At 38.1% G+C, this 72,089-nt stretch overlaps 3 protein-coding genes across 3 annotated transcripts; all 3 read left to right on the forward strand.

Annotated features, from left to right (window-relative positions):
* The first annotated feature begins 11,695 nt into the window (after window positions 1–11,695).
* LOC106841863 (olfactory receptor-like protein OLF3) lies at window positions 11,696–12,637 on the forward strand. Its single transcript, XM_014858077.3, has one exon. It carries the CDS (start codon window positions 11,696–11,698, stop codon window positions 12,635–12,637), a length of 942 nt encoding a protein of 313 aa, XP_014713563.2.
* Window positions 12,638–26,100: 13,463 nt separating this feature from the next.
* OR6B1 (olfactory receptor family 6 subfamily B member 1) lies at window positions 26,101–27,036 on the forward strand. The gene has a single exon (XM_014858091.3). It carries the CDS (start codon window positions 26,101–26,103, stop codon window positions 27,034–27,036), a length of 936 nt encoding a protein of 311 aa, XP_014713577.1.
* Window positions 27,037–58,297: 31,261 nt separating this feature from the next.
* Window positions 58,298–59,230, forward strand: LOC106842267 (olfactory receptor 2A5). Its single transcript, XM_070508156.1, has one exon. It carries the CDS (start codon window positions 58,298–58,300, stop codon window positions 59,228–59,230), a length of 933 nt encoding a protein of 310 aa, XP_070364257.1.
* Window positions 59,231–72,089: the final 12,859 nt, after the last annotated feature.

Here is a 72,089-nt window from a genome sequence, read left to right on the forward strand (position 1 = left end):
CATTATTGATTGAAACTTTCTTTACTATTTTAGGAGTTGCCTTTTATGAAGTATATAAAGATCATACATGTTGGAATTTAGGATATTAGTAAATGAAGCTTTAAAAAAATCTCAGATACAGAGTTGAGTTAATTGGTAAATAATACTCTTCAATACATGGAACATTATTGTCTGCACAAGTTCTCTCCTTAATTTTTAAAAAGAAATTAATTTTTTTATCTCTTTCATTTTTAGATTTTTGTGTGTGTGTTTGAGGAGCTTGGCCCTGAGCTAACATCTTTTGCCAATCTTGCTCTTTTTTTTCTTTTCTCCTGAAAGTCCCCAGTATCTAGTTGTAAATCCTAGTTGTAGGTCGTTCTAGTTCTTCTATGTGGGATTCCACCACAGCATGGACTGATGAGTGGTGCTAGGTCCACGCCCAGGATCCAAACCAGTGAACTCTGGGCCACCGAACCAGGGCACACAAACTTAATCACTCGGCCACGGAGCTAGACTCCTTATCTCATTCTTTACTCTTATTTCTTCCATGCTGTATGGACAAATATTCTAATGTGTTAGACACATATAATTGTCTTTGAGAGTGCACTTATGTATTTTTTAAAAATGCATTATATTGTTAACTACTCAGTCTTAGTTTTTCTCACTCAAGACTATATTTTTACATAGACATATTGCTGGTCCATTACTTGAAACTGTTCAGAGTAATCCATGGTGTTCACCACATTTTTTAGCTATCACTGTTTGTATGGCACCCACTGCCCAGCACCACATACAGCCCTATGATGAGTATCACAATCCATGAGCACGTAAGGACCTGTGTGAGAATTTATTTAGGGAACATGTACAGGAGCCAAGTTGCTAGTTCACAGGTGATGCTCTCCAGAATGGCTTTACAAGTCTGTATTCCTACTTCAGTGCACGAGGGTTCTTATCCCTCCACTACTTGCATGTTTGGAATCTTTTCTAGCCTAAAAGATATAAAATTGTTTTATTTTGTATTCTTCTAGTGAGTAGTCAATATGAACATGTCTTTATATGCTGAACTCCTGATTCTCACCTACTTTCACCCCACACTGGTCTATCCATGCCTTCCCCACCTCAGTTCATGGTAACTCCATCATTGCAGCAATTAGGCCACTTACCATTCTCTTTTTTCTCACATCTGATCCAAATCTGCAAGAATATCCTATTTTCTCTATTTTCAAAGTATATACACAATATGATCCCTTCTCGTCATGTCGTCTCTTCCACCCTGGTGTCAGTCACCCTCCTCGGGTTACTGCAAAGCCCGCAACAGATTCCTCTGCTTCTACTCTTGCATCCCAGCACTCAGAGCAATTCCTTTAAAACATAACTCAAATCATGTCATTCCTCTGCTCAACCTGCCATTGCTCAGAATAAAACCCGAAGTCTTGGCAATGGCTACCACCTGTTTTCTAACTATACTCTCTGCCTGAAATGCTCTCTTCTCAGATCACCACTTCCTCATCTCCTCCAGTTCTTCATTCAGCACTTGTCACTGCCCCATTTGATACTGCAAACCTTCTCCTTGCCCACGTACTCCTGTTCTCTCTTACTTTGTTAGTTGTTTTTTCCAAAGAACTTATCTTTTTTTAACTTACTTTGCTATTAACTCATTTTTTCATGTCTGTTTCTTACTCTTCCATTGCCCCCAGAATATAAGCCCCTTGAGGGCAGAGCTCTCTGTTGGGTTCACTTATGTAGACAAAGTGTCTGGAGTAGTGCCTGTCTCATAGTAGGCACACAATAAATATCTTCTGAGGGAATCATATCGTCAGCCTTTTGGGTTTCTACTGCTGGACACTGTATTTGTTTCTTCACCCATTTTTCCTTTGAGTGTTCTGCCATTTCCTTGTTGCTGTGTATATTATAGATATTAATCCTTTTCTGTTATAGGCACTGCAAATACATAGCTCCAATCTGTCATCTCTTTGTTAACTTTATTCATGGAACCCTTTGTTGAACAGAAAATCTTTATTTTTATATAGTCTAATTCTCATTTTTGTCCTATGTTTTATGCTTATGAAGTTTTGTTTTTCTAAAAAAAATTTCCTGCATCTGGGTCATGAAATATTCTATTTTTATATTTAATTAAGTTGTCTACTTTTACCTTTCACAGTTATTTCTTTATCCGACATTCACTTTTGCATATGTTGTTAAATATGGATCTAGTGTCACTTTTTTTTCCACATTGTGGTCTGTTTATTAAACAGTCTATTCTGTGCTCATTCATTTGTAGTAAATGTCATGCACATTAAGTTTACCTGTGTATAGCTCTGTCTTTGAACTCTCTTCTTTTCCATCTGTCCATTGTTTGCTCCTGCACCATGCAATTCTGTGATCCTAGTTTTACAAGTCATTCTGGTTTGTACTAAGTCTCCATCTGTCACATGCAGTGTATGCAACAAGATGGGCAAACCCATCTTTCCTTTCAAAGTTATTAAATAGATTTTAGTATAAATAGTCAGCTAGTCTATTTATATTTATTTACTTTATTTATAGTTAGTCTGTAAATAGTCAGGTATTTAGAGAGTAATTTATTCCATATAAATTTATCAGTAATTTTATTAAGTTCCCCAAAAAGTTCACCTGAAATTGTCATTAGATTTGCATTGAATTTGTAGATTCATTTTGAAACACTGACATCTTTATAATACTAAATTGTCTCATCCAAAGCATGAAATGCTTTTGTAGTTATTCAGATAATCTTTAATGTCCTATTTAGAGATTTCACATTGTCTTCATATTTGTTTTAACAAGTATTTGTTAAATACCTAAGACAGGCCAGACACTCTTCTATGTGTTGTGGATACAACAGCGAAAAGCAAACAGAAATCTCTGCCTTCATGGAGATTACATTCCATGTAAGGGAAATAGGCAATAAATAAAAGAAATAAGTAGAATATATACATATATATAGTATGTGAGATGGTGTTAATTGCTATGGAGAAAAATAAAATGGGAAAAGTAGATAAAGAATATTGGGAGGTCTAAAAGTTTTGGCAGAGAGCTCCATAGAGTTCATGTATGCTCTCTGTTAAGAAACTCCTAAATACTTTATAATTTGTGTTGCCATTACAAATAGTGTTTTATTTTATTTTTCTAGTTGGTTATTGCTGGTGTACAGAAATGCTATTGATTTCTGTAAGGTGATCTGGTATCTGCTTCTTTCTTATTAAATGTAATAGATTGTTGAAAAAGTTTTCCTTGATATATAATCATATCATCTGTAAATAGGGATAGTTTTTCTTATAATCTTTGTACATCTTAATCTATTTTCTTTTCTTATATCATAGGCCAGGACTTCTAGGGTCATGTCAAACAGCTGCTATGATAGCAGGTATCCGTTCTTGTTCCTCATCCAAAGGAAAACATCTACAGATACTCCAGTGAGTAGGATGTTTACTGTGACTTTAGGGCATTTAACCTTTACTAAGTTCAGTTTTTGTGAAAGTAGTGTAATAAGATGAGAGAGTGCCTGCCCCAGTATGTTTCAAAGCATATTACAAAGTAACTACCATTAAAACTGTGGTATTGTTGTAAAAAAGACATGCACCAATGAATCAAACTGGAATCCCAAAGAAACTTCTATATATGGGAATTTAGTGTATCATAAATGTATAATTCCAAATCAATTTAGGAAAATATGTACTAATAAATAAGGGATGTTGGGACAAATGGCTATACTAACAGGAAAAAGAATTGTCATCTTTCCTATTTTATGCCGTAGAAAATTAATTCGTAATATCTAAAAGTGAGGAAGTGCATTTTACAAATAAATTTATGTCCATTCCCTGCTAAAATCATACTAAATAATAGTAAAAGGATAAGAATCAAGATAATAAATTCACAAAGTAAAGAGGGCAATAAATAAGAAAAAAGTATTTTATGAGAGGTGCCAATAACATTTTGGAAGCTAGAAAGCAACTTGTTTTTCTCTTCTCTTGTCTAGGCACTGGCATAAAGGGTAAAGTCCAGAGCTCACTCAGGCTCTATTCCACTTCCCCTTCCAACCCCAGTGCACACGTGGATAGCTTGTTCATTGTAGTTAGAAAGTGGGTCTCAGACCATTGGCTGGGAGAAGATGCTGTTGCCACCAGTTCCCAGAATAAACCAGGGAGAAAAAAATCACAAGCCCTTTCCTGGGACAATGCCAGGTGGCTGAGCAGAGGATGAGAGCAGCCTGGTCACTCTCACATGGACAATCTCCCACTCTTGGGGAGGAGAAGGAGGAGTCCGCTGGGCCTCTACAAGTCTCACTGCACGATGCTCACCATCCTCACTAGAGTTTTTTCACACAGGATGGCTATTCTTTCATGAAAGCTTCTGACCAGGGTGTGGAAGGTTGTCTTCCTTAAAGTGAAGGGAAAGGCGAAAGTTCTAAGAAAGTTACGGAATGTGGTGGTAGAATTCCAAACCTGGAGAGCAGCCCAGCAAAGCAGCGTCTGTCTGGGGACTGGCAAAAAGGTCTCCCTGGCCTTGCTCAGATCAGACGAGTACCGCAGAGCATCCACTGGTTCCCTGAGGTGCCTGGCCCTGGCGCTTTCGCTCAAAGGAATGTGGAGATGGATGACTTGGAATGAGGAAGTTGAGATTTAATCCTCACACTTGTAAAGAGGGATAAAAATTCCCACCATCCAAAGGTGGTGTCACTGAAGACTCAGATGTACCTCCCTTGAGAAATGAAAGTTTGGGGAGCTCCTTCCCATGCTCCGGGGACAAGGAATCCAACTTTCACTTGCAACGTTGAAATGTAGGTTAGGGTGCTAGATGCACAAGTGACCAGACAGAGGGGGAGGAAAAATAAAAGAAATCTAATAAACAAACGTAATTGGCCCCTTGGGATTCCATCATTAAAGTTAGAGACAGTTACCTGTTCCAATTGCACTTGCTTCAAATTCCACAGCTTTCCCAGCCCTGCCATCTTTCCAAGGCTCAGGATGGCCTCCTCCACTCTGTAGAGGTGAGTTGTGCATTTTCAGTCTCTCTTCAACAGTTATTTAGCAATTATTAAACCAGGTCCCTGTAATTCATGGCCTCCTCCTATATTCTTCAAGATTAAGAGTATGGTGGCTTGATAGAGTTGTCCTTTAGTAGAAATTGGTCCCAAGGAAATATGATCTGGTTAACAAAATTCGGAAGCCAGAACTTTCCAAGCATTTTAAGAGTTCTCCACCTATGATGGGCCTGAGTCTGCTAATGAGTCAGCCCCAGATTTGCAGTCTTGATCTCTGCTCTTCACGGACTCCTGGAAATAGGGGTGATGTGCCAGGTCTGTGCTGATAAGCCTCCTCTTTGCTGATGCCAGTAGAAAGATGACTCCCTCAGAGACTAGCTTTTCTTTCCATACAGAGTTGCTGTTTGGGAACAAGTCTTTGTGTGTATGTGTGTGTGTGTGTGTGTGTGTGTGTATTTGAGGAAGATTTGCCCTGCACTAACATCCATTGCCAATCCTCCTCTTTTTTTTTTTTTTTTTTTTTTGCTTGAGGAAGGCTAGCCCTGAGCCAACATTGGTGCCAGTCTTCCTCTACTTTGCATGTGGAATGCCTCCACAGCACAGCCAGCAAGTGGTGTACGTCCACGCCTGGGATCTGGGCCCACAAGCTGGGCCTCTGAAGCAGAGCGTGAGGATCTTTAACCGCTCGGTCATGGGCTGGCCCAGGAAACAAGTCTTTAAAGTGACATCCTTGTCTGAAATGCTTCCCATTTTTGGGGCTGGTCAGGAATATAATGTAGCTTCTCTAGGTCCCAACATCTAAATTCACATGACAAATAGGCTGCTTGGTTGGTGCATGTTTTTAAAGTAGTCTTACATTTTCAAGTTTATTTCCATTTGTGTATTGATTTAATAAATCATTGCTATTTTTATTATCGCTAGGTAACTTTGTATATATTCCTCTGGGAGAGGGATAATTTATTAAACTATCTACTTTTTACAGATGTGACAACTGATGTGCTAGGATTTCGGGAGAATATATGCTTTGGCATAAAATAGCAATCCAATGGAAAGGGTCTTTGTAAACGAAAATAAAGTGTTTGAGCAGCATAAAAATGATCCAAAGACACAGATCTGTTGGTAGTAATGATGAAGGCAGGTATTCAGCTGGAAATAAAAATTTCTGTGGGCTGCTCACTGAGACTGGTTCTAGCTTGATGCTCATTCTCTAAGTCTCTGGGGCAAAGAAGGACAACAATCCGACAATGGCACAAAAGGCTAGGAAGGAGCTGAGCAGAGGGGAGAGAGACCCGTGCCCACAGGAGGCAGACTGACCCGGGAGCCCTCAGTTATTCTCCAGCTCAAATCTGTGCCATCTCCCCCACTTCCTCCCTGATCTCTAAGCCTTTTACTCAGTCATTTTTTCTTCATTCCATACCTATCTCCTCTCAAAACTATTGTAAAGGCTCAGAGTAGACAGTGTGGGTTTATGGTCATCTTCACTGTGCTTTGGCGATGCAGAGATGATTCTGGGGCAGTATTTGCTCTTCTTTACAAAGCGGGTTATGACAAAGTGGCTGAAGAACAGAAATTTCACTTGCGTAGAAGTAACTTAGTGCTGGCAAATATGGGCACCTTAGCTAAGTGTTTTGAGTCTTCTACGTTTTGGTGGGAAATTTTCAGTAATATAACTGAAGAAAAATTTGTCCTGAAGATTTGTGTATATGTGTGTGTGTGTGGGAGTGGGCTGGGGGGTGAGAAAGATCTCACTATTCAGATTTTCTGAGGATCCATCAGTTTCCCTGGTAAATCTGTTTGATCAGGGCTTCCATCATCATAGAACCAAATTCTAGAAACTCTTACTTCAAGGAAGGACTAAATATAACACTCTGGGACCAAATACCAAGATAAATAAAATATTGGAAGCCCTGGTGTGCAAAATATTAGATAACTAGCAATATGTAAATTGAGTAAATGTCAAGAAAATGGCCCCTATAAATGTTTATTGCAATTTTCTTTTTTCTCATTTCCATTGTTTCACTTCTTCCTCATTTGGTTTCTTTTTTATTTCCCTTGCTTCTTCATTGTACTCTTTTTTTCTTGGATTTCCTTTCTGGTTTACTTTTTCCTTTCTGACTATTAATTCTCCAACTTTTGACTTTTTTCATAGGTAGATTATTGCTAAGTTCTCTCATTTATTTATTCTTATTTACATCTCAGTATCCTCTCCTCTTCTCCCATTTATCCATTTTGCATAGATTTTTCTTTCAAATGTTTGTCTACCTTTTATTTATTTAAATTTTGGCTAGTTTTGTTTTTTCTTTTGAGAAACACATTTAATGAATACATATAACCAATCTGTGAAGATTGTTTTTTAGATTTGTGAGATGAAATTCACATCACATAAAATTAACCATTTTATAGTGTACAATTCAGGGACATTTAGTATATTCACAGAGCTCTTGTGGTTTTACGATTGTGAGTGTACAGCTAAGCAGGCATGAAAAGAAGTTTGTGAACAACTGGGGCATGAGTGAGTGTGTTTGCGTGGGGGACCCAAGGGGACACTGTGGAAAGCAGTCCTATGACTGTGGGAAGGACTGGCTCTCTTCCCCACCTGTGTAATGATTTCAGCCTAACTACATGGCCACTCAACATTTTACCATCTCCCTTGGTGTGACTGACAAGTGACCTGGAAACATAGCCCTTTTTTTACGTTAGTGTGACAGTAACTATTTACACAAACAGTGGAGGAGATGTTGGCACTATGTATAAGCACTCACCACTACAGAGAAGAGATTCAAGTCCCCCATGGGAGACAGCTCAGCAGGGACAAATCTTCCCAACAAAGTAAGAGTCTCCATCCAGGATCCTTCATCATCCCTCACCTTTTACTTGTTAGGGATGGTCTTTTGGCTAGGCAAAACTATCCCCAGGTTCAAATCTTCTTTTGAAAGCTGATTTTTAAAAATAAGCGCTTCATTTATTTGTTTCTGATATTAGATTATTTTGTTTCCTTGTTGTGCATAAACAGAACCCTTCATTTTTCCTTAGAGGAAGAAGAAAGGACTTCCTGCCACAGATCCACTCTAGGCTGTTGTGCTCATCACCATATCAGACAAAGTGGAAGCGTGGTCACCTTTGCCAGTTTATACAAGAGGCCAGTCAATTACATCCTCCAAGAAGAGAGTCTCCAAACGGGGGAGGTAGGCTGTTTCTCCTCCTTGTCATGTCGCTGATGTGGCCTGAAGGCCAGACTTCAGCTTCACAAGGTGAGTGGGAGGGACCTGTTCTGGTCCACCACCATTCTGCAGTGACTGGGATCCAAAGTAGGAATCAATTATTCCTTTTGACAGGTCTCCTGATGTTTATGTTTGGTGACTCCATAGCCTTTGAACAATGACTATCACTGTGCTGTACACAGGGTCATGCTACGTACAGGAGTAGAGTACTGGATGTGCCCAGGTCATCAGGTAGTCCTGACTCCACCACTATCTAATCTCTTCACCTCTTTTTTCCACCTGCAAAACAGAATTAGCCAAAGTCCAGAGTGTTGTTGTGAAGATACACTATATTATATTATATTACATCACATTACATTACATTACATTACATTATAATATGTTATAGAAATAGATATATAAAGTATTTAGTATAATGCCTGGTACAGAGTAAGGTTCAGCAAATGAAGTCTTAGTTCCTATCAACTGGATACTAAAATGAGTGCACTTATGGTTTTTAATTCTCTTAGTGTTCTTCCCACCCTGGGGAAGTTTTGCATGCTGGCTAGGCAGGAGTGTTTCAGGAGCTTGTTTGTTTTCTTCCCACCATCTGCCACCAGAATGAGAGGCAAGATGGAAGAGATTTCCTAAAACTGAATCTGACCATTCACTGATTCACAGGGCCATTGACTTGGGTAAGTTATTTGAAAGAAATTTTACAAAGAAACAGATTTTACTTTGACTTGAACACATCACTTTTTAAAAACATCAAATATATTTTATTTGAAAATCACAAAATCACTTACACAAGTAATGTGCCACTTGAAAATACACTTGCCTGACTACATTACTGAGCAAAAACAACATGGCTTTAAGGACAAAAGCCCTCCTTTTGGATATGTTTTTGGAGATAGGTAGGAAAATACTAGATGTTTTGTTGTTGTTTGTTTTATTTTTTAGACCTGGTCTTTCTTTAAGTCCTGGTTATAGACGTGTAAACAATGTAAATGAATCTGCCATTATGCATCACTTCACATCCATGCCACCCGTGTGCACACACACACCTGCGGATACACCTTGATGAGCGCCGCATCACAGGTACAGCTACACCCCTGGCAGACAGGACTGAAAGAAGGTTATTTCGAATAAATCCTACACAGAATGTGGGGCAAATCACTGGTATTCCTTTAAAGAGCAGGTCACAATAGAAATACTTCTTGGAAACAATTCATCCCACTTTGGTAAGTTTTATTAAATGTGATTTACATAGTTGGTTAGTTTATTTGATTAAATCCTAACACAAAGCAATAAGCACAAAATACCTATTCCTTCATCATCTAGATTTTAAGCAATTCTTGAAATATATATATATATACACGTATGTGAGAAGGAGAAAATAAAGGAAGGGAAGAAGCAAACACTTCCATGTGGAGAAAACAGATCAAATATTTAGATTTAAAATAGCATCCCTAGAGAGAATAGTTATAATGAATTTTCCAGAAAACTTCCCTGCCTATAAAAATGACCCTAATGACCCCTCAATGCAAATATCTGGAAACTACGAGTGTAGGAAGCCATATGTGGGAACAAAGCAGTTGGATGCGGAAGGATGGATGCTGCATTTAAGCTGTATTTTGCAGTGTGGTCTCTTTAGATTTTGGTGAATCTCTGAAAATGTTGGTGTGTCAGAAGTACATTCACGTAGGCAAATGGAAGCACTGTAAACATTACCAGTCCATATTTTTATCAGGGTTTTCAAGACGAGGAAGTTTTCCAACCAGCATAAAGACAATATTTTTTATTCTAATATCAAACGTGGCAGAACAAAAAGAAATTAATGTACAAATAGCTATAATGCAAAAGAAAATAACAAGGAAGGGAATACAAAAGACTGAAGACTGTGCTGTTGATTTTTAGTCATAAGGCTAAACAACCTGCTAATTTTGAACATTTGGAAAAATATCATTCTTGGTTATAAACTAACTCTTTGTGACGAAGATTTTGAATCCTTCTCTTTTCACACAGTGAAAAATCTTACATTTCTAGGCACTGTGTATTTTTTTTTCCAATCTTGTCACTGGGTATCTTATTATAATTTCCGTGTGGGTGAGTTAGAGTTTGCAGGGGAGGCCTTGAATTGGATATCTGACATTGTTTGATCATTTCCACTAATTTCTATGTGACACTCAATTTCTGAAAGCTCTGTTTTTAATAAATTCCTTGGCATTTTGGCCTTATTCAAAGCAATACTAAGTCCTGGATATTTTATGAGTAACTGTCTGAATATTGCTATCTTTAAGATAACGAGCTATAGTCTGAAGTCCCCCAACCGGCTGTGTTATAAGCGGTGCAGTCTCTAAGAATCATTCTAAAAGTTCTTAGGCTGACATGGGAAGCTTTCGATAAATGCAGCTGTAGTCTGTTGTTCATCTATGGTTATAATATGAACAGTGTAGAAGCCATTGGAATAATGATCTTTCATGTACTGTTACAGGATTGTCTCTAAGACTTCAGGATCTCACCTGTGTATTTCAGTTATGGATCATTTCTTTCCTTCTGTAAGTGAACAAATAGAAAAGAAACTTTGTTTTGAGGTTAAGAAACTACTACTGCCTATGTCATCATATTCTGTAATTAAGACTTGATCTTCTATTCTTCTACCTTCACTGGCGAGGACTGATCAATGTTGTACTAGGAAATAAATGAGCTGTCCCTCCCTTGAAAAAATATTGTTATTAAATAATAACTTGACATGATGAACCGCTTCATTAAATTCCCCTTGGGGGGCATAAGAGATGAGTTTTAGCAGCTCTGTATACCTTCTCTTCATGAAACATCTGATTCTTGAAGTCTCTCTTGGGTTGATCTCACTCAACGGGGCCACTGTTGTGAGAGGTGGAGGGGAAGCCTCCCACTCGACACTCTCAAAGTACAAAGGCAAGTTACAGAAAAGGAATTCCAAATCACTTAGAATAAAAAGTATAAGAATATTATTTACAATATTCAGAGTTTCACGGATACATTCCACTGAGGAGGAGTGAGGCTGAGGTATCTAGGGAGGAAATCCAGTAAACCAAAAGAGGGTAAATGGTACAGAACATCATTCAGAATTCAGACAAATATCTTTCACATGGTGCAAAAACTTTCTCCAGAAAGACAGGAATTAACTCCTCTAATAACTATTAAGTTGAGTAGGATGGTAAGTCTAAATACTTCATTAATCTCCTTCCCTCATTTAAGAGCTGATGTTTGGGAGAAGGAATTATGTTCCAATACATTGAATTCCAAGAATGTAGCTTCTTTTTGCCTTGATTTCCAGCTGCACATCCGGGTCTCACTGAGTTCTTCATCTATGGATATGTTCAAGCAGAGTTTTGGCTGATGATTTGGCTGAGGTGTTCTAGGAGAACTTTAAGCTCAGATGGATAGGTTCTCTATATGGTCCAAAAGCCACCCTTCCAATCCCGAGTTTACATAATTTGTTATTTGACATCTTTAGTTTGCTCCTCAGAAACTCATGGGCCAGGAAAACAAAAGCCAGATATGGGTGAGAGAGTTCATTCTGCTGGGGCTGTCCAGTGATTGGGTGACTCAGGTCTCCCTCTTTGTCCTGATCCTGGCCATGTACGTGGTGACTACTGTGGGAAATGTCCTCATTCTTGCCCTGATCAGACTGGACAGCAGGCTTCATACCCCCATGTACTTCTTCCTTAGTGTTTTATCCTTTGTGGACCTTTGCTATTCAAACAGCTTTGCCCCACAAATGCTGGCCCACTTTCTCTCAGCTCAGAAGTCCATCCCATTCCACAGCTGTGTGCTCCAGCTCTACGTGTCCCTGGCATTGGGTGGGTCTGAGTTCTTCTTGCTGGGAGCCATGGCCTATGACCGCTATGTGGCAGTATGCCACCCACTTCACTACATAGTCATCATGCATGGAGGGCTGTGCCTGGGGCTGGCTGCCGGCTGCTTGGTGGCTGGTTTCATGAATTCACTGATGGAAACAATCATCACCTTCCGGCTTCCTCTGTGTCACAATGTTATCAATCACTTTGCCTGTGAAATCCTAGCAGTGCTACAGCTAGCCTGTGTGGACATCTCCTTCAACAAGATCATGGTGGCCATCTCAGGATTTCTGCTGATCATGCTTCCCTGTTCTCTGGTCCTCTTCTCCTACGGTCGTATCGTTGCTGCCATTCTGCGCATTCGTTCTACTCAGGGACGCCGCAAAGCATTTGGGACTTGTGCCTCCCACCTCACTGTGGTTTGTATGTGCTTTGGGGCAGCCATCTTCACCTACCTGAGGCCACAGTCAGCTTCCTCAATGGAAGAAGAGAAGATGGTTGCTCTATTCTATGCGGTGGTGGCACCTATGTTGAATCCCTTGATCTATAGCTTGAGGAATAAGGAAGTTATGGCTGCTCTCCAGAAAGTTTCGGAGAAATTCAGAGATAAACGGTAAAGACTGTAAGAACTTCTTGCTATCTAAGATCAACACCAAAAAGGAGATCAGATAAGTATAGATGGGACTTCCACACTCACACTAAAGAAGACTATTATGGTCAGATCCTTGCATTTGAATAACGTTTTCCTCCACACGATTGATGAATTTCCTTATGTAGGCCCATACCTGATAACTTACGTGTCAGTTGTCTGTGAGAGGGCCTCTTCTTTGATCATCATCTCTCAGTTATCCAGTGGTGTTTAGACTTCATCTGCCCATTTTTAATTTTATTAGCATGTTCAATGTATAAAGGAATGACCCCGAGCTTCATCAAGCAGACCTGGTTTGTGGAATGAATAGATAGATGAATTCCAGTGATTAGGTCTACTTTTACCTTGTGGAACTGAATGGAGAATGTCTGTTCCTATTGCTACACAGCAATACTCCAGTTGTTTGTGGAACAATCTCATTTCCTCCAGGATAATCAGAAATGGTTTCTTCAACTTTTTCTTTTTTTAATTTTTTTTTAAAGATTGGCACCTGAGCTAACAACTTGCCAATTTTTTTTTTTTTTTGCTTTTTCTCCCCAAATCTCCCCAGTAGATCATTGTATATTTTTAGTTGTGGGTTCTTCTACTTGTGGCATGTGGGATGCTTCCTCAACATGGTCTGATGAGCCATGCCATGCCCATGCCCAGAATCCGAACTGGTGAAAGGCTGGGCTGTTGCAGCGGAGCGCGCGAACTTAACCACTCAGCCACGGGGCCGGCCTCTCAACTTTTCTTAAATAACAGCAATTTTAGAACTTTCAGCACCATTTGTGCTTTAATCTAGAGTGTGATATATTGTCCTGAAATAAATAACATATGACATAATATTTGTTCAGACCAGTATATTGGATCTCATTTGCTTTTCAAGAATCAAATTTGCTTTTAAGATGCAAAATATTTGCGATTTCACTATATTCTTTTTTATTGCAATAAATATATATAAAACATAAAATCTGCCATTTTAGCCATTGTTTTTTCCTTTTGTGAGGGAGACTGGCCCTGAGCTAACATCCATTGCCAATCTTCCTCTTTTTGCTTGAGGAAGATTGTCACCAAGCTAACATCTGTGCCAATCTTCCTGGATTTTATGGGGGACGCCACCACAGCATGGCTTGATGAGCAGTGCTAGGTCTGCACCTGGAATCCAAACCTGCAAAACCCAGGCTGCCAAAGCAGAGTGCGTCAGCTTAACCACTATGCCACTGGGCTGGCCCCAATGTTTTAGCCTTTTTTTTTTAAAGATTGGCACCTGAGCTAACAACTGTTGCCAATATTTTCTTTTTTTTAATTCTTCTCCCCAAAGCCACCCCAGTACCTAGTTGTATATTCTAGTTGTGAGTGCCTCTGGTTGTGCTCTGTGAACACCGCCTCAGCATGGCCTGATGAGCAGTGCCATGTGTGTGCCCAGGATCCAAGCTGGTGAAACGCTGGGCCACTGAAGCAGAGCATGTGAACTTAACCACTTAGCCATGGAGATGGCCCCAGAGCCATTTTTAAGTATACAGTTCAGTGGCATTAATTACATTCACAATGTTGTGCAAACATCACCACTATCTATTTCCAAAATTATCTATCATTGTACTCTTTTATTTGATTAATTTCCCAAGACTTGTTTCCTATAAACTGGTTACAAAGTTTCCACACCCATTGCTCTCTTTTTTTTTAAAACTTAAGTGAAAGTGTATATATTTAGCTCTGCTAATTGTTATTATTGCTTTTCATACATCATACCAACCTGCCAAAATTATTTTGGATTTTGATCCTCCGATTTATTCCATTAGTTTAATTTCTCTATTTCATAGATATAATAAGCATAAAAAGCTATAAAAAGAAATACCAAATAGTATGTACCAATTATATATCACTGCAAACCTACCTCCAGGCAGTAAAGATGGGTCAGAATGTCATTGGAACCACATAGTATGTAGCTGTTTCAGATGGGCTTCTTTCACTTAGTAATGTGCATTTAAGTTTCCTCTAGGTCTTCTCATGGCTTAATAGTTCATTTCTTTTTGAAATTGAATAATATTCCAGTGTCTGTATATACCAAAGTTTATCCATTCACCTACTGAAGGACGTCTTGTTTGCTTCCAAGTTTGGATAATTATGAATAGAGCAACGATAAACATTTGTATTCAGGTATCGTGTGGACATATTTTTGACGCCTACAGGTAAATACCAAGATGCATTATTGCTGGATCATATGGTAAAAGTATGTTTAGTTTTGTAAGAAACTGCCAAATTATCTCCTAAAGTGGCTGTATCATTTTGCATTCCCACTAGCAATGAAAGAGGGTTTCATTGTTCCATATTTGTACCAGCATTTGGTGTTTTAATTGTTCTGGATTTTGGCCATTTTAACAGATATGTGGCTGGCCCTGGTGGTCTAGTGGTTAAGATTCAGCGCTCTCACCACAGCTGCCCCGGGTTCATTTCCCACTCAGGGAACCACATCACTGCCTGTTGGCTGTCGTATTGTGGCGACTTCATGTTGCTGTGATGCTGAAAGCTATGCCACAGCTATTTCAAATACCAGTAGGGTCACTCATGGTGGACAAAGTTCAGCAGAGCTTCCAGACTAAGACAGACTAGGAAGAAGGACCTAGCCACCTACTTCCAAAATAATTGGCTGTGAAAACCCTACGAGTAGCGGCAGAGCATTGTCTGATGTAGTGCCGGGAGGTGAGAGGATGGCACAAAAAGACCCAGCAGGGTTCTGCTCTGTTGTACGTGCTAGGAGTTGGAATCCACCGGATGGCACCAAGTCAAACAGGTGTGTAATGGTATTTCACTGCTGTTTTAATTGGCATTTCCCTGATGACATATGATGTGGAGCATTTCTTCATATGTTTCTTTGTCATCTGCACATTGTCTTCTTTGGTGAGATGTCTGTTAAGGTATTAGGGCCATTTTTTAATCAGATTGTTTGTTTTCTTCTTGTTGAATTTTAAGAGTTCTTTGTATATTTTGGATAACAGTTCTTTAACAGATTTGTCTTTTGCAAAAATTTTCTCCTAGTCAGTGGCTTGTCTTTTCATTCTCTTGACATCATTTAGTTTTAAGTGGTGACAGAAATACATATTAACATACGCAAGAACTCAATAAAATTATTACCTATTCATCTTTCATTAAGACTATAACAATTACAGCAACAAAATGTGCGAACAACTTCAGGCAACAAAAGATGGCTTAAAACAAAGGACTGAGGGACATGAAAGTTAAGCTGTGATAGGACAGGCAACAAGCTAAAGCCTTCTAAGTGTAAAATAAACTTTAAAAGATGTAAATTTTTATGTGCTGAAAGGGAAGAAATAAAAGGCAGAGTGGTGAGTACAAAATGAAACTGCTGCCCCCACGGGGATGAGGACATGGATAGAGCGCAGAGTCTGGAAAGAGGTTTGAACTAAATCTGATTAACCACTTTTCCTTAAGAGATGATTCCAAGCAATTCTTTCCTGCCCCACAACCCTGTCAATCTGAGCCTAGGCAGGAAGTTCACACGTTACAGGTTGTCCTTAGTCATCTGGGCTTTTTCCACAATTTGGCCTACACATCTGACCCAAATACTAGCCTCCTCTGACACCACAGTCATTCCCAATTGTCCCCTGAAACTCCTGCTCCGTTATCAGCAAGATGCTCTGTATTCTAAGCCTCTTCCTTGAATGCATTCTTGTCTTTCTTGCTTTAACTTCAACCTGACTGTTCACTAGAACTCTGATTCCCCTCTCCTCTCTCAAATACAGACCCTGCAGCTCTTGTATTTCCTCTAACACTGGGCAGGAAGGTGAAGAGGGTATCTTTTGTGAGCCTCTGCCACTTCAAGACCATTGCTCTTTGTTTTTCCTGAAATGACTCCAGCTCCTTTGAACATATGCTATCAGAATATAGCACCATAATCCCCTCTTTTTCACATCGTTTACCATCTGTCTTCCTCATTTTACGGTGATTTACCACTAATTCTGTCATCACGTGTGGCAATTTCTACATCTATGCAGAAGATCCATTTGGCATCCTGGCCTCTCAGTTACTTGACTTCTTTTCTCCTTCCAGTGTTTTTGTCCTCTATCCCACGCTCAGTCACCCACTTCTGTGACCATACTGTAGACCTTTTCATTGCCAATCATTGCACTACATCTAATATCTCCTTATCAAGTGCCCCATTCTCTGACCACTATTTCTGTTTTTCCAGTTCACACCGTAGAGTATGACTCCAATGAACTTTGACCCCACCATGACCTCTATTACATTAACTCTAACACATTTTTTCATCCGTTACCAATCCCCCTACACTTCCTCTTATCACCCTCTTTCCCAGCATAGGACTCGTGCCCACTTGTGTGATCATTCCTTACGGATACTCTGTGGTCATCTCAGGACATTGTATCTGTAGTCAACTCTCCTCTCCTGTGTCAGAAGTGGATTTCCCATGAAGCCAATAAAGCTGAAGCTTCAGGGCTTCTTACTTACACAGGGTCCTTTGAGGTACATGGTAATGTTTTTTTGTAAAATATGCATTATGAATTTTTTCAAAATTAAGAATTTTAACTGCAATTGGTTGAACTGATGTCACTTTCCATTCTTATTTTCCATCTTTCAAACTTACCCTACTGGCAGGTAGTACTGGGGTGGCTTTGAGCATTTTGGGGACCTAGCAAAGGGAAAATTGAGTTGGGGTACTATATTCATTTCTTAGGGCTGCTGTAACAAAGACTTATTCTTTCATGGTTCTGGAGGCTAGAAGTTCAAAACCAAGAAGTCAGTAGGGTCATTCTTCCTCTGCAGACTCTAGGAAAGAATCTTTTCTTACTTCTCCCAGGTTCTGGCGGCCTCAAGCATCCCTTGGCTTGTGTCAGCATAACTCCAATCTCTGCTTACTTCTGTTTTCACATGGCTTTCTTCTCCATGCTCTTTGTTTCTTCTCCTCTTATTAAGATAATAGCCATTGAATTTCATATCAAGATTCTGAACTAATTACATCTGCAAAGATCCTATTTCTAAATAGAGTCATATAATCAAGTTCTGAGTATACACATATTTTGGAGGGATACTAATCAAACCAGTATAGGCACATCTAGTTGGAATTCAGTGGGACACATTGTAGTGTGATTCACAGTCACTCCAACTTATAGTTAAGTTATTGGTAGTCACACAGGTTGGCTTTCAAGAACGCTCCTTCTATCTACTGTGCTGACTCACCCAGTGTCAATTATAGAGACAGGAATTTGTGGAAAGTTCTTCCAAATCTCATTGCTCACTTGAAAGAGGCTTAACTAAGAAGCCAATAGGTGTAAAATAAGATAATTAAAATTATTTAAAGAAAGAGGCAGAAAAGGAAAACAAAAAACAAATGAGACAAAAATGAAGGCAAATAGCAAGATGATAGATTTAAATGCAAGTTTACTCATAATAATATTAAATGAAAATTGTCTAAATATGATAATTAAAAGACGGAGGATATAATGTAGGGTAAAATAGAAAGACCCAGCTATGTACTCTCTAAAATTAACCCATTTTTAATATAAACATGTAGATAAATTAAAAGTAAAAAGATGAAAAAGATATACCATGCAATACTAGAATCAGAAATCTAGAGTGACTTTATTCACATCAAATGAAGTAATTAGAAGAATAAAGGATATTACCAAGGCAAAAGTGGACATTTTATCATAATAAAGGTATTGATTAATCAAGAGCACATATTTTAATTGAATAACAGGCTTACAAATAAATAAAAAATAAATGGACGAATCCTCCACTGTTATTGGAAATGTTAACATCATTTTCCCAGTATTTGATAGATCAAGTAGGCAAAAGCCATTAAAGATATAGCAGATTTGAATCAATCCGAGCTAATTGACATTTTTAGAACATTCCATTCAGCAATAGAAGAATGCAAATGTCAATACACGTAAAATAATTACAATCATACAGAGCATTTTCTTTAAACATAATGGAATTCAATTAGAAACAAGTAAGCAAAGACCTCTGGAAAATCTCCAAATATGTGGAGATTAAATCCCATTCTTCTGAATAACCTATAAATCAAAGAAACCACAAAGGATACAAGAAATGTATTTGGAATTGAATAACAAATAAATACAAAATATAAAATTTGTACTTGGCAACTGAAGCAGAGCTTAGAGGAAAATTTAAAGTATTAAATACTTATGTTAGAAATGTCTCAAATCAATGAGTCAAGCTACCACTTTAAGAAACTAGACAGAGAAGATCAAATTAAGCACATAGAACACAGAATAAAGAAAATAAAACAAAAAAAGTTTTGAATCCTCAGAAAAACAATTGAGAAATTCAATGAAAGCAAAAATAGGTTCTTTGAAAACTTTAATCACATGGAAAAACCTCTAGCCAGACTCAGCAGGGAACAGAGAAAAAACACAAACCATATCAAGAACTAAAAAGGGCACATCTCTGTAGATCCTACAGACACTGAAAAAATACTAGGGCAATACTTTTAATAGATTTACATGAATCATTTCAAGAAATTAGATGGAATATATAAATTCCTGGAAAAGAAAAAACTACCAATGCCCGCATAGTAAGAAATAGGTAACCTGCAAACTTTCTATCTATGAAAGAAATTTAACGTACAATTAAAACTCTTCCCTCAAAAACAGCTTTAGTTCTAGGTGGCTCCACTAATGAAGTCTACTGAAAATATAAGGAACACATAGTACTAGTTCTACGCAAGCTCTTCCCAAATATAGAAAATGAGGGAACACTCATCATCATTTTATAAAGCCAGAACTGCCCTCACATCAAAACTAAACAAAGACATCACAAGAAAAGAAAACTACAGACCAATAACCTTCATGAACAGACACACAAAAATTCCAATAAAATATTACCAAATGAAATCTGGTAATTTGCAAGAATATAATAGATCATGATCTTGGGGAGTTTACACAAAGAATGCAAGTTTGGTTCAACATCCAAAAATAAATCAGTTTATTTCACTGTATCAACAGACTAAGAGGGAAAACCAAATGATCATCTCAATAAATGCAAAAAAATTGGTTAATACAATTCAGCATTAAGTCACAATAAAGATCTTAAAAACCTATGTGTATAGACAGGAACTTCTTAACCTAGTAAAGGGTATATAGAAATGACTTAGAGCTAACATATTTTGTGGTGAAAGAGATAATGATTTTTCCCTTTCAGATTGAGAAAGACCTAGATGTCCATGATCATCATTTTCCTTCAACTTGAAATCCTAGCCAAAGTAATAAGGCCAGAAAAAAAGAAATAAATGGAATGTAAATTAGAAAGAAACAGAATCATTTTTATTCATAAGGAACATTATCATCTATGTAGAAAATTCCAAAGAATCTACAATAAAGGTCCAAGAATTAATAAGGGAGTTTGGCAAGGTTGAAAGATGCAAAGACAGTATATAAATACATAAACATATATTTATATGTCTATAAATATGTGTATATATTTGCTTTAAAGTAATGATGTTTCAGTAAACATCACTGAAAATGGCAGAGTGAGGAATTCTAAGACTCCATCCCTCCACAAAAACAGCTAATAAGCTGACAAAAACCTTCAGAATTGACTTTTGTAAAACTCTGGAGTCTAGTAAAAATTGACAACAAAGAGGGGAAAGATTAACAAAGAACGAAGCTACTGTGTTGTGGTGACATAGTCCTGTGGCATTTCCATTGGGCACCTATTATCCCCCAGCTTGCAGGTTAGTGGCAGCTGTGAAGATGGCAGTTCGCACTCCTGGTGCAGGTTGTTAGCCAAAAACAGCAATATGAATTTTATTCTCAAAGAATTTTAGTTGAGTATTTCAAGAACTTATACGACCACCTGAAGGGCTGCCATAAAGGCTTGCTTTTGTTTCTCTGACTCAGATTATTCCTGGAGCTGGGGTGAATTCCCAGATGGCATTTGGTAAAGTATTTAAAGACAAAAGTATTGGCTGCAGAAGCCCGAGTTTAGGGACAACAGTCAAGACAAGCAACAGACAGACTGAAAATATTGGGAAGGAAGAGGTTGAAAAGGGACATATGTGGGAGAATAAGAGATTTTAAAACCTCAGGTACATACTGGGGAATTGAGACGGCTACACACATGCCCATGACTGGACGCATGCTTAAGAAAAGCCTGAGCAGACAGTGAGATTCCACCTTTGGGTGACCTTCGGGTTCCACACAACAGGGAACGGAGGCTAATGGTCTGGGTCAGTGTTGAAGGAGTGCCTCAAAGAGGACCAAATGCTCATCAAGAGATGAATAAATAACAAACTGTGGTAACATCCATATACTGGAATACTAATCAGCAATAAAAAACAGTCCCTTACAATTAAAAAAACCTGGACATATACAACAACAGATACAAGAAGACTGAAGAAAAGAAGTCAGACAGCCAAGGAACCTCAGGACCTGAGGGACAACACAACGAGTTGCCTGGGTCTCCTTATTGCTTCCCGTATATCCTGGACAGGGATCTGCAGAATTCTCTAACCTGGAACCACCAGCAGGTATGGAGAAAAAGGGCTCCAAGAAAAGCCTGTATAGCTGAATTCTAGGATAAGATTGTGTTAGTATGTCATAGAATAGTGGCAGTTTGTATCTGCTGAACATCTCCAATTTACTTGGGATTATTTGGATGAAATCTGAACCGCAAACATCGTGTATAAAGGATCACAGTCGCAGCAATTCCTAGAACCCGCTCACGGTAGATGGACATTCCCTTTCTTTGGGGAAGTATGCTCCCTCTTTTCAGTCTCCTTATCACACTGCCACCACAACAGGTGACCAGAACGTGGTTAGCACGGTGATTGTTTGGTGGAAGCTCTGTCATTTCTGTTTCTGTTAGTGACCACCACATCATGATAGACTTATAATATACATTGGAAAATGATGGATGATATCAAATGAGACATTTTAGAAGATGTCAGAGTTTTTCCAGGACTTTGATCTAAATGGAGGCCAGAGATTTGAAAAGAAGTCCCATATTTTTATTTGCCACAATTTGATTTTCATACCCCAGTCCTATAAGAGAAACTATATTTAAGGCTTACCTAAACTCGTGTGGCAGACTGGATTGTTTGTAACTGTCAATATCTCCATTCAGCATTTCATGAAACCATAGTGAATTTGACAGCTTTTCTTTCTGCGAGGGCTGCTTAAGAGTTCAGCAGGTTACAGAGAAATGATGTTTATAGTAAACTAGATTTTTGTCCCAGAATGTGAAATATTGGTCAAATGGTTCTCAAAGCAGCCAAAGTAATGATGATCCCATCATGATAAATTTATTTACCACACCATTATAGCATAATCATTTAAAATAAAAACTTTTATTTAAAATTTTACCGAAGTGTAGCAATATGTCTACTTTGGGTATTAATATCTTCCTTGGAGCACGGAAATGATTGTCCTGTTTCAAGGGAGCTGAAGATTGAATAATAATTGTAATTTAAAATCTGTAAATAGATTTAAAAGTAGGATTTTTTTCTCTTCATGTCTCAACAAAGAATAAATTCAAATATGGTTCTTTTCAAAGCATGTGGCTGTAAGTGGATTTTCCCCCCTGTGGAGCTAATATTATATAAAACAAATAAGATTGCCACAATAGGCAAATAGAAATTTCTCATGGCTCCCACAAGAGACCAAAACTGCCATCATCAAGGTTCATTTCCCTTGGGTCTTGGCAGAGATGTAGGGCAAGTCTTGATACCATATAAAGCCCTCAGAATCCAGAGATTTTCACAGCTTGGTATGCCTGAGACCACTGCAGCTTCCACTAGGAAGGCAATGGGTGCTCTGACCCCAGGGTGCTGGGAGAACCAGCCAGGTGCCACATCAGGAACAAATGTGGTCCTAGTGCCAAGGGCGCACCTCTCCTCTAGTCCTGGCTGTCAGTTTGGAAGCAGTTGGGTAATCTGTGCCCATTTACCCCTTCTAGGTTTAGAGAGTGGGTTCCTTACATCTATTCAATACCTGAATATTTCTTTTCTACTTCTTCCTATTTTAGAATCATTGAAGAATTTCTTTTCCCATTTCACCCCATCAGAGGCTGCTTGGCCAAGGTAAGTGTCCCCTCTCAGATATGTAGGCGCCTCTGTTTCAGGATCTTATGGCAGAATATTGTTTAAATCCTAAATATTTAATTCTATTGTCACGCTTCTCCCTTCTATCCAACCACAATTCCCAGCAATCAATCGGGGTGGTATCCGCATTTTTGAAGCCTGTGCAGCCAGGTATATAGTGAGCTGAGAGAACACACACCCCCATTACTTTTGAGGGGATTCTCTTGGTGTTGGATCAGAAATAAGTGTTCAGATTCTGATGCCAATCAGCAGATCCCTACCATGCCTTCTGCCAGCCCCATGCTGCAGGCTGCTGCCTCTTCCCAGCAATGCACTTGTGACGATGCTGTTGTCTTGGCAGGGAAGGAGGTTATGTTTTCATCACATTTGAATTACTTGGAACCTACACTTATGCAGAAACCAGACAAAAATAAGGGAAAGTGCACACACAGCAGGCATAAAAATTGAGAGAAGGGCCTAGGATTTTTGATTCCTGATCAATCGTAAAAATCTGCTATGAGAGGTAGTAAATTTGAGTACAATGTGATAGAGTAGAAACTATTAAAAATGAAAATGTCTATAAATTTTATGGTAAAATAATACATTGACAATAAATCTTCATTTAGTTGGTGAGAAATAGGGAAATCTTTAATTTTTTTGTCAAGCTTCTTGTAGGAGTGCAAAGTTACTTGTGAAAGTAACTTGTGAAAAGTCTAAATATGTTCATCTTTATTTCTTTAACAAACAGTGTAACTGGGGTGATTTTTCTCTTCTTTGCGTGTATCTTTAAGTGTCTGTTATGAGAGTGTCTTCCAACTGGGCTCTCAGTCTCTGACTTGGCAACCTTGACTCCTCCATGTTCATCCCCCCTCATCAAAGCCAGGGTGAAATATGAGGATGTTATCACCTGCCGTGATTACTTATTGTCTATACCATAGGCTAATTCTTAAACGACTTAATATTTCGTATGAAGGTCTCCATGATCTGGCCCTTGACCCTATTTTTTTAGCACAATCTCTCCATCCATTTTCTATTCATCATTCACTCATAATTTGCCCACTCGCACAGCAATCAGGGCATCGTGAGTTGCTTCTCTGAAGATGCCAGGCCGTGTCATATCTCTATGTCTTTGTTCACTCTGATTCATCTGCCTAAAACGCCTCATCCTCTCACTTATTTATATTCCAAGACTCAGTCCAATGATTATCTCTGATACATTTACCAAGCATTTCTACATGTTCGTTTATGTTTTGTGCGTTTGATTGAATATGTATCTGTCTTTTTTTTCTAATTTGGGCTCATCTCTAATAACCTATGCACATAATGAAATTTCAGTAGAATTAGAGAACATTTCCTAAAACAGTCAGACATTTTAAATGTAAAGACACAGTGGTGAGTCCAAAATCCGGTATTCCTCCTCTGCGTGTGAGTCAGCCTAGTGATAAAGGACATTCCTTCGCAGTCAGACAGACCTGGCTTCACTGTCCTTCTGATTCCTCTCCCTCTAATTTGGTCATTTTAATCTGCCTCAGCTACAGTGTCTTCTGTGAAATTAGAATAACAATATCTCATTAGTATTGTTTTGTGAAACAAATGAGATATTGTGTTAAAAGCACTTAGCAAACTTCTCAGCACCTAGCAAGTGCTCAATAAATTATAATTATAGAATATTCTGGACCGATTGCTTAGGCTTCATGTTAAAACTAATCAAAGCATAACCTCATCAGATTCTTGCCGTTTCCATCTCCTCATCTATGAGGAAAATGCCTGTAAACATCTGAAGTTTTCCCCATCTTAGTAAATGACATCACTTCTATGTAATAAGCCATATATCTGAGATCCTCCTTGATTTCTCTCTCCCTTATCTCTCATGTCTAATCTATCTATTATTGTTAAAGCTTCTTTGGAAGCGCATCATAAATCCACCCACTTCTCTTCAAGTTTCCTCTGACCTTCTCTGGATAGCCTCCGATCAATCTTGCTTCCATAGAGTCTTTGCCATGACAAAGTTCTCTTTCCGGACGTAGATCTTATGCGCCCCTACTCAGCTTTCATCCTTCACTTGCTTCTCATCATATGTATACCACTGTTCAGATCCCAAAGTATTGCCTAGCTTTCCCAGCTATTCCTTTGCCGTCTTCCCCGTCCATCCCAGCGTAGCAATGGTGGCCTCACCTCAGTGCAGCTCTCTCCCTCCTCAGCTCTTCAAAGGGCTGGGGGCCTGGACTCCTTCTCTGCCTAAACGTCACCTCCTGGGAGGTCAAAGGGACCTTTTCTGATCACACTAGTATCATTTTCTGTTTTTTAACTATCATAGAAATGTCTCAAATTTTATTATGTATTTCTATCTTTGTTTGCTTATTTAAAAAAAATCTCCTCCCAGAGATTTTCATTTCCACCCCCAAGGACTTAAAACTCCCTGAGAGTGAAGCCCATGTTTCTTCTGCTCAACGCTCTGCTTGGCTCCCAGCAGTTCCTCTCCTCGCTGCTATCAGTCCATGCCTACCTTCTCAATGCCCTGCTGTGGGGCAAAAGGAGGGCACTCCTTCACACTTATTGTTATTTACAGTTCATATGAACATTTCATTTACATTATTTCATTTAGGTTTTGATCTACAGTGACATAAGCTGAATAAGTATTAATATTCACATTTACAGAAGAAGAAATTGGGTTTCAGAGAGGATAAGTTTTCAAGGTCGTATAGTATATGGGAGGCAGACCTGGTACTTGAATGAGGAGGTCCAGGCCTTTAATACTGAAAAGGCTAACTCTCCGCATCTCACCTTCTCACATACCTCATAGACAAGGACAGCTGCACTCCATCTCCACTGGTGGCAGAGGAAAAGAAAGTAATACCATATGAAAGATAAATGAGTTGTAAGGAATCACTTCCAGAACTCTAGGTAGATGATGGGCCAGGAAAGCCAAGTATATGCTTTAGAATTGGCAATGGTCACATGGAACATGGAGGTTTGTTTCATTCAGAGGTGGTTGTGAAGGCAGCATAGGATGTTAGAGAGAATGTGGGCTTTAGACTTAGACTTGAATGCGATTCCTGTCCTACTACCCATGGGAACTTGGTAATAAGTTACTTAATACCTCTCCAAGCCTCAGTTTCTTCAACACTAAAATAAATCTAATAGCATATCTAAAGAGGCTATGTGTTATATGACATATATAAAGAAGAGAATTAAATTACGTTATGTGCTTAATGTACCCAGTGTATGCTCTAGCCTATATTTTATTAATAAATGATATCAGTTACTGTTATTGAAAGTCAGAGAAGGCAATGGATCAAAGATTCTAACTGGATCATGGAATCTGACCAGTGGTTTTTCCCCCCAGGAGAGCTAAGCCCTGTGTCTCCAATATGGAAGTGCAGAACCAGACACAGGTCACCAAGTTCATTCTGGTGGGATTCCCCGGGAACTGGGGCATGCGTGCAGCAGTGTTTCTGATATTCCTCATGGCATATATTCTGACAGTGGCTGAAAACATGATCATCATCCTGTTGGTGCAGCAGAACCGGCCACTGCACAAGCCTATGTACTTCTTCCTGGCCAACCTGTCCTTTTTGGAGACCTGGTACATCTCTGTGACTGTACCCAAGTTGCTGTTTAGTTTTTGGTCTGAGAGCAACAGTATCTCCTTCACCCACTGTATGATACAACTTTACTTTTTCATTGCACTCATGTGCACAGAATGTGTGCTCCTGGCTGCCATGGCCTATGACCGTTACGTGGCCATTTGCCGCCCACTCCACTACCCCACAATTATGAGCCATGGGCTCTGCTTCCACCTGGCTCTTGGTTCCTGGGCCATTGGTTTTGGCATCTCCTTGGCTAAGATCTGTTTTATCTCCCGTCTCAGCTTCTGTGGCCCCAATATCATCAATCACTTCTTCTGTGACATCTCTCCAGTACTTAACCTCTCCTGCACAGACATGTCCATAGCTGAGTTGGTGGACTTTATCCTGGCACTGGTCATCTTCCTCTTTCCACTCTCTATCACTGTCTTGTCCTATGGATGCATTCTGGCCACTGTTCTACGTATGCCCACAGGAAAGCAGAAAGCCTTCTCTACTTGTGCCTCCCATCTTGTAGTGGTCACCATCTTCTATTCAGCCACTATTTTCATGTATGCCCGGCCCCGAGCTATCCATGCCTTCAACATGAACAAAGTTATTTCCATCTTCTATGCCATTGTCACACCTGCTCTCAACCCTTTCATCTATTGCCTAAGGAACCGAGAGATCAAAGAGGCTCTGAAGAAACTGGCCTATTGTCAGGCCATCCAATTGGACTAGTCTATTACAAATAACTAGAAGGAAATGATTTGATTGGGTGCCTGCTCTTCCATCCTCTGTCCTTTCCCCATTAATGCCTCAGCTGGATATTACTCACGTTAATATGACATCAGCACATCTACATCAACCACAGGCTTTTGGTTGTGTTGTGAGGTCTGCAACTATGCATGAGTTCTGTGCTTACCCCTTATATAGACAATTCTCTTTGGCTGTACCCAAAATGGGGTTTCTAGGACTGTGAGTAAATTCCTAACTGGGTTAAGTGGGGAGACAGATGACAGTGTATGAGTTAGCTGTTTGGGGATCTGCAATCATTAAGGGCTCTGGGGCCAAAAGATTTGGTGAAAACTTCCTGACTTCCCAGCTTCCTGGCTGAGACAAAGGTTGCCATTCTGGACATTGAGCTGGGAGTCAATCTTGGTGTCAGAGACTAGAGACTGCCCCTCTAGTCCTTCCAACACTTTTGGTAAACACCTGTATTAAATACCTTTCTACTTCAAAGCTAGAGGACTTTCTGTTATCTGTGTGTGAATTGTACCTTATACAGTTATATTTTGTTTCTGATTTACCTTACACAGTTGGCTTGTATTGAATTTCATACAATATATTTGTCACAATATATTTGTTTGTATCCTCTAGCAGATGAGCACACAATAGATAATTAATAAATATCATCAAATATATTATTTGCTGAACGAAATTTGCCCTCATCAGTCTTCTTTTCCTGTGATCTCAATGTTTCCTCATTCCTCGTCATTTTTATTTCACTTTCCCTCACCTTCACTTTCTCATCATGCATCTCATATATGAGTAACTAGCCCAATTTTAGGATTTGACAGATTTTTATTCTATGCCAATAACTCTCAACTCTCTTACTTGTTTACCTGACACCCTCTCCATGTATGCTAGTCCATTTTGATCACAGGTGTCCACACACCCACAGAAGGGTGCCCAGATATGCCCACTCTGTTCACAGTTTTGCCAATGGCGACAGGAGCTATACTTTAAGCCGTATTCAATATAACATGCCAACATCAGCAGGAATTTAGATCTTCCGCTAGAACAGTTTAAAATAGGATGGCTTTTCGCATTTGCAACATCTTTCACCTAAAAATGAATGACACTTTCAAGAATGTTTTCTCTTTCTTTTGAAGAAAGACACATTAGATGGGATTCTTTTCTATATTTTACGAACTTCCAGAACAGAAGCTTAAGAAAGTAAATAATGTACAATCGCAGACAATGGGGAGTGGCAGTCTGAAGCCCAGGACTTCTGACTCTGAGCCCTGGGTTCTTTCTTAGCCCATGGATCTCCTCAGAGAGAAAACATGCTTCCTCAGTAAACTGAGTGTGGGAGCTAAGTTTGCAGGGATGTGGTTGGAATCACCAATTACTATACCCGGGGAACTGTTGATAAAATGAAAATGGACAAATGTGAAGTATATTCCTTAGGAAAGAAAAGAAACAAAGATAAAATGTAAGCCTACCTCATTTTAGAGAATAAATTTATAAGAGGAAATGATTCTCATAATGGAAATGATTAAATGTTTGCTCCTGGAATGTATTTTTGCCCCTCGATGCAATAAAGAAGTGGTTATGAATATATTTCCATTTAAAAACCAAGCATATAAAGAAAAATGTTTATTTTCTGAGATCTTTCAGATGAATCAAAATGTAATGGCACTGTCATATAGGGCTATAAAATATACACAGTGAAAAACTGACAAAGGCATCTTCAGCAGGACTTAGCAAAAGAGGGATAAAAACAATCTACTGGCTGCCGACAACATGAGTTTTAGCCTCAGATATATTTTTATAATGTGACTTGGAACAAATCATGTAAACTCTCTGAAACACTAATTCTTCATATGTAAAATAGGACTAACAATGCTTATTGTGCCTCCCTTACATGAGGGTTCTGAGGATCAACTGACATGATGCAAAAGTCCTTGATTGTTAAAGATCTGGCCCATGTATGATCTAAGCAAGCTGAAACTTGGTTGGGGTTTACATGGGAACCTAACTGTGCAGGCTATGCTCCCTAGACCTGTCTGAAACCATCCCGCACTGACTGAGCTCCACATACATCATCTAGAGACCCCCAACGATAAGGGGCTGTTTGTCTCCTTATTATTTCTCATAAGTATCTGGGTGAGGGAGAGTGTGGGAGTAGAATTTCTTTGTAAATTCTATTAAATTGTGTTGCAAAGAGCAGATGGAAATCAATAATGTGGCCTTGACCTCTTTGTGAGAGGAATGCCTAAGTGCAGGAGCTGAGTAAAGCAGCGTCAGATCAGACCAATGTAGGAATCAGCCTCAACAGAGAGAAGATGACTTATAGCTGCATGATGGATAAATGCACATAGAAGAGAGCTATTTGCAAGGTGAGACACAGAAAGTAAGTTGGAAGTTTTAAGCCAGCCTGCTTGTGATTAGGTAACCACAATATAGATTCTAGTAGTCAGTTTTAGCAGTTTACTCAGAGACCAAGCCATCATAATTTAGTTATCACCAACCAAATCCATAAGGAAGTTCATCAAATGAAATAAAAATATGTTAATTACACATGCAATATATATATATATATATATATTTTTTTTTTTTTTTTGAGGAGAGGGAGGATTAGCTCTGAGCTAACTACTACAAATCCTTCTCTTTTTGCTGAGGAAGACTGGCCCTGAGCTAACATCCATGTCCATCTTCCTCTACTTTATTTGTGGGACGCCTACCACAGCATGGCTTTTGACAAGCAGTACCATGTCTGCACCCGAATCCAAACCCGCAAACCCCGGGCCACTGAGAAGCAGAATGTGCGCACTTAACTGCTGCGCCCCCTGGCCGGTTGCCACATGCAGTATATTTTTAAGTGACCATATTAATTAAACCATTCAACTAAAATTTGAGTACCTACTATTAGGCACTATTTTAAGTATAATAATATACAATAATAACAAAACACAAAAACTTGTCACCCTCATGGATAGGAACTGACAGCAGACTGTATATCTGTGCATCCATAATGCATGCATACATTCATAATGTAGCAGATTGAATGGTGGCTCCCAAAAGGATGTGTCCACTTCCTCAACTTGGAACTGGTGCTTGTGAACTTATTTGGAAAAAGGGTTTTGAGATGTAATTAAGTTAAGGATCTTGAAACGAGACCGTCTTGGGTTGTCTGGGTGTGCCCTAAATCCAAAGATAAGTTCCTTATAAGAGAGAGAAGGGGAGAGGAGAAAGGAGAAGGCTGAGGGAAGATGGAAGTAAAGACTGAAGTCATGCTTCCATGAGCTGAGGAATGCTGGGAGCCACCAGAAACTGGAAGAGGCAAGGGAAGATGGTTCCCCAGCGCTTTCGAGGAAAGCACAGCCCTGCTGACACCTTGATTTTGGACTTCTGGCCTCCAGAATTGTAAGAAAATGAATAAATTTGTGGTTTTAAGACATCAAGTTTGTTGTAATATGTTAAAGCAGCCCTAGAAAACCCATACTCATACCACTTCAGGTGGCAATAAGCACTGTGGGAGAAAAAAGCATGGAAGAGTAACGGGAAGCGCTGGTGGAGAGTTGACATTTTAAATAGAATGGTTACAGAAACCCTCACTGAGGAGGTGACATTGGAATAAATATGCAAAGAAGCTGAGGGAGCAAGACATGTGGCTACTTGAGTGAAGAACATTCCAGACAGAAGAAAGTGGGATTCTGTTACCAAGAGAAGGGAGCAATTTGAGCTTGGTTGCTTAAAACCACAAGTGCACATTACGCTAGCCCATTTGGGTTGCCTAGAACCCCCATATACCTTATTCCCCAAGAGAAACTTCCTAAAATGCCCATGCCTATCCAAAAGGAAAAAAAAATCCTCCCCCTCATCTGCCTCTAACACTAATTGGAGATGGCCCAATTCTCACCAGACACTGCATCAAGCTCCAGGGTCAGGATGACCACGTAATAAGCAATCCTCTCTGTAAGTGCAGGGATAGCTCTTGTTTGGAGAAAAAAAAATATTATCTCAGATTTGGAAAAAGGCAAAATGACAATTTTCTGAGTTTTTGATATTATACCAGAGCTTTTTCTCAGAAGCCTGCTTGATCCTAATGTGACATTCTTCGGTGAATGTTGTCGCCTATTTGGCTAGCAATTTACAATGGACGAAGGCACAGAGTTAAGGGCCCTATATAGTTGGAGGTCAACCCCATATGTAAAATGAGGCTAATAACTGTACCATCCCATTGCATTTCTTTGAAGATTAAATAAGTAAATACAGGTAAAGTACTTAGATTAGTGCTCAGCACAGAGTAAGTGTTCAGTAAAGGATTATTTTACTTTTATTTGAGCAAAAGTTTTATAGGCAGAACAAATATTGGGTGTAAAAGCTTATAGTGAGAACTAAAGAAGCATTTTCTGGGCAGACGGCTAATAATGCTGGGAGTAACGTAAAACTTGTAGTATAATAATTTACACATTTATGCTAAGGAAATGCACATATGTGGAAATAATTCATGTGATGCTCATTGCAATGTGTTTATGACAAAAAAACTGAAAAAACAAAACCCAAGCATGTTAAAAAATAGATTCGATGGAGTAAAAAGTGGCATGTCTTTATGATGGAAATGTTGTAGCTTAAAAAATGACGTGGAAAGTGGCTCATAATATATTACTGGGTGAAAAAAACAGTTTACAAGTAAGTGACAAATGATGTGCAGTATGATCCCATAAAAATACACACATATACGGCATCTGGGTACTTCTGTGAAAACAGAAAAAGGAGGAAGCGTTCATAAATTTAGGGATGCAGAGGTGAGAGTAGATGGCCAAATATTAATCAAATGAAGGTTTAATAGTCCAACAGAGCTTGAGAGAACTGAGGCAGCTGTTTCTTGAACCTGCTTCTTCTCACATTCTGTACTAGGGATCTCACATCAAGGCAGAATAGCAATGAGGGGTAAAATAGGATTTTCTTTCTCCCCTTTTGTTCGCTGCCAGATTCTTCTGAAGTCCAGAAGCTTTTATGGTTGGGCCAGTTATGACTCCATAAGTGTATACATAAGGGAAACATGGTATACTGAAATATGAAATTTAGGTAGTTTAAATTCTGATATGTAACAGACTGCGCATGAAGGCTGCTGTGGTTTATTCGATACCAAATAATTATGAAGCATCAAACAGCAAAGCTTCTGGATCTGAACAACCTCATCAACTGTGCCTTTTGCTGTGAAGGTTGTCATGGTAACATTAGGGCTCAGAGCTGAGAGCCGACTAAAGCAGCTATTATAACTCTGCATGAAACATATTTAATACTTGGAGTGTTTCCCTTTTCATTCATGTCTAGGCTGAGCCGTTGGAATAGTCCCATGCTGTCTGAGACCATGTGGTCAATAATAATGTAGTTAGAACAAAATCTAGAAGTACAGATATACAAAATGTAAGAAATATTTGTGTAGGAGTGGACGGATTGCAAGATTTTTGTGTCTCTTCCTCTTCTTCCTGGTCCTCCTTCTCTTTCTTCACTTACTTCATATTTCCTACTGTTTTTCTGCTTAATAAATGCTGTGTTGCTTGTTTCTAAGGTAAAATAATTCCACCCTAAATTAAAACGTTCACGTGCTCCTGTCTTAGTCGTCTTTAAAACACTTCGGTGTCTCTCTCCACCGTCTGCAAAGACAAGCTCCCTAGCTTGGCCATAGGCTCTCTATGATGCGTTCCTGCCTCAGCACCTACTTCTCCAGTATCAGGGCCTGATATTCTCAACCAGCACTTTATCTTCTTAAACTTTTTGTCGTTTCTAAAACACAACACGCTGTTTCAGGCATCCCTGTCTTGTTCAGGCTATTCCTGGGCTTAAAACATCCTTCCATCTCCAGGTGTGTGGTCAGGTTGGGTTTTTTTTCCATTCTTCCAATTCAACTTAGGCATCACCTCCTTCAGGAACCTTACCAACTAGGTCTCTCCTTTCTCTCTGAGGCACAATCACTTGTCCTGTATCCTATTCTCAGATCTCAAAGGAGGAGGAACTTGTCCTATTCATCTTGATGTCCCCACAGTTTATCACAGCACCTGGCATATAGTTGGTGCTCAGTTAACATTGTTAATCTAAGCCGAGCTGAATTAAGATGAGTTTGTGCTTCTGAGGAAAAGGGAAGGAACAAAGAAGTTTCCTAGGACCATACAGGGTATTTATCCAATACTCTTGTATATGTCTTGGAAAGGTTACCTAAGAGAAGAATCCAAAAGATCTACATAGTTCTGTACCTATTACCAACAGACTCAACAAGGACCCAGCTAGGAGGTATTTGCTTTAGATAGTGCTGCAATCATAACACTTACTCAACAGATCTAAAGCTTTTCAAATCATCGGAAAACAAATAGCTGCTGCAAAAACATGAGAGCTTCTGCTGTTGCTGAGCAGAAAAAAGCTGGATTTATTGAGAGAGAGAAGCTGCAGTGTCAGCTTCTAAAACTCAAGATGCTCAAAATTAGTGATTTTTAGCTCCTTCATAACTCACAAATAACAAAGTTTTCTCCAGTTACTGTCTTTGTTCTCGTTTTCCTTGCCCACCACTTCAATCTATCCGTCACTATGTTCCTTGATGCCTTACATCCTTCATCACTGTTGCCCCTCACGTGAATAAACTGTCATATCCCTTCAACCAGTAGCCCTATTTCCTCCCTCTCATTCTCATCAAATTGCCACATCACCAGCAGACATATTTTTTTAAAACCACCTTACTGAGGTATAATTGACATATAAAAAACTGTCCATATTTAATGTGTACAACTTGATGAGTTTGGGAATAAGTATACACCCATGAAACCATCACCTCCATCAAGACCACAGATATATCCATCACCTGCCAAAATTTCCTCTCACCCCCTTTATTATTGTTATTATTATTAATTGTTGTTATTTTTGTAGTAAGAGCAGTTAAAAGATCTACCTTCTTAGAAAATTTCAGGTATGCAATACAGCATTGTTAGCTATGGGCGCCATGCTGGGTAGTAGACCTCCAGAACTTATTTTTTTTGCTTAACTGAAACTTTGTACCCCGTGACCAACATTTCCCCATTTCCCTGTTCTCCAGTCCCTGTCTGCCACCACTCTATGCTCTGCTTCTATGAATAGATTCTATATATAAGTGAGATCATGAGTCTTTCTGTGAGCAGACACAACTTTTTAAAACACAGCTCTGATTATCAACTCTGTGTGGAAAAGTCTTCAATTTTGTCTGACTATCTACTGAGTCCAAAGACCTTAGTTTGAGATTCAGTATCCTCTACTATCTGCTTCAACATGCTTTTCTTCTTTATGTGACACGACAAAATAAACTCATAAACCAAAATTCATCTAAAATACTCCAATTCCCATAAAGACCAATATTGATTTCTGCAGTTGAAAGTAATATCTTCATCCTTTGAACTTTCCAATGTTTTTTATCTGCATTATGGTTTTTAGAAATTTATGTCTCATTTTCCTTCTAAGAGCATCTATGTATGATTTGTCTTTTTGAAGCCTCAAACAACTATCATATTGTTGTGTACAGAGTAGGCATTCAATAAATATTTGTTAAATAAGCTATTTTGGATTGCTTTTATAAGCATTACTCCAAATAATGTTTTTTGGGGGAAGACTCATTAAGTTATTTATTAGAAAATATCTATCCAGTTAAAAAAGTAGAAAAAAATCTGTTATTCTCTGTATTTTATTTCACAATTGTAACTGCTGTATGTAACAGGCTGCCTGTCCTGATTATTCATCTTCACAATTCACTTAAAAAGTTAATTTTCTCAAGTAGTGTTTATTTGGTGTTGGTACCATCTAGTGGGAAGTATGAGTAATGCTCAACGATTAACTGGCACTGGTGAGTCAGTACTAAGACAGGCCTGGAAGATCATCATGCCTAACACTCTTCCTTACAGAAATCAGTATACTGAAATTTCGAGAGTTTAGGAGGTTTCTCAAGGTCTGCATATGGCTGAGCACCTATTATGTGAAATGAACTGTTAGATGGAACACTAAGAATTGTAAAGCATGATTCATAACCTCACATAATTTACCACCAACATGGGGACATAAGACACTGATGTATAAAAGGTGACAATAAAACATTTGAATTATTCAATATGAATAAAAAATACTTGACAAAATATGCAGACAAAAAATTCTACATGAATTCAGAAGAATAAGAAAAATGTTCTAAGACTGCAGTGAGTAAAAAACATAAAGTGTTTAGTGGAGGTGGAATTTGCTCTGACTCCTGAAAGCTCTGTAGGTTGGACAGCTAGAGAAGCAGAGAAGGAATATTAAATGCAATGGAAAGGGTGGAACGTATTTAGGGACAATAAGCATAAGAATAAGACACAATAATAAGAATGTATTGACTACTTTAAGTGAAATGGAGGCTGGTACAAATGAAATATAAAGGAGTGCTTTAAATCAATTTAGTGGGAGAAGGTAAATGATAAACTGTAAACCTGAATCACTAGAATATCAGTATTGTGAATGTACTGGAAGGCAAAATCTTGGAGTTTGTAAGCTAAATTCTCTTAAACAACAGTGGTTAGATTCAAAAATTATAAATATATGTGAAGAAAAAAAGACAAATATCCTAATGTTATATAAAAGAGCACTTGTAGCATAGAACGAGATTCACTAAAAGATACAAAAGGTGCTGTATTTTAAATAACTTAAAGGAAGATGAAAATAGTATATATTAGAAAATTGTTATATAATTCAAAAAGTAGCTCTGATGACAAAGACAGCGATGTCAAAGATATTGATGAAGAGTTAGAGTAAAATCATGGCTTGAACTTGAACTTAAAAAGTATTATGCCAGGCCTGGCCAGTGGCCAAGTGGTTAAAGTTCCACACGTTCCCCTTCGAGGGCCCAGGTTCATGGGTTTGAATCCCGGGCATGGACCTACTCCACTCACCAGCCATGTGGTGGAGGCACCCCACATTCGAAATAGAGGAAGATTGGCAGAGACGTTAGAGCAGGGCTGTTCGTTCTCAAGTAGAAAGGATTGGCAGTGGATGTTACCTCAGGGTGAATCTTCCTCAGCAAAAATAACAGAAAGAAAGAAAGAAAAGTGTTATGCCTAAATCACTCAACATATTTGAATATTATATATGATCTAAATAAGTGTAATTAAATGAATTAAATTAAATAGAAGCATAAAAAGAAAGGAGGAGACAACTACATTGTTTGCTTTGGGGATTTTTTTAATTCTGTCTTGATCATTTCCAGTATCTTCTATATTCCTCACATTTCTGTAACATATGTTCTTTTTATAATCAGAGAAATATACTCTTTCAAAACTGAATATAGTAGCAGGCTCTTTTAATTTCATTTTTTGAAAAAGTTTATGCATTTACATGGTTTGAAATTCGTGTACATAGTGAAAAAGTTTCCCTTGCTTACTCATGCCTTGGGAATGCATTTGGATTTCTGGGAGACAGAATGGTATAAAGAGAGAGACAAAAATCCAATTTTATTATTTTTCTAGTACCTTTAATGTTTTCAATACATTTATTGTGTAATCCATCTTTGCATCACTGATTTGAGATACATTTTCATCATGAACAAGATTCCAATATGTATTGGTTCATTTACAGTCTTTTTTTAATTCTGATCTGTTGATGTCTCTCTCTAGTCGTGCACCAGTAACACACTGTTTAATTACTAACATTTTTGGAACTTGAAAATAGAAAAAGGCTAATCTTTCTCATAACTCTTCTTTTATATAATTTTCCTGGTTGTTCATGCTCTTTACTTTTCCATGTGATTTTAGCATCATCCTATCTAATTAGAAAATAAATCCGTGGCTACTTTGGGACTGCGTTATATTTATTGAACTGCTTTGGGGAATTGGCATGTTTATAATGCTCAGTCCTCCTATTCAAGAACATGCTGTTTTTCCATTTGATCAGGTTTGTTGCATCACTAAGCAGAGTTTTAAAGTTTCTTTCACATAATGTTTACATGTTGTGCTAAATTTTTAAGATACCATGGAATTTCAGTTTTCATATTTTATTAGTGTTTTTTTACTTTTTTGATTGTGTTTAGAAAATAATGCCTGCATTAGTTCTACTTTTTGAATTAGCTTTCTTTGGAGGGTTGATATATAGACTTCTTTTTCCCTTCTTTCTCTTTTTAATTTTTATGGTAAGCATTCTATTGGCATTTGAAAAGAACGTTCGTCGTCTGTTTTCAGGATTCAGACTCTGTGAAATATTAATGAGCTCTACTACATTAATTATTCTATTTTTAGTCCTCTATATATTAAATTTTTTCAATGATCTGATATGGGCTGAGGAAGGTGAATTAATGTCCCTTACTGCTTTGTTTTCCTTCTATTTCTCCTCAAATCACTTATAGTGTTTGCCTCATGAGATTGACCTTATTTCATCTGAAATTACACCGTCATAACTACTCAATCTCCCATGTTAGTTGTGTTACTTGGTGTTATTAGTGCTCTTCTATGATTTATCAATGCATTTTTTCTTTTTTTTTCTGCTTTTTCTCCCAAACCCCACCTGTACACAGTTGTATATCTTAGTTGCAGGTCCTTCTAGTTGTGGGATGTGGGACGCCACCTCAACATGGCCTGACGAGCGGTGCCATGTCTGCGTCAGGATCCGAACCCTGCGGAGCCCGAGAACTTAACCGCTCCACCACGGACCTGGCCCCCAAATGCATTTTTTCTGATCTGAATTAAACCTTGTCTGATATTAGGGTTACAACTCACGCTATTTTGTTTTTATTTCCCTATTTGCCGTTACCCACACTTTCTCTCTAAGTGTTTTCAATCTCTTTGTTTTAACCCACCAGACTTTTGTTGATCTTATCATCATTTTTGGTAATTACTCTCATCAATTAAATGTACTTATATCTCTTTTACATAATTTGTCAGATTTAAATGAAACACATTTGTTCCCAGATTTAAAGATGAAGAAGTCAGGGGCTGGCCTGGTGGCGCAGTGGTTAAGTGCGCATGTTCCACTTCAGCGGCCCGGGGTTTGCTGGTTCGGATCCCAGGTGTGGACATGGCACCTCTTGGCAAGCCATGCTGTGGCAGGCGTCCCACATATAAAGTAGAGGAAGATGGGCATGGATGTTAGCTCAGGGCCAGTCTTCCTCAGCAAAAAGAGGAGGATTGGCAGCAGTTAGCTCAGGGCTAATTCTCTTCAAAAAAAAAAAAAAAAAAAGGTGAAGTCAGCATTCCACAATCTCCTATCTTCCTTTCTTCTCAACTTTTGCTACTTATGTTTGTTTATACATCCTCAAGGCATGTTTTAAGCTTTTGAATTCTGCTGTACCACCTTAATCCTCGTATTTATATTCACCACAGTCCTGCAATTAAAATGATTCAATACTCACAGCCAATTCTTTTGCCATAGATTTTCTAGGACTAGTATTCTTTGAATTTCTTCATGTTTTACACTATTTGTGCCTTTGTGTTTGTACAACCACGTGGCTGGTACAAAACTTGGATGATGCTTTCTTTCCTGGAGGATTGTGTAGATATCACTTCACAAACTTTAGCATTGAATGTTGCTATGGAAACATGTAAGTCCAGATGATTCTTTTTACTTTATAAGCAGTTTTATTTTGCCAGCTAAACACATGATTCTTTATCTTTTTAATCTAGTAACATTACTAGGATATATCCTTATATGACCAGTCTTTGTCAGTTCCCCAGGGACATAGTTTGCCTTTTCCTTCTCTAGATTCATGTCTTTTTTTTTCCTTCAGGAAAATTTTTTTGAATTATATTTTTAAATATTTGTATTTTATGATTTAGATTTTCTAGAAAATGATGTATTAGCTCTCCTATACCTATCTTCCATACCTGTCATTTTCCTGCTAATTCATTTTAGTTTTCCACTTCAATTTGATTATTCTTGCTTTTTTATTTATGTACTCAATATTCCTTAGTACGTTTCCAGCAGTGTCTTTATTCTGTTTTCCCCATTCCAATTTCACCTTCATTTCTAGAGTATTGTTATATAGTTTTTTGTTTCTGTTGTAAGCTTTATACTTTCATACTTCATTTCCTTCTTCTACGTCAACATATAGTTCTCAAATTCTTGACTCTCTGCCAAGTCTTAGGTCTCTGAAAAGTCTTCTTGTTTTATAGAGAAAAGAGTTTCATTAATTTTTTAAAAATTTTGTGAAGAAATGTTTGGTTACCATTTTCATTTGTTATGTGGGGAAATTTCTCTTGTGAGTGTTATCAGCCATTAAGTTTTCCAGCTTCTTTCCTTTTTCCTTGCAGAAGATTTTCACAGATGCAATAAATCCTCATTATTTGCAGATTCTGTGTTTGTAAATTTGTCTACTTGCTAAAAGGTATTTGTGATTCCAAACCAACACTTGGGGTGCTTTCACGGTCATTCATGGACATGTGCAGAGTGGGAAAAATTTTGAGTTATCCAATATGCGTGTTTCCAGCTGAGGTTGAACAAGCTGATATTCTGCCTTCTTGTTTTAGCTCTCATGTTGTGAACTAGTGTCCTGTTCATAATCTAACCAATGCCATGTTTTTCACATTTTGGTGCTTTTTGCTGGTAATTTCATTGTCTAAAATGGTCCCAAAATGTAGTGCTGAAGTGCTGTTTAGTATTCCTAAGCACAAGAAGATTGCAATGTGCTTTTTGGAGAAAATAACCATAAATTTGGTTGATGAAAGTGAGATAACATTCTTTAGGCGTGATTTATAGTGCCATTGACCATGAGTCCAATGTTAATGAATCAACAATACAGTACAACCAGAACAAAGGAGAGGAAATTTGCCAATCTGTACATGAGAACTTTCGAGAAAGTGCCAAAATAACAACTATAGTGCATGATGAAGCTGTGGAAGAGATAGAGAGAAGTGGCTATATTTGTGGATTCATCAGATGAGAACACATAAAAAGAAAAAAGTGTAATGAACAACATTGTTGTGAGGCTGAAGGCCAAAGAAATTTATGACCACATTACACGGAGTCAGGAAAATGTTAAACCCTTCTCAGCTAGTGCTGGCTGGCTTACATTTTTCAAAGTCAATGAAGCATGAAAAATGTAAAACTTGCAAGTTAGTCATGTTGTACAGATAAAGAGGCTGTGGAAGAATTTAAAACATACTTGTTAAGTGTTATACTTAAAAAGTGGTACGTGGAAGAGCAGGTTTTCAACGCTGTTGAGATGGCCTTGTTTTATAAGGATGTGGGTAAAGGAACCCATATCATGCAAATGGCATTTTGGTTGATGAAAATGTTGTGACCAGAGGTTTGCAGGAACCTAACCCCATATTTCCCCTAGGAGGAATAGTTTAGTATTTGTTAATTCAGTGTTCACAGTGACTTTATAGAACACAGCTACTGAAAATAATGAGAATCAACTGTATTATTCTAGTTCCCTTGAGTATCTTTGAAGCAGATGAATTTTTCTTGGAAAAGTGAAGGAAGAATCAAAATCAACAGGAAATTTCCTTATGAAGCGGGATAATACAGTTGATTCCCTTTATTTGCAGTAGTTATGTTCTATAAAGTCACCGTGAACACTGAACTAGCAAATATTGAACTATAATTGATAGGGGAAATACAGAGGTAGGTTTTTTTTTTTGATGTTACTTGTTAAAAATATTTTATATTTTTAGAGCAGTTTTAGGTTCATAGCAAAATTGAGCAGAAGCTACAGAGATTTCTCAAATATTCCTTGCCCAAAAACATTCATAGCCTCCCCCGTTATCAACATCCTCTACCAGAGTAGTATATTTGTTACAACTGATGATACAGAGTTATTTTCACTGCCCTTAAAATCCTCTTTCCTTTGCCTATTCATCCCTCTCACCTCGACCCCTGGCAACCGTTGAAACTTACTCTATCCATGGTTTTGCCTTTTCCAGAATGTCATATAGTTGGAACCATACCATATGTAGAATTTTCGGATTGGATTTTTTCACTTAGTAATGTGCATTTAAGTTTCTCCCCTGTCTTTGCATGCCTTTATAGTTTATTAATTTTTTTAGTGCTGAATAATATTCCATTGTCTGGATATACCACAATTCATCCATTCACCTACTGAAGAACATCTTGGTTGCTTCCAGATTCTGGAAATTATGAATAAAACTGCTATAAATATCTGTGTGCACTTTTTTTGGTAATAGGAGTTTTAATCACTTTTAGTAAATACCAAGGAGTGTGGTTGCTTGATCATATTGTAAAGGTATATTTGTTTTGTAAGAAACCACCAAACTTGTCTTCCAAAGTGGCTGTACCATTTTGAATTCCCACCAGCAAAGAATGAGAGTTCCCATTTCTCCACACCCTCACCAGCATTTAGTGTTGTCAGTGTTCTGGACTTTGGCCATTACTATAGCTGTGTAGTGGTATCCAATTGTTGTTTTAATTTACATTTCCTTGATGACATATGCTGTGGAGCATCTTTTCATATGCTTATTTGCCATCTGTATGTATTCTTTGGTGAGATGTCTGTTGAGGTCTTTGACCTGTTTTTTAATTGAGTTGTTTGTTTTCAAATTATTGAGTTTTAAGAGTTCTTTGTATATTTTGGATAACAGTTCTTTAATGAGATGTCTTTTTTTTTTAAAAGGTATTACTTTATTAAATTTTTTTTTTGCTTTTTTTTTTTGGTGAGGAAGATTGGCCTTGAGCTAACATCTGTTGCCAATCTTCCTCGTTTTTTCTCCCCAAAGCCCCAGTACAAAGTTGTATATCCTAGTTGTAGGTCATTCTAGCTCTTTTATGTGTGATGTTCCCAAGCATGACCTGATGAGTGATGCTAGGTCTGTGCCCAGGATACAAATCAGCAAACCCCACGCTGCCAAAGCAGAGTGTGTGAACTTAACCCTTTGGCCATGGGACTGGCCTCTAGATGTGTCTTTTACAAATATTCTTTCTTAGTCTGCGGCTTGTCTTCTCATACTTTTGATATGGTCCTTTACAGAGCAGAAGATTTTAATTTTATTGAAGACTAGCTTATCAATTACTTCTCTTATGGTTCATGCCTTTGGTGTTGTATATAAAAAGATAAGAAAAATCATATGATCATAAATAGATGAAGAAAAAAGTTTTTTAGATCTACTTTTTATAAAAACTCTCATCAAACTAGGAATAGACAAGAACTCTCTCAACCTGATCAAGGGCAACTATAAAATACTACAGCTAACATCATGGTGAAAGACTGAGTGATTTCACTGCAAGCAAAAGAACAAGGCAAAGATGTCTACTCTCACCATTTTTATTCAATATTGTACTGAAGGTCCTAGGAAGTGCAACGAGGCAGTAAAAAGAAATAAATGGTACACAGATTGGAAATGAAGGAGAAAATGGCTTTATCCTCCGATAACATGATTGTGTTTGTGTGTGTGTGTGTACAGAGAGAGAGATAGGGACTACGAAAAAAACTACTAATTCATTATTTCAACAAGGTTGCAGGACACCAGGTCAATATACAAAATCAATTATATTTCTAAATACTGAAAACAAATAAAAATTGAACTTGAAAACTAAAACCATTTACAATAGCAACACAATTATGAAACACTGGAGGATGAATTTGACAAAAGATGTCTAAGACCTATACTCTGAATACTACAAATATTTTGTGATAATTTAAAGAAAATCTAATGAAAATGTAAAAGAGGATTCAATATTGTTAAAATGATTCAACTGATTTTTGATAAAGGTGCTAAAAGAAGTTAATGGGGAAACAATAATCTTTTCAACAAATTATTCTGCAACAATTGGATAACAATTTGCAAACCAGCAAACAACAAAACTCAATCACCCTTACCTCTCATCATACACAAAAATTAACAAAATTTATTATAGATATAAATATAACATAGAATTATTAAAACTTTAGAAGAAAATCTGAGAAAATTTAGTAATCTTGGGTTAGCAAAGATTTCCAAAATTGGATACAAAGAGACAAAGCATAATGGAAATATTGAAAAATTGAACTTTATCAAAATTGAAACATTTCGATCTTCAAAATACAATATAAAGAAAGTGAAAGAACAACTTACAAATTGAAAATGACAGTATTTGCAAAAAAATATACATCCAAAAAAAGATTTGTATCTGCCATAGGTAAAGAATTCTCACAATTCAGTAATAAGACAAATGACCCAATAAAATAGGCAAAAGATTTGAATATACACTTCACAAAAATATATACATATGGAAGATAAGCACATGAAAAGGTACTAAATATTATTACCTATCAGGAAAATGCTAATTAAAACCAAAATGAAGCATTACTACATGATTATTAGAATGACTAAAATTTCAAAATTGACTTTGTAAAGTGTTGATGAAGCTGGAGAGCAGCTAGAACTCTCATCATGTGCTAATGGAAACGTAAAACAGCACAGACACCTCGGAAACAGTCTGACAGTTTCTTAAAAATTTAAACATACACCTACCGTTGAACCCAGCCATTGCTCAAGAGAGGTGAATGCATTGATCCTCACAAATACTTGTATATGAATGTTCATAGCAGCTTTATTTATAATAACCAAAACTGGAAATAACACAAATGTCCATCAACAATTGAATGGATAAACAAGTTATGGTATATCCATACAATGGAACACTATATAGCAATAAAAAGAAACAAACTGCTGATACAAGCACCCACATGTATGAATTTCAAAATAATTATCCTGAATGAAAGAAGTGATACAAAGAAGAGTGTATACTGTATGATTCTACTCATGTAAAACTCTAGAAAATGTAAATTAATTTATAGTGATAGAAAACAGACTGGAATCTGTCGAGGTTGACTGGAAATGAGGTGGGATTGAAGGATAAATTTTAAAGGAAACTTTTGGGCTGATGTGTATGCTCATTATCTTAACTGTGGTGGTGGTTTATGGGTACACACTTATGCCAAAATTCATCAAATTGTGGGGCTGGCTCAGTGGCAGAGTGGTTAATTTCATGCACTCCACTTTGGCAGCCTGGGGTTCATGGGTTCAGATCCCAGGTGCAGACCTACACACTGCTCATCAAGCCATGCAAATTAGGCACTTGTGTGTGGTGATGGATTGTAACTAGTCCTTGGGTGGTGAACATGATGTAATCTACACAGAATTCGAAATATATTATGATGTACACCTGGAATTTATATAATGTTATAAACCAATATTACTGCAATAAAAAATTCAAAAATAAAAAAATTGTACTCTTTAAATACGTGCAATTTATTGTTTATTATTTTCCAATAATACTTCAATAAAGCTATAAAACAACAAAAGGATGACCTTGGTTTTACCAAAACAGAGTTTATGATTTTGGTTTTTTATTTTCTTTGAGGTTTGTGGATAACTTCCAGGAAGAGAAGGCAGAAATATCAACTGTTGATCTTGTCTGAATGGTTGTGCCCCTCCAAAATTCAAATGTTGAAATTCTAATTCTCTACTCTAGATTCACACAAAACTTGTTTGGGAAGAATTCTACATAGATGATGTTGTGCTCTTCCCAGTGCATCATATCAGGAGGCACATGTTGTCCGTCTGTCCCATTATTGATAATGTTAAGTTTGGTGATTTGGTTAAGTAGTTTCCACCAGATTTCTCAGTTGTAAAGGAATCTTATACTCCTTTGAAATTACTTAGTATTTTGCAGCATGAATCTTGGAGTCTATGTGAGGATCCTGTCTCCTATCAATATTTTCAGGCAATTATTTTAGCATTCATCGACTGCCTGGATCAATTATTAAGTTGGCTACAGAATAGTGATTTTCCAATTCCGTTGTTACTTTTTACAATTATTGGTTGACATTCTTTGCTAAAGACGAACTTTCTCTTTTTCATCTTATTGCTATTAAGTCATGTACTTTTTATTACTATGTAAAATGTTATTTATTCCTATAAGTAAATATTTATAAATAAAATGTGTGGAATTTCATTGAGTTTTCTGATCTGATGGAGTCTAAACCCACGGCCAGTTCTGATGAACATAAAATGAAATGCTCTGGGATCATCTTTCCTTTGCCCCCTCCATACGGGTGCTTCACCTTTCTCTGCCCTGCTCTGTGCTCAGTAAGACTGATCTGTACGTACCACATCATGGGGTTGCATTGCCCTCTGACTTCCTGTTGGGTTTGGCTCACTGGAAACAAAGAGAAGAGACCAGAGAGAGGGAGGAGAAAGAGGTTGAGTATTTTTTCCCTTCCTGCAGGGTCAGCATGGACTGGTCCAACTGATTTAATATTCCAGTTTCTATCAGGCCATTCTTTCTACACAGCCCTCTTTGTCTCTAGGTTCTAGTAAACACAATCTCTTCTTCTTCTTTAGGCCTAGAGATTACAAGGAAGTTTTATTACCAGCCCAGAATCCTGCACTATGCTGGGATCTTGCACTTTCCCTTGTGGTTTCCACACACCTTGCATGTACCTTTGTAGATAGTTTCATTATTAAACTTTCTTCAATTTGCCATATTTTAGTGTGCCATCTGTTTCCAGCTGTGACTCTAGGTGACACATATGCCTTGTTCCCTTCCTTCTCTCTCTCCTTCACAAGAATTGGACCTGTATCAAATTGTCTCCAAGCCTTCACTGGATTTCTCTTCATTTTTCCTCATGATTTTCCCCAATAAATCCCTTTCACATCTAATCTTGGCATCTGCTCTGAGAGGACCCACACAAAACTGTAGCTTATTAACCCCAATCATTCCCCCATGCCTTGGGCCTTAGTTAAGGCTTACAGAGGAACTGAGAGGGTTGAATAAGTTGGCATCAGTTTGGTAACTATCTATTGAGAAAGATTCTATTGTATTAGTGCACCAGCAAAGACATCTAAAAGAACTATGTGTCAAAGAGATGGTGGTGTTAGACCCAGAGTTAATAGCAACTAGGACAGACACGTGATAGCATCAGGGGATGTTGAATATTGGAATAATGTTAACTTGAAGAAGTTCTAGCTTATATCCTTTATCATCGTCTTCAGTTAATGGTGCCATGTTTTGTCTTCCTTGCTGTGGCCAAGGAAAAATTGTATAGGGTGGTTGTTGGGGTGGCTGACCTAGAGACACTGAGTAGGTCTAGAGAGAGTACACTTGAGTTCATGCTGGACTCTATCAGCAGAAAAATGGAAAAGGCTTTGGAATTAGCTTTAAATTTTGAGGCTGTCATTTACATGACTTTGGATGGATTATTTAACTTTATCGAACTTGCTTCCTCTTTTGTAAACAGGAAGGAAATAAATATTCACTTTTAAATACTATTTTGATGATTGGCAATCATTCATATAAAGATCTTAGCACTGTTCCTGGAATATATGCATTTATTTGGTTTATTATTCTCTTACCTAAATGTGTGAATGGAAAAAGAACTCAACCCATTGACAAGACACTTGGAGCTCCAATCTCCAAAGAGGGTTCCCCAAACTCCACTTAAACATTAACTCTGGGGCCTCACAGCTGAGCAACCAGGACTTTTTACCAAAAGGCCAAGTGCCCACATGGTCTTTTGAGCAACTGCCTGCTGAGAGTGCTCCCGCTGTAATTAATAGTGGCAAAGTTTTAATGAACTCCACTAGGAGATTTTTTTCTGACACTTAGGTTTTAGATCCTGAAATAGTTTCTATTCCTTCGAGACCAATTAAAAAGGTTTTTTTCATCTTTGCCAAGATGTCTGAGGCAACTTTCCAACTGTGTCTTTTTAATGAGTCCTCTAAACGGCTCCTGAGCCTTGAGGATTTTTAGCGAACCAATTGATGCTACAAGAGCCCTCAGGGAGCAAGGGCAAGAAAACTTCTGAGAAGCCCCAAAGGTCATTTCCCTAGGCAGGCTCAGAGGTGCACCATCCTTTCAACTAGAATCTCTCTAATTCGCTCACAGCCACTGAGGGAAGGAGGAATGGAGAGAAGTCCTCCAGAAGGTTTTAATAGATCACTGATAGGTGAGGCTCTTCCAGTTAGTTTCATATCTGAGTGCAGACTTTGGACGTCTCAGCTATGTCCTGTTGGCTAGTGATTTGAGAAGCTGGAATACTGACCAGATCTTCGGTGAGGAGCATAAATACATTCTCACCAACACCATCCCCAGACTCGGGCTCCCTCAGGTCCTTAATTAACCTGATGGGTGTGGCAAGTGATTCCCTCTCCTCCAGAAAATGAACATACAAAAAATGTGTACATATCCTCGTATATACACAAACCAGTTTGGACATTTAATTGAACCAATTAATTCATGAAGAAAAACATTTAATTCAAACTGTTCTGTAGAAGTTGACTTTGGGTCCATGAAGCCAAGTAATGGAATAGACTGATATTTATTGCTGAGTTGACCAATTCTTTTGAGTTCTTTGACCTTGCATGCACATTGGTTTTCATACTCACCATTTATCAAATATGCCAATCGAGTAGGGTTGGGATCAAGGTAAATGGAAGAAGAACCTGGGATGGATTAGATTTATTACAGATAGTCCAGGCAAGACAGACATTGATAAGATAGACATCATATCTCTAATGGAATTTAATAAAGAGCCTTCACATTATGATTTAAAAAGTAAACAATTCTCCCATTTCTCAAATATCTCCTGGAAAAAATAAGCCAGCAAGATACAAACAGTCCAAAGGTTTTCCTGAATATGCTAGGGAAATTTTATTTTGTAAAAATTTAGAGAAATTGAATTCAATTCATTTTAGAGAGAGATAATTCTTAGAGTGAGGAATTAGTTGATGTAAATATACAATTTTACATGATAGTAAGTGGTCTCTTAGAATAAGGAAGATTTGTTATACGTGTTTATCTCTTCTCCCTTCCAATACCACTGAAATGGCAATAGAGTAAAAGGTATAACCCACAGGAACAAATAGAATGGCAGAGCAGACATAAGTAAACAAGAGAAATTGCAAGAGATTTTTCAAATATGGGAAACACATGGAGAAATAACTAACTTATTAGAGAAGAAGCTACCAAATGAGCATGCAGAAGGGGAAACCAATAGAAAGTAAGACACGTTACCTCCAAGAGTCCCTGAGAAGCTGCAGACTTGAGGACAGTAGCAACAATGGAGGGTGGGAGTTGCAAAGAAGGAAAACAGGAGGATGAGATGAAAGTCTGTTATTACAGTGGTTGGATCTTCTGAAGTCTGCAGCACCCCCACACAGCTAGGCAATAACCCACCTTGGGCAGAGGGGCCTGGAAGCTCATTCTATGGAGAGATTGAAGATAAAAAGCCCTAGATTCTAGGATCCCAGACAAAGCAGAGGCAGTAAGGCTTGGGTGTGAAAACAGAGGAATTAGGTGAAAGCCTGAGCACTGAAGGATGAGAGTGTGAGCCTAATTATTCTCTCTGTATTGCAATCTCTCACACTCAGGTGCATTCTACACCTGCTGCTCACAGTTAGACAAAAGTTGAAGAACTCGTTGGATAAGCCAAACAGCCCAGGAGACATTCATATTTGAGGGAATCTCAGCAAAATGGCTAGCAGGACCATTCTATCACCCTATGTAAAACTCCATATATGGAGTTTCCAGTGAGAGACAAATATAAAAAGAAAAAAGAGGGAGCTGGCCTGGTTGCATAGTGGTTAAGTTCTCATGCTCCACTTCAGTGGCTTGGGGTTCACAGGTTCAGATCTCGAACATGGACCTACACACCGCTCATCAAGCCATGCTGTGGCAGCGTCCCACATAAAAGAAATAGAGGAAGATTGGCACAGATGTTAGCTGAGGGACAATCTTCCTCAAGCAAAAAGAGGAAGATTGACAATAGGTATTAGCTTAGGGCCAATCTTCCTCACCAAGAAAAAAAGAAGAAGACATCAGTGGAAACAGTGATGATGAAGAGAAGAGAACAAAACTATAAAATGCAATAATTAGATATTCCTATCTTTCACTGTCTTTTCCTATAAGAAGAAATCTGCAATCAGCCAGTTGCATGGTGTGGATGGGAGGGTGGTGCAGGAATCTGTGCACCTGCACTGGGGGCACTCCAGGATGCAGAGTATGGAGGCAGCACAGTTGGGAGGTTGGATGCATTGAGCAAATAAGCAAATACTTTGAGGACTTTCTCATAACTGGAAAAGGTACTCGCCACTATGGAATGGGGATAGACTAGAAAGGACCCAGAGGGGAAGGGTTGGAATTGGAGGAATCAATATGAAGTAATTTTGGTTTTTAGTCAACTTTATTGAGCAATAGTTTACAGACAATTAAGTATATGTATTTTAAGAGTACAGTCCCATGAGTTATGAGAAATCAACATCATCAGGATGTAGATCATTTCCATCACTCAAAAAGTTCTCCTGGTGTCCTTTTACAGTGGGTTAATGCCCCTTCACCCTCTGCCTTATGCAACCACTGATATGCCACTGTAGATTTCTGTCACTATAGGTTAGTTTTTCCTATTCCACAACTTCATATAAATGCAATAATACAGAATATACTCTTTTTTGTCTAGCCTCTTTCTGTTAAAATATTTTTACGGTTCATCCATGTTAATGCATGTATCAGTAGTTCATTTATTTTTCTTTTTGAGTGGTATCCCTTTTTTTTTTTTTACCCATCAACTGTGGGTTGGTATTTGGATTGCTTTTAGTTTTTGCCTTTTTTTTTTAAAGTAGCCCTGAATATTTGTGTACATGTCTTTGTGTGAATATACACTTTAATTCTATTTGGAAAATACCTAGAAATATTTACTTACTTTACTACATAGAAGTGTATGTTTTAGTCTATATGGCACTGAAAAAAATGTTCTGCTTTACATTCCCATCAGCAATATATGAGAATTCCAGTTGATCAACATCTTCTCACAATTGTGTTTTTTATTTTTGACCATTACAGTGGGTATATTGTGGTGTCTCCTAGTTTTTTGGGTTTTTTTAAAGATTTTATTTTTTTTCCTTTTTCTCCCCAAAGCCCCCGAGTACATAGTTGCATACTCTTCGTTGTAGGTCCTTCTAGTTGTGGTATGTGGGACGCTGCCTCAGCGTGGTTTGATGAGCAGTGCCATGTCCACGCCCAGGATTCGAACCAATGAAACACTGGGCCTCCTGCAGCAGAGCGCGCAAACTTAACCACTTGGTCACGGGGCCAGCCCCCTGGTGTCTCCTAGTTTTAATATATATTTCTATGATGACTAATGAAGCTGAATATCTTTTACTGTGCCTATTGGCCATTTTTATATCATCTTTTGTGAAGTATCTGTTCAAACCGTTTGCCCATTCGTTATTTGCATCATTGGTGTCCTTATTAAATTTAAGAGGTCTTTGTATATTCTGGGTAGAAGTCCTTTGTCATAAATATGTATTGTGAATATTTTCTTCAATTCTGTGGTTTGCCTTTTCATTTTTTTAATGGTGTCTTTCAAAGAACGAAAGTTTTTAATTTTGATGAAGTACAATTTATCATTTTTTAGTGAAATAATGTTTTAAAAGTATACACATAAATAGAGAAATAGTTACAGATGTCTGTCTGTATGTAAGTGTGTGAGTATGTAAATATGTAAATGCATTTAGTCCTAGCTCTGTTTGCTGGCTTGGAGGGCTTAGAAACACTGACACCCTACTGTCAGTGAGCACACTGAAAGCTCAGATCTTGGTTTTTAAATATCTTCTCCACTAAAAGGAACAGGTCTCCCTGAAGAAATGGCTAATTCCAGGGGAAGATGAAATTAAAAAACACAAGAAGAGTTGCAACATCTTTTGCATAAGAAAATACTCAAAAAAAACAAGAGGATACAGGAGTCATCTTGAAAGGACTCTCATTGGCCAAGTAAAACAAAAATTGAAAGTAACATGTTACAATCCATGGAATAAAATATGGATTCTTGAGTTCATACTGATATAAACAAATAAATGACCAGTAAAATAAGTGGGAGATGTGTATGCTCTTTTCTAGCAGAAGAATGACAACTCATAAATGTAGAAGAAATGATGGAAACAGCTAATAGGTAATAGAGCAAGGCTCCCTCATCTGTCTGACCATATTGACTTGAATCATAAAAATATTTAAATCTTTCACTTAGTGAGTATCATTTCTAGGAATTGAATAATCCCAACTAAAGAAATTTTTTATGCATAAAAATATTCCTCTGTATTATTTATGATATAGGGAAAAACCTAAATATCCAGAAAATGATTAAGTAAATTATGATGTGCTCAAGCAATGGGATATTGTACAGCTATTAAAATTAAGTTTATTGATAGATTTCCTGGATTATTATGGTAAGTGGTACAGCAGTATGGGAAATTTTACGTAGAGTATGAGCTCATCTGTGTTAAAAATACATGAAATCTCAAAAAAATATACAGCAAATGTTAACAAAATTTACCTCTAAACGGTGGCCTTATCGGTGAATTTCACTTTTTTCTGCTTTGAGCATGTACATTAATTTAACATAAAAAATGCATGAAAGCATCTAAAAAATTGTTCTGTGTAACAAGCACTAAGGCAAATGAAACTCAGTCAGCATGACCTTCTTGCCATATGGCAGGTATATTCATGCGCCTCCTGGGCTTACCAAATGCAACATACCAGACAAGGCACAGGACAGTGCTTACGGGACTGGGATTTGTAATCAGACAGAACTGGGTTCAAGGTTACTTAACTTCTTGGAGTCTCAATTTTCTCTTTCATATGAAGTCATTCAGTTTTTTGATGTATTTTTAACAACTGCTGCATGAGAGCATATATGCAAAGTTCCTGGCACAGTTCCTGGCGTGTACCAAGAACTCAACCAACGTGCCAATTATCGTTACCAGCTGAGCTCTTAGAAGATGAATGGCTATGTTTCTGGAGATAAATGTGAACTCAATTCAAGGTTTTTAGACATAGTTAGCAACTAAACATATGTCTATATAGAGGATACAACTAAGCAGAATGCACAAAATTTAAACTAGACATTTTTTATTTATTTCAAAATCATTTATCAAAAGGGCACTGGCTGGTAGGGAATTCACCTCAATGGTTAATTTCCATTCATCTTTAGATGTTGTTCAAATAATGAGAGTTGAGCAGAATACACCAAAGCTCAAACCTCTGATCTCCCTCTCTAATCTGATCTGATCTACTCTCTGATCTGAGTAATGCAGATGAGACATCTCACGGTCTTCAGGCTTTGGGAAGATTTAAGATTCAGTATGTGGGACAATTCCACATCAGTAGTCAACAAATCATGTGAATTTCACCCAGATCTTGACTTAAGAAACTTGAGGGGAACTTGCTTTGAACTTCAGGGTCCAAGCACTCCAGATTTTCCTTTTGACTTATTTGCATTCTGATTATAAACATGTGAAGCTCCTTTTATTCTCTTGATCAATGACAAACCAGTAGTCTTTGATTAATATACAAATATTTTAGATTTTTTATGTTATACAAGTTGTCATTGAGAAGAGGAGATATATATTTATATTGCTACCTTCCACTGCTACAATGTGTCTAGGATGTAAAGGCACGAAACACCTTAAAAGAATAAAAAAAACTTACAAAAAAATCTTGAGAGTTAATGCTACTACTCCATACTAACCAATAGGTGATAGCATGAGCCCTCCTCATATGGACGTTAGCTCCTGCCTAGCCATATTCACAAGGAATGTCAATATAATTACAAGAAGTCTAGTATTAAACCTTGGAAAAGTCCTATTCTTTAGCTATGTTATTAGAGATCCATCTATAAACTTTGTTAAGAAAGAGGGAAGGATAAATTAAAATTAAAATTAGATTTCTCTTAAAATGAAGAATTAGACCCTCTGGAAGAGGAGGAATAGCTGAGTCAACAGTGCTCTAACTCAGGTATCCTATGCGTTCTTTCACGTTTATACCTTCCTAGAGGTGTGTAGGCAGGGGAAGTACCGACAGGTGCCCTCTGAATTATTCAGCACAGGAACTTTAAGATCTGAGGCTGCTAAAGAGCTTTTTTGTTGTTATTTTTGGCTTTGTTTTAATTTTTGCTGTTTGTTACCTTGTTATTTCAAATCCTCTGTTTGAGATTCTTTATTAAATTACGGTTCAAACTGTGCCTGGAAACAATTTATATTCAGAAGAGAGAAGACAAAGTATTGAGGGGAAAGGGCCCAAGAGGACAGACAGAAGAGAAGGGACAGTTAGGGACAAACAAGGTAAAAGCAAGGGAGGGAGAGAAGAAGGAAGAAGGCAGTAAAGGGAAGAAGGGAGCAAGGAGAAATTAATGTGTAGGAGAAAGAAGTGAAAAGGCGATCAGAAGGGGAAAACAACAGGAGTGATAGAAGTTGGGCAGCGGAAGATCTGTAACTGAGTATCTTACAAGTCATTCTAAGTTTAATGACAGTGGCAATCCATGAGCAAACGTATGAGGAAAATCTATTTTTCTAGGGCCACACAGACATAGTGTTTTTCAATAAAAAGGCATATTTCATGAAAAACATAAAGAAAGTGAGTAATATATTTTGTCCATATTTTATTTTCAATTAATCGTATGAAATAAGCCTAATCACCATTTATTTGTTGACTTATTTATGCAGCAAATTAATTGAGCACCATCTGTGAGAAGCTACTGGGATTTCAGTATAATGAAACAAGACATAGTTCCTGCCCTTAAGGACTTCTCTTCTAGGAAAAGAGACAAAGAAACAAACAATGAAAGGGCATAAGAATTTCAGTTTGTGACACGTGCTGCTGTGCTACATAATAATAGCGTGGCTGGGGGACAAGGGGACAAGCGGTAATTAAACTGAGCACATACTCCTGGCATGGGGACCAGCAAGCGCAGAAACCCTGAGACTGGAAGGAGTTTGATACAATCTAGAATTTGTTCTCGGTCCAGTGTGGCTTTAACACACTGATCAAAGTGGAAGAAAAACAAAGCTGTGGTTTAAAAAGAAAGAAGGGTCACATCATTTAGCTCTTTCAAAGGGAATTTTGATTTCATATTGTTCAAAGAGAGGGTGTTGAACATCTTTAAGTAGGAGAGAGATATAGCATGCTTTGCATTCTAAAAGAATAATTGTTACTGTATAGAGAACGGCTTGTGTAGTGGCAGGAATGGAAGCTGGAAGCCAAGTTAAGAGACTTTGCATCAGTTTAGTGGATTTTGTTGGCCATGCCTAGAATAAAGCCTTGCAGAGGTTAAGAAAGGCAGAGATGAAGTGTTTTCATTTAACTAATTAATGCTTTCAAGACAAAGAATAAACATAAACTCTCTCTCTTAGAGATAAGATAATTGTGGGATAAGAAAATATCCACATGTAAGTGAAATCATATGATATTCTTCATTCTCTGGCTTATTCCACTTAGCATAATACCCTCTAGATCCATCCATGTTGTCACAAATGGGAGGATTTCATTCTTTTATATGGCTGAGTAATATTCCATTGTACATATAAACATTGCATATAAATATATATCACTTCTTTATTCATTCATCTACTGATGATCACTTAGGTTGCTTCTATATCTTGGCTATTGTAAATAATGCTGCAAGGAACATAGGGGTGCATATATCTTTTCAAATTAGTGTTTTTGTTTTCTTCAGATAAATACCCAGAAATGGTATTGCTGGATTGTATGATAGTTCTATTTTTAATTTTGTGAGAAAACTCCATATTGTTTTTCATAATGGTTGCATAAATTTACATTCCCACCAATAGTGCATGAGAGTTCCCTTTTCTCTACATTCTCACCAACAGTTTTTTGTTGTCTTTTTGATAATAGCCATTCTGACAGGTGTGAGGCAGTTGGATCATGCTTTAGGAAGCACTTCTCTGTCACCTAAGGACTCTAACAAATGCTTAGTTGAGAGGTAGAGGGAGAATTTATGGTTTTCCAAAAAAACCACACAACAAATTAAGAGATGTTCAATTTGTCCTTTGGAATCACATTTATTAATGCACTGAATATCTAACATTGATTCTTTTGTGTTTGAAGATTTAATTGCTTCTTCTCCTTCCTCTTGAGTCTATACTGAGGTCCTGGAGATATGAGCGACTCTGTTGACTTTTGTCCTCTATTTGGAGAAAAAATGAGAAGGCATGAAATTCATTACTTTCTGAATCATCAGCCCTTTCTAAGGCTGTTGAGGAATTAAGATTAATATTGATAGGTTGCTGGAGTATAGGGTGCCTCCAGAGTACTGACAGAGGCTCCTTTTGAATGCAGGGTAAACTATTGATAAGTCTCATGTTAGAAATCTTTGGTCCTCTGTCTCTCCATCCTTGGTATCATATTCTATCAGTTGAGTCCTTGTTTCACATAGAGTAATAACTACTTTTCACTTTCACAGTGAAGTGGCTGTACATTTGTATAGTATTTCTGGTTAACATTTTAATAACAGGCACTTTGGAAGTTAACATTTTCTATACATGTTGCGTAATGCTCACCCTTGTACAGGTCAATGCAAATGAGAAATGATACTAAAAAGCACTATATTTTTCTTGAAGGATAATAATGGTTTTCTCTTAGCTGTGCCTCCTCACACCCTAAGGTAAATTCTGGCTCATCCTATCCATCTGACATCTTCCTGAAGAGTGTCTAAGCATCCTATTCTCTAAGTATTTACGTATGGATAATTGTGGATACGAAGAGTCTATGTATGAACACTATATAGATAATTGAAAATCATCTTGGCAATGTTTTATTTAATTCTTCAATTTTAAGTAGTCAATAAATTATTTTGTCTTTGTTAATTAAGTGCTGCAGCTATTTTTAAAACCACTGTACATAGCTTCTAAACTTTTCCTATTTTTCCTCCAGAGGTTTCAGAACAATTCTTCCCTGAGCTTCATTATTCTGCCCATGGAAATATACATGCTTTAATCCTTGATTCGGCTGTGAGGCAAAAATCATAGGCATATTTTCTTTCCTGCTTTGTTAACAGAGAACCACATTGCTCACACGTTAAAAATTTACTTCTCCTCTCTCAAGTAAAGAATCAAATGTGTTCTGATAAATGAATTTTGGATGTTTGTCTCCAAAACGTTGCTCACTGAGCAAATGTACATACAAATACATACGCACTTACACACACACACACACTCACGCGCGTGCAGGCCTGACATACACATAAGAGAGACAATCAGGTAGCTTTTCAAGGGATCTTCTGTTTATGCTTTATATGTGAATATAAAGACAACACCTCAGTCTGGGGCGTCATTATTCAGAAGGTTCATTGAGTTTCATGAGTATATCATGGTAAAAGCATGAATTCAACATTTGCTGCCCTATATATCCCAAGGCTTCTACCATGACACCTCTTCAAGGTCAGCTTTACTCTTATTTCTGTCTTCCCTTACTTCCAATAACCTCTATCAAATCTCATGTACCTCGTGGAAAGGTCTCAACATCTTTCTCAGCACAGCGTGGGAAGGTTGATGGAAGTGTTTTTCTTATCTACCAACACCCTGCTTAGAATTATCTAAAGAAGAAAGGAAAAAGAAATCAATGTCAATTTTCGGGTCATTATCTCATAAGGCTGATGTTCTGCCACTTCCAAGCTCCACTAAATCCATCTGGGGCAAGACTGAGATCCAGGAACTCATCACCACCCAAATACTTGGGGAGTATAATTTACAATATAGTCCCAGGAGTATGTTTGTCCTTATTACCACATGAGGTTCATGTGTATGGATCCAGTAGAGTATTAAATCATTACCTGCCAGCTCCTTTTCTTCTGAACCTCTATCCCCAGGGCCCAGAGAAATGGAGACAGAAAGAAAAACAACTTTTGATTCTCTTGGTAGAAATGGTATCTATGTCTTATGAGTCCCTGTCCCCTCTCCCTCAGGGACACTCAGGGACAATCTGGGAGGGCTTGCGTGGAGATGAGCTCACCATAAAACCTTTACTGCTGCTGCTCACAGGGAGCAGGCTCCAGTCCCTGCATCAGCCTGTGTCAAGAGAACAGGGACCACTAGAAGTCCCTCTTTCAGAGACTGGAGGGAGCAAGATCCTCAGCTCTGACCTTCAAAATCTCTCCTGACTTCTGTGCAATTTACTCTAAATCTAATCCTACTTCTGATATAAGACCAGGGCTGGTGCCACAGTGAGTAAAGGCTTTTTGTAGAGTGTGGTAGTTTAGAGAAGCTCGGGTCTGGAGGAAGGAAGGGCTTCAGAAATCAGCAGACTGAGTGGGAAGTACAGGCTCAATGTTTAGGCAGGAGCTTTCTGAGCTTAAAACAGGGTTGGAATTTGAGGAGCTAGCGTCATAAGCTGCACATTGAGGATGCTCATGTATATCACGAATTGTCATGTAGTAAGTGCATACTTCTATGGAACATTTTAGCGTTTCCCTTTCTGTCACCCCTGTGGCCATACGGTTGGTGGAATGGCAGCCAGAGAAAATGAAAGAAGAGTCAAAAGACTTCATTAAATTCCAGGCTATGCACTTTGGATGTTGTTGCTAATGTAATGCCTTTCGTTCACCCATCCATTCATCTATCCATCCACCCAACAAATGTATTGGGTACTGTCCAAAGGCGGTGAGGTCTAGAAACAGCATCTACTCAGAACCAGGAGAGCAGCCTTGCAAGAGGGTAGGGCAAGGCAGGAGTAGGAATATTATACAATTAATTCTTTACATTGATAACCTCTTGCCCTGACCTTACACCCTAAATTACTTCTATGAATGCTGACCAGATTAATGATGTCGCTATGCTCATGCCCAGAATGGAAACAGTCAGATTTTCTTGTGCCACACCAAGAAGTAAAAACTTAGTGCCAATTTCACTTGCTAAAGCCCTAAAACTAGTGAACACAGAGGGAAACAGACCTCCGTGAAGTTGCATTCGTTAATCTCACTCCCTAGTTCACTCATTCCTATATTTATTCTACAATTATTAGTGAGCACTCGCTATGTGCAATGTACTCTGCACAAGTTATAAAACAAGAGCCAATTAAATGATAAAGGGAAAGTGACAACAAAGTTTGAAAACTAAATACACTAGAAATAAGACTACATGAGAATATGGCTATGAGTCTTTTTCAAAAATAAAATGATTAGTGATTCTGGAAAACAATTTATTCTGTGGCTGCCATCATGATAGTAAAAATATGGATCTTGCAATCAAAGTTAAATAAAATTCTGTACACATGAAAATGGTACCTGACACCCCGTGTTCACTTACACTAGTTACCTGAACAGATTTTCTTTCTGCTTTACTATGGATTAAAGGATTTGACATAATGACTCTGAAAGGGTTCCTGGCTGTGCCAACACATTGTATATACCTTAAACCTCCTCTTTCTGTTAAATTCCTAATCCAGATCTGCATTTGCTCCTCAGCAGACAGCGCACTGCAGCAGCAGAGACCAACACAGGCACTGCAGCCAGGGCATGTCAGAAAATCAGACATGGGTCACCGAATTCATTCTCCTGGGATTCTCACTCAACCCAAAGATACAGATGTTCCTCTTTGAGCTCTTCTCCCTGTTCTACACCTTCACTTTGCTGGGGAACGGGGTCATCCTGGGCCTCATCTGGCTGGACTCTCGACTGCACACACCCATGTACTTCTTCCTCTCACACTTGGCCATTGTTGATGTTTCATATGCTTCAAACAATGTCCCGAAGATGTTGGCAAACCTTCTGAACAAGAAAAAAACTATCTCTTTCATCCCATGCATAATGCAGACCTTTTTATATATGGCTTTTGCTCACACTGAGTGTCTCATCTTGGTAATAATGTCCTATGATCGGTACGTGGCGATCTGCCACCCGCTACGTTACTCTGTCATCATGAGCTGGAGAGTGTGCATTGTTCAGGCCGTCACTTCCTGGGCATGTGGCTCCCTCCTGGCCATGGTCCATGTTGTTCTCCTTCTGAGACTGCCCTTCTGTGGGCCTCATGAAATCAACCACTTCTTCTGTGAAATCCTGTCTGTCCTCAAGCTGGCCTGTGCTGACGCCAGGCTCAACCAAGTTGTCATCTTTGCTGCTTCTGTGTTTATCTTAGTTGGGCCCCTCTGCTTGGTGCTGGTCTCCTACACACGCATCCTGTTTGCCATCCTCAGGATCCAGTCAGGGGAGGGCCGCAGAAAGGCCTTCTCCACCTGCTCCTCCCACCTCTGCGTGGTCGGGCTCTTCTTTGGCAGCGCCATCGTCATGTACATGGCCCCCAAATCCCGCCATCCTGAGAAGCAGCAGAAGATCCTTTCCCTGTTTTACAGTCTTTTCAACCCTATGCTGAACCCGCTGATCTACAGCCTGAGGAACGCAGAGGTCAAGGGGGCCCTGAGGAGAGTGCTGTGGAAGGAGAGATCAATGTGAGGGATACCAGGGAGAGCCTCAAAGGTGGAAGATTTGTTCCCTACGAGATTTGAGGGAATGGTAATGCAAATACCTTAAAATATCATGTCTTAGATCTCCGATATTAAGAGTCTCTATTGATCAGACTCTGTCCCTAACAGGGGGTACTGGCCAGACTGGAAAGCATAAGCAGAAAGTCATGGAGAGCACAGGCCACTAGAGAAGAACAGTCATGAAGTGATTTAGTGCAGGAGGTGAACCTTGAACTCCCATGGACAGTTCCCAGCACTAACCAAGATCCAGTTTGTTTTGAGGCTTTGTTCTTTCAAATCTCCTCTTAAATTCCTCTATGATTTCCATCTCCCTTACTGCTGTAAGCGCACGCTAGTAATTCCGTAATATATGCTGCTACAAGAGTGCACCTCTAACAAGACAGAATAAATTCTGACCTTGGTTAAGCAGTCCCCTGCTAGGAAATGCAGTAAGGACTCTGGGTAGAGCCAACACCCTGGTCTGGAACTTAAAATCTAAGGATGATGCCATCAGTTCTGAAATATCATCTGAATCTGAATCTATTTCTATAAAAAGCAAAGTTTAATTTCATGGATTATTTTTATATGAGAGGCAGAGAAATATCAAGCTCTTTGTTTCATTTAATTCTGCACCATTTAATTGAAATGAGTTTGTGTTTCGAATAAATATGATAGTCAGTTATAGGAGAGTTACATTTTCCAGAGTTCAGTTTACAAAGCTTAGTGTAGGTGAAAACTGACCATTATGATGACTGCATAAAATATTATAGGAGTAAGAAAATATTGTAAAAGGAAGAAAGCATCAAGAGAAGCTAATAGCATCACATAACGTTGTAGATCAACACTTAGAACCAATAGCACAATCAGGTCTGATAAGGACTTGTGGGAACCTCAACAAAATTCCAAAGAGCATCTGGTCCAGGTGATATAAGTCACTTACTTTCGACCCAAGTGGTCAGAATGGTATGGAAGAGTGATTTATTTTCTTTCAACACAATCAGGACCTAAGTGGCCAGCACAGTATGAAAACGGTGATTTCTTTAACACAGAGACTATAGTATCTTTTGAATTCTCTTCTCTTCCTCTCTACTCTTGTAGAGTCACATGTCATTCAAGTGTATGATATATGATGATAGTATATTACTATCCACTTTCTATAGATCTTTCTATTTTTTCACCCTAATTCTCTCACATACCATTATGACTCCATATCTTTCTTCTTCCATGAAGTTAAGGCAAAGGAGAAAGTTTTCTCTTTCACTTCTCTCCTAACGCACTATTTTCCTCTTAGTTCTCAAAAAATCTAGTTGCTTGGACTGGTCCAGTTGCCTAGTGGTTAAGTTCCTATGCTCTGCTTTGGCAACCTGAGGTTCACAGGTTCAGATCCCAGGCGTGGACCTATGCACCACTTACCAGGCTATGCTGTGCTGGCGTCCCACATACGAGAATAGAGGAAGATTAGCACAGATGTTAGCTCAGTGACAAACCTCCTCAAGCAAAAAGAGGAAGATTGGCAGCAGATGTTAGCTCAGGGCCAATCCTCCTCACCAAAAAAATAACAAAAAAAAATCTAGTTGCTGACCATTCTATCTGTTAGTTCATTTGGGCAAAACATTTTGTCTCTGGTCATTATCTTAGTCTTCTTACCTTCACAGTTTCGGGACATTTTCTGCCCACAGAAGTCCACAAGCCTTGCTCTGGTCCCCTGTCCCCCCACAAAAAGAACAATTCAAATAAAGAAATAAACATTAGCTTTAAAAATAGCTATTAAGCTCTATGGAATTATTGTGTGCCCTATTTTAAAGGTAGAAAGAAAATTAACAGGCAACATTTTCATTAAAAAATGGCATTCTAACTATACCTAGAAAAATTATCATATTGTCTAAAATGTATATACCTTGTATTAAGGTTAAAACTCTAGAAGGGAAGAGGAAGAGGCAAATATGGAATAATTTCTTTCACATAAAACATAAGCCATAGGTTTGAATTGAGAATTTTTCTACAAGGGCCCTTTAGAAAAATCAGGGGATGGCATTCATTCTTATGTCAGTTCAAAAATGCTTGAGAAAGAATAGACCAAAAGGACTAAGCTTCTGCGAAGATAGCTGCGTAGATGAATTATCAAGAGTTGTCCTCTAGCGGATCTGAGGAGTGGCTCTGACTGAAAAAATACAACAAAACCATGCTTTGTTAATAAATTTCAGAAAATACCTGAGTATATGAGATATTACTATTAATTTTCAATATTTGAGTTTTAGGATTTTAATACACAAATTATATTTTGGTGTTATGACCTCTTTATATACGTATTCCTTTAACATTAGTCACCATTTTCAAAGGTCTGAGGGCAAGAGGAAAAAGGATGCATTTACTTTATGCTGAGGATTCTGCCAGGTGCTCCCAGGTGTTATCCCATTTCTCTGTCACCAATAGCACTGTAAACCAGATATTATTTCCTCCTTTAATAGATAAGGAGAAAAAGTTTCAGAGTGATTTAGTCACTTTCCCTACCCCACCCAGCCACTAATAGGATGGAGTTGGGAGTTTAACATGGTTGTACGGATTCCCAATCCACAGTGCTTCTTATTAGCTTTCTTCCCAAAACATAGATTCTAGTTCAACATGGGTTAGACTTGGCATCCACATGATGGAGCAGAGGGGAGGGAAAAAAGCTTATATTGTGCGGCCAAAGCATTAACATCAGAAAGAGTAAATCTTTTGGCCAGCCCATCTTTAGGGGGCTTATTACCCTTGATAAGAACAGAAACCCTCACCTTAGTGGCCTAATCATTCCCAGTTACAATCCCCCACCATGCCTCTCTAGAAGAACAGCCCCAGAGGGCACTGCTCCAAAGGGGCGATCTTAAGACACCATGCTGTTCTCAGTATCTCGTCTGACATATAATTCTAGCCTTTTTCCTATCATCAAATTTACCCATTTGTTTTCTTTTCCTTTATAATTAATGCCCTCCCAGGGAGCTTCACTGCCCCTTCTGTCTATAGACACAGGCAGGACCTACCTCACCAGTGCTCCAGGCTGACAGGACTGAGGAAAAGCGAGAACCCAACCCAGGCTTAAATTGAGGTGCTTGCTATTTTGGATTCACCTTTTGGTTGTGCCACGGCTTACTAAATAGGTCTGCCTCTAAGCATAATTTAACCTCCCCAATCCTGGGCTTTACCTTAGGTCAGATATGGATAACAATGCTTTAACTAGATACCTCACATAACTTTTATTAATGTTAAATGATATAATTTATGTGAATTCAGTTTGAAGAGTGATTATATATATGACTATATATAGGTATATATATTATTTATATAATTTTGATAAAAATGGTATAATGGGAATGAAAATGATCACACAGTAAGAGTGCATGCTGGTAGAATTCACTATTAAAAAACTACATTGTTTTGGTTGGTTATTTTGGAGAAAGTCTCAGTCAAAAGTGGTTGAAAGATAGTGCATAGGAGGCTAGATCTAGAAGCTATTGTTTTAAAGTTCTGCATTGAATCAGATACAAGGCTCCCTAGGTATGAATCCAAATTTTGTTTCAAGCCTTTTTACTAATAATTATGGAGAAGACACTCAAGATGCTAGATTTTTGGTGAGGGTGCTCTTATGGTCATTTTTCTTTCCTTTTTTTTTTTGTCCTTCATTCCTAGGAATTGGTGATGGGCTAGACAGTCTCCAGAGGGTTTGCAAGCTCTTTGAGATAAGAGAAACTGAATTGCCTCTAGAGCTGCACTTCCAGTCTTGTAGGGATTTTTTTAAGGACAACTGTTCTTGATTTCTCAGAAATTGTGCTGCAGCTCCAATGACACTATATGTTAGTTTACCTGTCCAACTACATCACAAAGGCACAGAGAAACCACTCAAGTTTTCTCAAAGATAGAGTTGCTGGGATATTTCCATTATCAGCTTTTAACGTCCCAATACCTACAAGCATTTTGAGAGGAATAGGGGAGGCTTCGGGATTGGAAAAGGACAAGGGAACTTTGAACCACCTTCTAGAGCCATATCTCTGGCCCTGCAGGGATTTGCAAGACAAAGATGTTGTGTCAGTTCCCCAAAGATCTGGAAAGAGTTTGACCCACCCCTTCAGCTATACATTTTCAACTTAGTTTTTCCAATTTAAGGATCCATCCTCTGACCTTTGATGAGTAGGATCTTAATAGCAACTCAAACCAGTAAACAATTATATCTTAACTATGGATGCAAGAGGCACCCCCAAAACAGAGTACAAAAGGAGCAGCCTTCATGAGATCCAGAAAGTTCACTTCCAAAAATAGTCCAGGAAAGCAAAGGCTTCTGCTTCACAGGTGGTGGTGCAATAACAAACAGAAAAGGTTGAGATGACAAAGGTCCCTGATGGACTGGGACCCCTCATGACCGAAGAGGTCACAAAGCCAAGCTCTCAAGACATAGAACAAGACTAAAAGAAAAAACAAAACCTCGTCTTATATGCACATTAACGGCTTTAGCTACACTTTGGGTCTCTCAAAGCCGGACTAATACCTAGGCAGGAGGTTCTACGGGGCTGGGCATTGTGTGTATGCTTTACTGAGTACCTCATCATTGCATGGGCAACTTCTTGAGGTTGGCAGGGGACCTCTTGTCATCTGCCCTATTCCATGACCAACTTATCCTATCATAGGAGTCTTTTTGAGGTGGCGAGTGCCCTAATGCCTCTTAACTGCTCTAGCTGTGCCCACCAATATTGTGACATTTTTTGGCTTCCAAGATGTCCCTTAGCAACAGCTAACACCTTACATGCATACTCTGTAGGCGGGCCCTACAGCAAAGTTTACTGTGGCCTGTCCAGACAATAGGCTTAAGGAGAAGCCTGCATCTTGCCCTATGGTATTTTCTTCTTAGGACAAATGACACCAAAAAAACAGAGACGAGGAAAAATAGCGACTGTCTCTGGGAAAAGAAGGATCAATAAACCAACGAGTATTCAGTAGCTTGCACTATGTAGTTGTAGCTAACAGTTGCCCAATTCAGGAGAATGCAGCCTAAGGGGCTTACAGGTGGGGATTGAATTAGTGTTTCCCACTGTTTCAGAATTTAGACACCTTTGGTCAAAAGTATATTTATACTATAACTAGAATTAGATGGCGAAAATTTTGGTCATCCCTGAAATCAAGACTCTTACAATGAAGGCCAACACAAGGCTTTCTTCTAATGGCCAATGCAATTTCCCTGAGGCTGATGGCAATTTGGTAGGACTCTTAGCCACAAATAGGAGTGCAACCCACTTTTCTGTCCGACAATCTCTGACCACAAAATGGTGGGCAACCACATATTTTGGGACCTCCCTCCCAACCTGATAATTATCAAGCCAAGCCCTCAGGACTCAAACAAGCTTGGTAAGATTTGCTGTTCTCTATAAACATTTACAGCTTCTGGAAACTTTTGCTCAAAAGGTGGAGCCCTTGACTCTTTAAAGATGAAAGATTTGTCCTTGTTCCTTAGTTTAGAGGCTCAATAAGAGCCCAAAATGGCCACTATAATTTTAAATTATCCCAGTTTATCTTGCCATCTGTTTACAGTTATCCTCATTTTAGGGGGCTTTTCCCAAGGTGGCCACAAAAAACAAGGTAATTTCTAGAGAGAGTTTGTTATGATCACCAAGAAACTCAGCCTCAAACAGCCAATTTTAAATAAAACAGTCAGACATAGACAAACATGAACAGACACCAAAATCCAATACTCTAGGACTCTAACCTGGAGCTTGGGACTCTAACCCAACCCTTTTGAGTGTGCCAATGGCTGTAATGCTTTTATATTGTCTCCCACAATCCTAGTGTTGGAACTTTAACCCAGTAACCAACTCTCACCAGTGTGGTCTCTAATCCACTATCCTGATGAGATATTAGACAATTTTAGGGAAAAGCACATTTTAGCAAGGTCACTAACCCAAAAGATGTCTGATCCTGGAGCTCTTTACAGACACAGACAAACCAGATACCAGTGAACTTGTTCCCAGATTCCAGGTGAAATCCTATATACCTTCCCATTCTGGCAGGGCGCCCTATTAAACAAATTATCCTCCTTCTCAAAGAGGGGACCCAGTTGGAAGAGAAGGAAAGTTCTTGGTTGTGCATCCCTGAAGCAACTTACCCTACTCCAGATGTCAGCCGGTTGACCCACCAGAAGTAGCCTTTCTCCTTTCACCATAGGGAGCCTTAGGAGGCAGTTGGTGACAGCCTGGGAGAGCAGGAAGGGCAGATTCCCAAAACAAAGGGAACCTTGGCAGCTTCTGGGACTTACCTGACAGGTCACCATCCAAGCTTGACTGGCTGTGAGCAGGACTTAAGGCCCCACCAGAGTCACCAAATCTCTGTTACTGCACAAAGGGCACAATCTGCTCTCTGCAAGACAAAAGCCAATTGTCAAGAGGCAAGATGGTGGCAGAGAAAGGGCATTTTAGTAAACGATAAGCTAGGAAATTGGAAGATGGGGGGACTAATGTCCTAAAGAACCATCATAAGTGGGACACAGAATCTTGAAGCAGTTATATAGGCTAGTGGGTTATAGAGGAGGGGATTAGGAATATAGATCCTCTGATGTTACAGACTGGGAGTCACCATGCCAGATAGACTCTCTGTCTTGGGGTCATCACATTCCTAAGGATCTTGAAAGAACAAAGTTATTATCTTATCACAGCTGTGAGGTACATATGCTAGCAGGGGTTGTAAAATCTACAGAGCAGTTAGATCTCCTGGATGGTGCATATTCGGCTGGGTTAGTTAGTCAGAGGTCATTCAAAGTTACAATATGGTTTCTTTTCTACAATATGACTTCCCTTATGTCAACCTTGTGTTGAGCCAGTATCATAATGAAACCTCCATAAAAACTCAAAAGGACAGCATTCTGAGAACTTCCAGGTTGGGGAACCAGAACGCCTCCACTTGCCAGTGTGCAAGTCCCCAGACTCCACAAGGACAGAAGCTCCTTTGCTCAGGATATCGCCTTATGTTATCTCTTCATCTGGTTGTTGACTCATACCCTTTTTGTAATAAATCAGCAATCTAGTGAGTGAATGGGTTTCCTGAGTTCTCTGAGCTGCTCTAGCAATTTAATTGAACCCAAGATGGGGGTCATGGGAACCTCTGATCTAAAGCCTCTGGGTCAGACGCACAGGTAACAACCTGGGCTTTAAGTTGGCATCTGAGGCAGAGGGCAGTCTTGAGGGACTGAGCCCTTAACCTGTGGAATTTGAGGTTATCTCTGCATAGATAGTCTCAGAATTGAGTTGAATTGTAGGACACCCAGCTGGTGTCCGGAGAATGGTTGGACGTGTGGAGGTACCCCCACATTCCTCCACCCTCTCTGTGGAATTGGCTGCAGAATCCCTTTAGACCACAATATATAAAATGAGATCAGACACATAATTCTCATCCTTTCTTCTCTGATAGGCCAAAAATTACAGGCTACATAGTGTTTTAGATAGAATGGATAGAAATAGAGGAAGTCACTCTGAAAACAATTAATAAACAAAAGAAATGTAAGGGATGTGAAACTATTCAAACAGTAGAAAGATTTCTAGTGATTCTTGTTTCAAATAATTTTGTCTTTCTGAAGTTCTTGAGAACGGAGACCCGTCAGCTGCTATTGAAGTTAATCTTCTGCAGATTATGAATTGGAGTACTTTTCCAATGATAATAATTTCGGGATTGATAATGTAATTAGTAAGAAACTCTGTTGAAAATAATAACGATGACCGTGATAAAGAAGTCTAAGATTCTGAGATGAACAGGGAGAATAAGCAGATTTTTAAAAATGAAGAAGAGGAAAAAAATCAAAAGAAGAAGAGGAAGGAAAAAGAATAATAGGAAGAGGAGAAAGAATAAGAAGAAAAGAAAGAAGAGAAAGGAAGAAGAAAAAGGAGGAGGACCGTAAAATAATACACACCCAACAGTGGGCGAGCCACTAGGTTTGAAACTTCTGTGAACAGTTTAGCAAATGTTTTGTTATTTAAAAGATGACCGTAAAAATGTTCATTCTATTTTGAATTTTGGTAATATATTTTTGTGTTAAATATATTATTGCAGTATATTTTGTAATGTTTGGCCTTTTTCATATGATTTGCTTATTTTGAATTTCTTCTGTCGTCTATAAGACTACAGTGCTGAAATTTATCAGAACTGTTTATGAGATCAAAATTTGTCTGGTAAAAGATTTTATTGGAAAACCAACTGAAATAACTTTAAATCAGTTGCATGAACTGTGAGTTCATTACTTTTTTGTAGAAATGTAATCATTTAACTAATTTTTATCTGCTGTGAAAGCTTTTTTACTTTGACGTCTTGCAAACTAGAAAAAGTTTAAGGATTTTTGGTAGGTCCACATTTAATAATTATAAAATTTTGCTTTTTTAAAGATTTTTAAAAACTTTTATATGACAGTTAGGAAAGCTAGTCATACTAATGTTGTCTTTTTTATCATTATATAATGCTAAAATTTTAACTTCTTACTAAAAATATTAGCTATATTTTAATACATTTAAAATGTTGGTATTATAAAACATATACTTTGGATTAACATATACTTTGTATATAAATCAAGTAATGGTTTGTGCAAGAACAAATCATTTATAAGACTATAAGCCTCCCAGGTCCTGATTTGATTTGTCAGAGAATCCATGAGCCAATGAACATTGTTATTGGACAGGGGGCCTACCATATTTACAAAACATAAACTAGCATTTATTCACCTAAAGTGGAAGCTTATTCCAGAAATGATAATACAGTTCTTATAAGCTTTTGTAAAGTACTGGGTAATGTTTGTGTTAGGGATAGTGGTGTATGGTGGAAATGAGAAAGGATCAACTTCCTCTCCCTTGGAGGCATCCATGTGGAGGGAATGCCACTTAGAGTAGTCCTGATTTGTAAGTTTGTAAGAGCAACTCAGCATGGCTTCCCATCTTCCTCTCTCCTTCCCTCTGAGTGTCAACCATTAGCAAGAAGCACACATTCTCTTCTGCCCTCTGTGCTGTAAATTTTACCTAGGCTGAGTCTTGTAAGGAAGGCCTGTGGTGTCACAGTGCTGCCTATGACTAGGCGGTAAGTTTAATTCAAGGCAAGGAATTAACAAACCTATTTGGGTATCACATCTAAACCACATCCTCCATTGAGTCTTTTTTTCAATAATTCTTGTTTCTATCCCTTAATTAGTTCTCAATATGAGTGATGCAGAAGGTTGTTCTTTACTGATAAACTTGAAAACCCCAGCATGTGATACCCAGGCTTACAATTTAGGTTAACCAAATTGGGGCATTTGGATTATTGATTTTAGTGGCTTACGATTGCTTATGCTGTGTGGGTAGGGAGCTCTAAAGGAGGCCAGGAGCCTAGAACAGGGGAAGAGGACCTTGCTCTTTCCTGTTTGTTTGCTGTTCTTGTGGGCATTACCCCAACAACTCTACCTGGGCTGTGGCAGCTGGTTCCCACCTCTCCAGCCTTTATTTTCTGATTTTCCCAGAATCAGCCTCATTACTCCCCCTGGAAGGCAACAAAGCAAGCTGGGAGGCACATTTTCTGAAGTTTAAGTTGAATCCCTGACTCCTCTGAAACTTCTAGATCCTAATTACCCCACCTCTGCTCTGGGTTCCCTTAGCCCTTGGGGCGGTTGCTGCTTCCACAGTTCCTGTTTATCTGAGAGTTCCATCCACTTTTACTGTTATAATTCTTCAACTTCCCTTTAACTACTTTGTTACATTAAATTCTCTCTATTAAAATACCAGGATGGTATCTGTTTTCCTGTTGGATTCTTATCTGATTCAAAGAGAAATTGGAAAAATACTCTGAAATTTGGGAAAGTTACACAAGTGATTACAAATAATATCTGGGCAGTTATGAGTGTTGAAGAACAGAAAATTACTAAAAAATATTTCTAAAATCACCTGATGTGTTTCAAGGTGATTCAGTTATTATAGGGGTGTGTGTGTGTGTGTGTGTGTGTGTGTGTGTGTGTATTACCTGAACCCCGAGTAAAAATGCCCAAGAAATATAGGACTTGATCACGAAGTGAAGGTAAAACAGAGATGAGGTGAAAATAAGTGGGAGTCAGCTCAGACAAGATCATAGCATCTCTTTATAAAGCTAACAGAGGAGAGAATAAACGTAAAAGCCAAGAAGAAGGGTACTAAACAGAAAACACAAATGATATAAAGTCTAAAAATCTCAATATTTACATTGAATGAAATATATTATATCCTCCTATTTTCACTTTGATATTTTTAAACTCATAAAATACAGCTACATGTTGTTTATAAGAGCAACCAAAACACATAAAGGAAGCCTGGGAATAATGGTATTAAAGAACATATCCTATGTAAATATGTAATAAGTTGATGTAGCAATATAAATACTAGGCAGACGTGCATTTATGTTTATATAAGGCAAAAACATTAATTAGTATAAAAAGAAGTACTATATAATAATAAACTAATAGTCTATTGAGAAGGTGTAACAATCGTAAATATGTATATGTGTAACAACACAGCTACAATACAGAATTAGATTAAGAAACCCAGAGAATTATAATGAAGATTTATAAATCCAATTTCATAGTGAGGGATTTAGCACAATGTTCTCAGAAACTAATTAATAATCCTGAAAAAACTAGAGATAAAAGCTCTGAAAAACAAAATTAACAAGCTTGATCAAATAGATAAATAAAGAATCCTACATCCAAGAAATGGAGAATATACAATACATTCAAATCAATATAAAAAATTGTGAAAATTGAATATATAATAAGCAACAAAACCTCTCAGATTTTCAAGAATCAATACCACAGGGATTCATTATTTTACTACAATGATAATAAATTTAAAATGAACAATAAAAAAGTAATACAAATATTTGGAAACCTAAAAATGCATTTGTATGTAATTTGTGCTTCACAGGTGAAGTTAATAATGACGAAAGTTCTGAATATCAAACTTGAGATATCTGGCTAAAATGGTAGAAAAAAGCAAGTTAATATCTCAAATTACTTTTATTAAAAAAATAAGACAGAGGCCAGCCCTGTGGCACAGTGGTTAAGCTCACATGTTCCACTTTTGAGGCCCAGGTTTCACCAGTCTGGATCCTGGGTGCAGACCTTCTCACTGCTTATCAAGCCATCCTGTGGCAGATCCCACATACAAAGTAGAGGAAGATGGGCACGGATGTTAGCTCAGGGCCATTCTTCCTCAAAAAAAAACCAGGAGGATTGGCAAATCTTAGCTCAGGGATAATCTTCCTCAAAAAAAAAGGAATTTAATAAGTAAGTTAAATATTCAACTCAGGAAGATGACCAAGAATTTAAAAAGATAGGGTATCATTTATATAAGAGAAAACTTTATTGACAAAAGTAAAGAATTATGAAGATCATTAAAATATAAACCTAGCTCTTTTTACAAACGACTCCCAATAAAATAGATAAGACTAATGACAAAAAAGAGAAAAGGTCTATATACACAATATTAGGAATAAAAAGTTATATGACAAAAGAAGTAGATATTTTAAAATAATAGAATTCTAAGAACAAGATTTATTTAGATCAATTTTAAAATTAGAAGATATATCCTAAGCTTCCTTATGTAGAAATAGAAAACCTGAACAATAAATATTCAAAAAATTGAATTGGTCACCAAAATTACCCCAAAGCCACAGAACGTTAAGTTATATAGTTTTAAAGGCAAATTTTAGCAATCTTCAAGGAACAGCTAGTTTTCATATTGTGTAAAACCTTTTTGAGAATAGAAAAAGAGAGACAGCTATCCAGTTCGTTTTACAAGGCTAATACAACAGTGATAACAAAACTGGAAAAGGACAGTAGAAGAAAAGAATGTATTGAATAAATCTCAAAAGCAAACATAAATCTAAAAATCCTAAATAAAGCACTAGTAAACCAAATGCAGCATTTTCAATATCAAACAAAAGATATTTTTCAGATAAAATAGAATTTAAGACAAAAGATATTTTGAGAAAAATAAGAGCCTTATATGCTAGTAAAACTAGAAATAGAAAAGGAGGAAATATAATTAATAGTTTATATGTTTAATAAATTGGACCATGAACAACATACAGGTAATAATAACTGTTTTTCTCTATGTACCAGATTCCCTCGGATGCTATAAATATGAGAGAGCAGCATCTTTCCAATACTTGAGGAGACAATCTGGACCCCAGTCACCAATAAGCCTCTTACTGAACAGGTTTGCTAGGGAAAAGCCCATTTCAGATCTACGGCATGCAGGTCAACATGCTTAGGGTAGAAAAACAACCAGTTTATTACTTTCTTAGTTGGTTGTCATATACATTAAAATAACTTTAATTCTGGAAATTATATTCTACCTCCTTTATATTTGTGTATAAAAATAGATTTAGATAATAGAATAAAGGAGAAATTTAAATTACAAGGGCTCTATCAAATTGTCTCAGCTGCATTCCTCAGAATTGTGAAATGGGGTCAGTTAATTTCCATTTAAGGAAGAAGAGAAAAGGTAGTAGTTACAGACCTAGGGGAACCTTGGCCTTTCTTCTCCCCTTGGGCTCAGAATCTCTGGAAATTAAAGCATAGAGATTGTTTCCTAGTGAGAGTTTTCTTTCCCTTTTTGCACTCCAGTTAAATCCTACAAAACAGGATTTAATAAGTCCCATTGGAATGCCTTATCCTGACTCCTTAACATGTTCCCCACAGTTTCTATGGTCCTTCTACCGGGTCTTACTTTATGAATTGTATTCCTTGTGGTGACTTGATGGAAAAAAATATAGGGTACATGTTCAGATAAGATGTAACAAAAAACTCAGGCAACACTGGAGAAGATGGGAAAAATACACGGATGTCA

Source organism: Equus asinus, chromosome 1 (assembly GCF_041296235.1).
Source record: "Equus asinus isolate D_3611 breed Donkey chromosome 1, EquAss-T2T_v2, whole genome shotgun sequence".
In the NCBI taxonomy this organism is placed as follows: domain Eukaryota; kingdom Metazoa; phylum Chordata; class Mammalia; order Perissodactyla; family Equidae; genus Equus; species Equus asinus.

Coding starts and splice junctions, on each gene's coding strand:
- LOC106841863 (XM_014858077.3), top strand. CDS start 11,696: ATGGGCCAGGAAAACAAAAGCCAGATATGGGTGAGAGAGTTCATTCTG.
- OR6B1 (XM_014858091.3), top strand. CDS start 26,101: ATGGAAGTGCAGAACCAGACACAGGTCACCAAGTTCATTCTGGTGGGA.
- LOC106842267 (XM_070508156.1), top strand. CDS start 58,298: ATGTCAGAAAATCAGACATGGGTCACCGAATTCATTCTCCTGGGATTC.